The sequence below is a fragment of the Rhineura floridana genome, chromosome 13 (assembly GCF_030035675.1).
Source record: "Rhineura floridana isolate rRhiFlo1 chromosome 13, rRhiFlo1.hap2, whole genome shotgun sequence".
Lineage (NCBI taxonomy): Eukaryota > Metazoa > Chordata > Lepidosauria > Squamata > Rhineuridae > Rhineura > Rhineura floridana.
In genome coordinates, this window is record NC_084492.1 from 35,737,783 (window position 1) to 35,809,068 (window position 71,286).

The following is a 71,286-nucleotide window of genomic DNA, read 5'->3' on the forward strand; positions in this document are numbered from 1 at the left end:
GGTGGAAGGCAGGGAGCCCCACATGAGATGGAGCCAGAGCCAATGACAGGGGTAGTCATCTAATTCCAGTTTTGTTCCCATTCTCCTGCCGAGTTCTGGGAGGGCAACACTGAGAGTGAGGAGGAGTACGGTGACAGGCAGTGCTGCCAGTCCCTGGGCTGGCTGTAAGTAAGAAGGCAGGCAGGCAGGTGGGGGATGGTTGAGCCTGAGCTGAAGTTGATGGAGTAGTGCCCCGTTGGCTCCAATAGACCAGCCTTCCCTGCTCCTGAGTAGACATGTGGAGGGCTGTGCTGTAAGAGCATCATCATTCATGGCCCTAGAGTTCAAACCATGTCCTGGGACGGATAGAATGGCTGAAAATGGATTGGCTCACTATTCCCTCCCAGCCCCGTTTCCATCCAACACATGCAAAATTTTCCCTGGCAATTGTGAGCAATTTTTGTTATCCCTCTATACAGCAGTTAGATTCCTTTGCAAAAAAAAAAATCACGGCTGGCCAAACCTCCACAGGAAGTATTTGTGATTAGGATTCCTCCATGTGCTTTTATCTGATAAGGTTTTTGCCAAACTTTTATTCTTTTTTTTTTCAGTTCTTCCCCCTCTCCCTCCACAGGGTCCTGAACGCCAGGGGGGCACCCGGGGCCTTTCAAGTCCCAGCTCCTATTTATGCACAAGCGTCTGCAAAATCGATTTGCTTTGGCAAAAACAGGGGCCTTCCCCAAACCTCCCAATTAGACAATATCGACTGTGTAAAGTGTGTACATTATCCATGACAGCTGCAAAACTGGTTTTGCTTTCTCCCTCACCCCCCCACCCCCACCCCACCTCAGAGGACTCTGGTTCCCTTCCCAGTTAAGTTAGACATGCTGTATCGCTGAAGGCGGGCGGGAGAGCTGTCCCACGGAGGCAGGAAGCTATACTGTACCACACAAAGAGAGCAAGCAGCTCCTCCAGACAGGAAAGGCCTTATCGCATTCAGAGTCCCCTGTGCATTTCACTCTCGGAGCCTGTAGTTAAGGTCGCTTTCGACTCCAGTGCATTTTTTCCCCCTAACTTGCAAATATGGCCGAGGCCTGTAAAATGGGAAACGGACAGATCACATTGCAACAACAGTCGCTAACAATGGAGCCAGAGCATCCAAACCATCAGGGAAAGGCTCGTTTCATGCACTCCAACTATCTTTATTTTAGGGGAGATAGTCCCTGGGGTTTTTTTTGCCCCTACCCCTGGTAAATAAATGTCATTATTTCATTCCTGGGTTTTGCCTTTTTAGCAGTGGTGGCTAGTGCACACTGGGACCAGTATGGCGGAAGGCAGGTAGGCCAACAGTTAGTGAAGCCAGAGCCAATGACAGTTAAGAGCCATCCTCTGGACTGGTTGTAAGAAGCCATGCTGGAGGAGACTGGCTAGGGCAGACTGAGGTTGGTGGGGCAATGCTCCATTAGCCCCAATGGGCCAGCCTCCAATGCTTTTTAGTAGCTTGTTTTCAAGAGCTGCATGGATCGCACCACAAAAGCCAGCATGGTGCCCTTCCCATTTTTCTGGTCTACCTCTTCCATCACCCTTAACCACAGTCCAGCAATAGCGAGAGGGCAACATAGTGGCTACCTCTGCACTACACCATACCACCCCTTTAGTTTAAAGCAGGGACAGCCAACTTCAGATGTTATTTGACTCCAACTCTCATCAGCCCTGCCCACCATTTATTTATTTATTATTTGATTTATATCTACAAACTCCTGCAACCCTGGATGACTCCACCTCTGGTAGAAAGCTCTGGAATGTGTAGCCTACTGTACAATCATAAGAGCCACATCCATTCCTCTCCCCGTCATGCTCCAGTGAGGGGGTCTCCTCAGGGGCTAAGGTCTTCATCCCAGAAATATCACCTCTTCACTAGCACAGACACAGTCTCTAGGTGCAGCACAGTCTAAACAAACTCAGGTCAAACACAGGAAATCCATACAGGGCAAAGCATGATCCAGAAGCAAGATCAAGAAACAGTCCAAGGTCAACATCACAGGGTACTCAGCAAGGTAAAACACATCAAGGGGGAATCCCTAGACTGAAAAACAAAGAGCCACAAACGTATGTGGTGCCCAGTAACTGGAAGGATCAAGAAGGAGGCCTTATATACTCTGGCCTCCTAAACCATACCCTAACCACAACTGCTGTCAGTAAAGGAGTATCAGGGACTGCTTACTCATGAATAAAGTCCTTCTTCAGAAGCAGACCGCTGTGATGTACACTGTGCCACCGCTCTTTGGCCTGGACCCAAAGCTTTTGGCACTGGTGCTCTCAAGGGGGTGGCTGCACCTCCTGTGACACTTCCGGAGGTTACCATTCAGGTATCAGCCCAGAGAACCCTTTCAAGGGGATCTTCACCAGTGGATTCAGGAGGCCCTGCCAGCTCCTCAAAGTCCCTGACCTGTGGGGTGTTTTCAGAGCCGGCATCAGACTGCAGCAGGCCCTTGGGCACCAGACAAAGAGGCCCTTGAAGGTGGCAGCGCTACTGCACTGATGCGGCACCAGAGGAAGTTGTGCTGTCAGCCTGCACCGGTGGTGATGGGGTGTTGCCTGAGAGGGTGGCTGCCACTCTGCTATCCGCCCCAGCATCGGGTTGTGGCATGCCCACTCTGTGACCCAATGCTAGTGCAGATCATAGAGCGGGCACTGGATCTGTCCAGCCTCAGCAGCAGGGGCCCCTGTCAGCACCAGGGCTCTTGGCCAGGTGCCCGACCTGGCTACCCACTGGCGCCAGGCTTGGGTGTTTTGTTCTTCCTCTGGGGACTCAAGGTCAAGCTAGGCCTGACACCCCCACTGTTGCCTCTGGCCCCCAGTGAAAGATGGAATGTGGCTCTCGGACTGAAAAAGGGGTTCCCTAGTCTCTCATTCCCCAATGTCTCCCTCTGTCTGGACTCCTGCCTGAGCTGGGACTCCAGGTAGAACACCACGTATGCCTTTCAATCATGCTTGTCGTGGCTTTGACTGATTGGAGCTTGCGGGGAAGAGTGTGGTTTTCTGGGAAACAACTGGCATTTGTGTGTATGTGTGTGGAGAATCAGGTGAAAGAGTCTTTCTGTGGTTTACCCTCTTTTTTTAATGCTAATTTTAACAGCTATTACACCTCCTTGAAAATTGCCACTCTGGAAAAAAACAAACAGGGCTTGCATTGAGCTGCTAGGCTGGCACAAAGAAACTCTCTCTCTCTCTCTCTCTCTCTCTCTCTCTCTCATATTCTCTCATTCCAACCAAGGTTTGGAATGTTTTACAGTAGCCGGGCTTATTCATGTGTGGAGAAGGGAACATGGAGAGATGGAGAGGGCCACTCCGGGCTGATTGGTCCTCCTTTGGACTGAGCTACTGCCATATGGTTTTAAGTTACATGTAAAGCAAGCGAAACAATATACATAAATAGCAGTGCTGGGTAAGCCCTAACAGTGGAAAAGCTAGACACTGCCTGTCTTGCTCCAAGTCATGTTATGAATCCAAACAGGAGCGTAGTTTCTGCCTTTCTGGAGTCATTTGCCTTCATCAGGGACTGGATTTGAACTGCAATTGCTTGCTAGCAGTCTAATAACTTACTGGCAATATGCAGCACGCATGTGGTCATCTACAGCCAGTAGCGCAGTGACAAATTTAGAAGTGCAGGGTCCCTTCATGACAGTCACAGCCACACACTGTTTTTTTACTGCTAGGGTGAGAATGAGATCCTTGTTAATGCCTTTTCCCACAACAACAGACGTCCCTAGGAACCAATAGGGATGAAAGGGGAGAGTGTTAGTTACTGAAAAGAGTCTTCTCCGTGGCTGATTCACCTCCTTTCATTCTGATTGGCTCCAATCAGCAGGAAAGGACAAGGAAGCATGTTAGAAGACTCTTCTCAGTGGCTAACACACTTCCCTTTCATGCTGATTGACTTCTAGGACACTGGAGACATAGGGACCCTGCTCGGACCCAAAAAAGTAAGTGGTCTAAGCCCCCCCCCAGACCCTGGATAATTACATATCTGCTGGCAGCATGTCTTCCTTTGACAGATGTTAGGAACATAGGAAGATGCCTCATATCGAAGTCCATCAATATTGTTTGTTCCAGGAGTGGCAAACCTGAGGGCTCTGGACCAGATTTGGCCCACAAAGTCGTTTTTTACGGCCTATCAGCCCCTGCACTCAATTTATCACTGGTGGGGAAATTGTTTGTGGTGGAGAAATCACGGCATAAGAACAGGAGAAGAGCCTGCTGGATCAGGCCAGTGGTCCATCTAGTCCAGCATCCTGTTCTCACAATAGCCAGCCAGATGCCTGTGAGAAACCCAGAAGTGGGACCTGAGCACAGGAGCACTCTCCTCACTCCTGATTCCCAGCAACTGGTGTTGAAACGCACACTCCCTCCCACAGTGGAACATAGCATCAGGATTAGGAGCCACTGATAGTCTGGTCTGCCATGAATTTGTTGAATCCCTTTTTAAAGGCATTCAGGTTGGTGGCCATCACTCTTGTGGGAGCAAATTCCACAGTTTAACCATACGCAGAACGAAGGACCTCTGTTCCCCTGCACTGACTGGCAGTCACTCTCCGAGGCTGACTATTCAGCCGGACTTGTTTGCAGAGACAGTAGACAACGTCAGCACTTTAATGAGCATTCATCCGGATTTGTTTGTTATCCAGCACTTTCCAGGGCATTTTCCCGTTGCTTTCCTTATCTCAAAAAATCAGATCTTTGGGGGAAGTGGGCTTGTTTTACAAGAGCTCCGAATCAGCTTCAGCCGTGCAACCTGAATTGGCCAGGAAGTGATTGAATCCTACCCGAAAATAGTCTGAAAGCGCCCAGAGTCTTTCCCAGCCCTACCTGGAGAAGCGAGGGGTTGGATTGGGGATGGTCATTTGAGATATTCTCTTATACACAGGAACAGATATAGAAAGAACTTCCTGAACCTTATCTCAAAGCCAAGCTATGTGTACAGATAAAAGCATTTGACTTGGCCTTCTTGGCTGTCGCAATGGTGCCATTGCACTTTTCCATGTCAGTATGCAGTTTTGAATATTCCCCATTATTTTTTTAAAAAAAACAACCTCAGACATAGAAGGCTAGCATGTTAGGGAGATGGCTAACCTAGAACTCTGACTATCTGTCAGACCGTATCTCCCTATACGAGCCTGCCCGGGCCCTGAGATCTTCAGGAGAGGCCCTTCTCTCAGTCCCAACACCCTCGCAAGTGCGATTGGTCGGGACGCAAGATAGGGCCTTCTCGGTGGCTGCTCCTAAGTTCTGGAACTCCCTTCCTAGGAAGGCATGAATGGCCCCCTCCTTGCCATCCTTCCGTCGGCAAGTAAAGACTTTTTTATTCCGACAGGCTTTTGGGATAGAAGGTGTTTAGGATTGGGCTTTACAAGGCTTGTTTTAATGTTTTATATTGTTATCTGTATTATTTTAAATTGTTTTTAGATTTTTAAGTGCCTTTTATGGTTTTTAGGTTGTGCATAGTTTAATTGCATTTTAATTGTATGTTTTTCTATGTTTTTAACTACACGTAGTTTTATTTGTAAGCCGCCCTGAGTTCCAGTTTGGAAAAAGGGCGGGGTAAAAATAAAGTTTCAATTCAATTCAATTCATACAAATGAGATTCCTTCTCAGGGCTAATAACAGCTTTGTGGAATGGTTTTCATCACAGCCTTGGTGTGTGTGAGGAAGGGTTAACCCATTCTCTCCTGCTCCATGGTCTTGACCCTGATCACACATGGCTGTTATTTAAACTGTTGCAACGATACTTGTTAATTGCAATCACACAATTATCATCGCATCTAGGTGGCCCTAAGTTGCTTTTATGTTGTTTCAACAGTTTTCTCCTTTTATCTTTTCCATGTTTATTTTGTAATGTTTTGAAATGTATGGGCCACCTAGAATGTCTGGCATTCGGGGCAGAATGTAATTGATGGAAATAAAGGAGAGAGAGGGAGAGAGATCCTTGCAACTGAGCTGAAGGTTGTTAAGAAATAGTTATTTCAGTCTCCACCTCTCTGTAAGCCCCATGTGGGCGGGATAAAGGGACAAAGTTTACCAGCAAAGGGCTGGATTTTCTCCAAAAGACATTGCTTTGCCACAGTGACTTCTCTCTGTGTGTGTGCATGTGTGTGTTTTAAGCTGGATGTTTTCTGATTATGGCTTTACAGCCAAAGACAAGACAGAGGTGAGCAAGAGTCATTCCTTGAACCTAAATGAGGAGTGGGAAGTCCCTCCCGGCAGACATGATGTCATCCCGTTGGCTTCATTACATCATGCTGCAGTACAGAGCAGTTGGCAGAAAGTGGGTTTTCTCCTGAAATGGCACTTCATGCTTGAGAAAGTGAAAGGAGACTACTAGTCTCCAAAAGCAGAGGACTGTGGAAAATGGGGTCGGGAGGCAGGGATTCTCAAGAGCAGTGGTGGCTGGTTCCCACTGGGAGTGATAGGGCGGAAGGAAGGGACGCCCAACAGTAGATGGAGCCAGAGCCAATGGCAAGCACAGCCAGCTCATTCTAGTTTTGTCCCCATCCTCCTCCCTGCTGAGTTCTACAAGGGCAACACTGAGACTAAGGAGGAGAAGGAGGCTGTCAGTCGTCAACATCCCCTGAACTGTCTGTAGGTAAGAAGACAGGGAGGGGGAGGCTGGCTGAAGGCAGCTTGAGGTTGGCGGGGCAGTGCTCCAGTCACCCTAATAAACCAGCCTCCATTGCACAAGAGGCTTGTAGCTGGGCAAGGGTGCCACCATCTTTTCCATGCCAGTATTACTGCCTTGCTTTCCTGTGCTCCCCGGCCTTTGAAGATCTGGGTTTGAGTCTTTTCCGCATGGTTGGTGGTTTCAGGGTACATAATTTAATGCCTGGTTTAGCTCTGTGCTGTATAAGATATTTTATTCTGCTGGTTCTGCATTTGGATGTCGTTTTAATGCTGATTCTCTCTTAAGCTTATTCTGGTCTAATTCACCATATAGCTTTCATCATAGGCTGAAGAAGCACCTCTTTACCCTCATCTTTGACACCTGAGCTATGTGTTTTTCAAACCAATTTTATTCTTTTGACTGTAAATTATTTTAATTGATTTTCTTGTTTTTTAACTGATTTTCTTATTTGTTGTAACCTGCCCAGGGACTTTATGGTGAAGGTCAGGTCAGAAAATAATTTCTTCTTCTTCTTCTTCTTCTTCTTCTTCTTCTTCTTCTTCTTCTTCTTCTTCTTCTTATTATTATTATTATTATTATTATTATTATTATTATTATTATTATTAACCTTCTATGAAGTCTAGATATGTTGTTTATGCTGCTTGCAAAAATGTGTACATTAGTAAAAACTGCATGCAAAAAAGTGTTTAGTAGGAGAAATTTGCACTAAAATGTTGAAGAATTTTCATGAGGATTTTCTTTTTTTTAAAAAAACAAACATTGCTGCAGAACTGAATATAAGGTTTGAAAAATGAGAAACTGAGAGAAGCAACATTGACAGATCTTCCCTTCCCCGCACCATAATTTATTATTTATTTATTTATTTATTTATTATTTTATTTATATGCCGCACTTCCTCCCAGCAGGAGCCCAGGATGTCTGTGACCTGTGTGCCACCTCAGTTTGCTGTCCAGGTGCTCATTGTTGAGGGGCAATGTCAAGACCCCACACACACACCTTTGGTCCCTTCTTATCTTTAAACAAGACTTAGACCAGACAACACTTCAAGTAGAGGATTGTCCTCTGCAAAGATGGGTGCATGGCCACCCTAAAGCTTGTCAGCACTACCACGCTTTGTGGCAGCAAATTCCATAATTTAGCCCTGCTAACCGACAGCTGGTATAGCACAGTGGGAAGGAGAGCCTGGCTGGGAGTCCAGAGTCTGTGAGTTCAAATCCCTGCTTGTGTCTCCTGGGCGTCAAGGGCCAGCTAAAGATCACCCCCACAGGGAGTGGCTCAGGGGCTATGTGCCCTGCTACCTGTGCAGCCGTGGGCAAGCTGCATAGTCCCAAGGACCCTAGTTGCCCCCCAGCTGACAGTTGCAGACAAGGAAGGGGCTGGCTTGTGCAGCTGTGGCAAGCTGAGCAGGCCCTAGCCAGCTGGGGAGGACTAGCCTCAGAGGGAGGCAATGGGAAATCCCTTCTGAATACCGCTTACCATGAAATCCCTATTCATAGGGTCACCATAAGTTGGGGTCGACTTGAAGGCAGTCCATTTCATTCAATTCATTCAACTGTTTTAGGTTTAGAGCTACCTTTGTGCATTCCTACTTCCTTCCTCTCTGCTCTACCTATAATTCAAAAATAAATTAAGATTGCAAGGTCTGGATGGTTTTAAAAGAGGAAGATTCATGGAGGATAAGGCTATCAATGGCTACTAGCCATGATGGCTGTGTTCTTCTCCACTATCAGAAGCAGCATGTCTCTGAATCAGTGCTGGATTTATGTACCAGTGAAATAAGCTACAGTTTAGAGCAGGTGTGGGGAATCTTTGGTCCTACGGATGTTGCTGAGCCACGTCTCCCATAATCCCTGGCCATTGGCCATGCTTGCTGAGGCTGATGGGAGTTGTCGTTCAGCAACAGTTGGAGAGCCAAAGGTTCCTCACAGCCAGTTTAGGGCCTCTTTGGGACTTAGATTATGAGGAGCTTCTTAATACCAAAGCATTCCTAAATTTCAAGGTTTACATAATAAAAAAAATAAAGGAAACAGACTCTATCAGACATTATCATTCCATGGCTACATAGTTATTTGTCATACTGTGATGTTTATAAATCTGTGCTGAAATAACTATAACCGCTGTCAAAATTTCATTCAGTCAGGCTGTTGCTCTTATGTTGCTGTACATTAAAGGTTTCCATATATTCTAAGTAAGAAATCATAAGGTATTTTCATTTAAGGGTATTTCATATTCAAATAGGCTTAGTGCAAGATATATGTTTTAGTTAGATGTTTGTTTTTAGTTGTACCCACACCTGTGTACCGGTATATGCAAATATAAAACTTATATTATTTCTGTTTTCATTGTCCTTTCTGTTACAATAATACACATTCTTTGGGTGATGCTATGGAGCCTGCTAAATTTGGCTTAGAGACTCAAGGTATCTTAATCCAGCCCTGCTCTGAATATCAGTTGCTGGGAGTCACAAATGGGGAGAGTGCTGTTGTACCCAGGTCCTGCTTACAGGCTTCAGGGAAGAGGCATCGGGTTGGCTGCTGTGTGAACAGGGTGTTGGACCAGATGCGCCAATTGGCCTGATCCAGCAAGGCTCTTCTGATGTTCTTATAAATCTCTAGCATAGTCTCTGAATCCTCAGCAGAAAAGAAACTAATCCTATAAAGCTGCACCAGCAACTTCCTATGACTCTGAAAGGTGGGAATCACAAAACTGTATATTTAGACTAAACCTGACATGCCATTGGCATGCTGTGAGCATATGTTGGAGGCACTTCTTTGGATTATCCCGCGTGCACACACACACACCCCAATGACCAGGCTTTTCAAGGCCGCCTTTTCATCTGGATTTGCGCAAGACACAGGAGAGCCCCATGCCAAAAATGTGCTTTGCAGCAAACATCTCCATTCTCTGTTGTGATTGTTTGTAACCAATAAAATCATATTACACACTGATTGCCATGACCCCGCCTTGTGTTTCGGTGAGCCTCAGATGCAAGTGTATACTGTACACAAATGAAAACCATTAGCCATCATGCCGACCACATGTGCTGTACTTGTGCCAGTGGGAAATGACAGGGAATGTACAAGGTCACGGTTTACTAAAAATATAAAAGTTTTAACATGTGGTGTTAATAGAACACACAACAGGGGTCAGCGGTATAATGGAAAATCACTCCTTTTCCAATGTCAGGACAAGTAATTCACTAGGAAAGGAGGAACGATTCAATGTGTGTTAGGAAATATCCGCCCATTCTTTCTCTTCTGCGTCAGGAATGCCCAATAGGAAAAGTCAAGGTGCATCCAGACAACCTGTTTTTGAGCATTCATCCTGATTTGTCTGCAGGGAGATTAGGCAACAATGGCTATTTAATGAGCATTCATCCTGATTTGTTTATGGGGAGGTTAGATGACATTATATTTCTACAAAGTAAATGTTAATCCACATTTTCCAGGGCATTTTCTCTTCCCTTTCCTAATGGCAAAAAGTCCAGTCTTTTGGGAATGTGGGTTTGTTGTGCAAGACCTCCCAATCAACTACAAATGCGCAAACTGAATTGGTCAGAATGTGATTGAAAGAATCCAACCTGAAAATAGCAGCAGTCTGGAAGTGCCTTCAGTGTAGATGCCCGACCTTCACCAGAGAGTCCTGGGTTCATATTGGAGCTGAGCCTAGATTTCTCAGAAGAACTCTTTTTTTCCTGGGGGGGGAGGAACACTTTGCAGAATTTTCTCTAATTATTCATTGGGAAAGGGGGCACTGAGCTAAGGCCCTTTCCCTGCCCTATGGTCCTTCTCCTAAATGGTAGTATGATCATTAAAACACACCCTCCAAAAAGAGGAAATGGTCCCTCAAAAAAAAAAAGATGAAAGAGAGCAAGTTATGCTTGCCATTTTCTATGCAAATTTAGAAATGAGTGGCATAATAAATTGCAGCATAGAAGGGCAGACCATGACCAGGGGACCTGTGCGCCAGCTCAGTCTGCAGGTGGTCACTGTGGATAGGAAACTTCAAGGCATCCTCCCTTCCTTATTAGGGGCTTCATGTCTTTTAATCAGACTTGGACCAGGCATCCCTTCCAACTGAGCGCTATCTTCTGTTAGAGTAGGACACATGGCTAGGGTTGCCAGGTTCAATCCCTGAGACTGATCCTGTATCTTTAGGAGAAGAGAAAGTCAGCCAAGTGGAGGTGTTCTTGCAACACTGTAATGGGAAAAACCACATGGTGGAATTCTCCCTCCCCTCCACACCCTTCAAAGATACAGAACACCTCTGGGTTGCCAGGCCCAGCCTCCAAAGGTCTTCTGTATCTTTAAAAGCTGTGGAGGGGGAAGGGAGAATTCCACCATGTGGTTTTTCCCATTACAGTGTTGCAAGAACACCTGCACTTGGCTGACTTTCTCTTCTCCTAAAGATACAGGATCAGTCTCAGGGATTGAACTTGGCAACCCTACACACGGCCAACCTGGGCCTTGAGGGTCACACAGTTTCTCAAGGGTTACTGAGAAGGGTACTACATAGGAAAGGAGAGCTATGGCATCCTTCTGTGAGCTTCTTGGAGGAAGGGTGAGATAAAAATGGAATCAAGAAATAGGGATGGGGGAGAAATCAGGGGTGTAGTCGTCCAGGGACTTGGTGGGGTCTTAGACCTCTTACTTTTTTGGGAACAGAGTCCCTATGTTTCCAGTAGCCTATGAGCCAATCATCATGAAAGGGGAGTGTTTTAGCCACTGAGAAGACTCTTCTTAGCAGCTAACACTCTTCTCTTTCATGCTGATTGGCTCCTAGGGATGTTTGTCATTGTGGGAAAAGAATTAACAAGGATCTAATTCTCAACCCAGCAGCAAAAAAGCAGGGGATGGGAGAGGGCATGGCTGTAACTATCATGAAGGAACCCTGCACTTCTGAATTTGCCACTGCACTACTGGGAGAAATTCAGTTCAGTTTGCATTTAAAGCTGAATTTCTCAAATTCACACTTTTAACCCAATTTGAGAACCGAAACACTGCTAACCTTCAAAATTCACACTTATCTGAATTCTGTGATGCAGTTTTCCAACCAAGCAACGTTTACAAAAAAAAGGATATAGCAGGGGAAAGCGTGCGCAAAAATGAATATATCTGTGAAAATAACATACAGAAATGCATTATATTGGGAGACATTGCTTTTAAAAATGTGTACATTTGTCAAAACTGCATAGAAGAATGTTTTTATTAGAAGAAATTCGCACTACAATCCTGAAGAATTTTCATGAGGATTTTTTTAAAAAAACAATTACAAATTGTTGCAGAAGTGTAAAGAACCAAATTTATGACTGGAAAAATGAGAAACAGAGAATTGATATTGACAGATCCTTCCATTCCTATCAAGAAATGAACTCCCCATTTCTCAACAGTTTCTCCAGGCCCCAGAAGTGGAAATTGCCACACAACCCCTTCACAGGTAGTCAGACTGTATTACCTCGTGAGCTTTGCTGATAGAAAGCACAGAGGTTCAGGTTAGGTCTATGTGCCTTACCCTTGTTATCATTATCCTGAACAATTTAACATTATTATTATTATCCACATTAGTGTAGTGGCAAATTCAGAAGTGCAGGGCCCCTTCATGATGGTCACAGCCATGCCCCCTCACAGCTACACCCCCTTTCCACTTGTCTTCCTTGCTCTCTCTACACTCTACTAAAACACACTTCCTTAAGAGACAATCACCATAGAAAGGGAAGCTGTGTGTTAGCTAGTGAGAAGAGTCTTCTTAGTGGCTGACTTACCTCCTTTAATTCTGCTTGGCTCCAAACAGCACAAAAGAACAAGGACACTTCTCAGTGGCTAACATGCTCTCCTTTCATGCTGATTGGCTCGTACATGGGGACCTGGCTGGGACCCTGCTCCCAAAAAAGTAAGGGGCCTACGATACTCTGTGACCCTGGATGACTACACCCCTGATTGTCCATATTGTTACGTGTCTTGTGCTAGGCAGGTGACAAGTTAATTACTCTGGTGGCATCTTATGTCAGGGATGGAGAACCTCAGACCTGGGGGACAAATGTGGTCCTCCAGACCTCTCTGTTTGGCCCTTCGGATTCTCCCTAGGCACACACCCCACCAGCCCTGCTTCACCCCTCCTCAAGTGTTTTGCCTGGCTGAAATGTGTCCTTGAACCCTAATCATGCTTCTTGCTTCCCAGGAAGGGGACAGAGAGGGTTGTGTGAGCGTGTATATAACCTACTGTCCAAAGGTACAATTCACATTTGTTGTTCTTTTTCTTCTGGCCACCAATGAATGAATGAATGAATGTGGTGGCCCTCTGAAGGTTGCCCAGAAGGGAATGTGGCCCTTTGCTCCCTACTTTGGTCTTATATGATTTGTTTTTCGTTCTAGTTATCCTCCCAAAGACTTTAGGGAAGGCTTGGTTGAAAATAAACCCCTTAAAAAGACAGCCCTGCCATTCACCTACCTCTTTTGACCTCTGGCCCCCTGAGATGTCAATCTATTTGTCAGCTGCTTGCCGTGAGCAGAGTGGCAGGTAACGCTGTTTATCTTTCCTTCGCTCGCTTTGCAGAAAGTGTTTTGCTTTCTGGGTTGATTGGCTCCATTTGGGTAGTGTGCCTCTCGCAGATCAAGAGACACCCACCCACCCCCAAGCAAAGCCTCCTGGTGTGTGAAAGTATGCTTTGATTGGCTCCCTTTCCTATTCCCTGCCTCCCTTCCCATTGATTGAGCTACCATCCCCTGTTGCTGATTCTGGTGCTACCCGTCGGCTGGCTTGGTTAGCTGGGATTCAAGTTTGCAACGTTGCATGCTTTTCTGTCCTATGATGGAAAGAGTTAATCGAGAAGGCCAGGAGAAAATATCCCTCAGCTATGCTATTAAAGACCTACCAGGTTCATATCCTTCCCGTTGCTCCAAACCTACCGGTTGAAAACAAGGGTTCGGATCATTCACAGATTACCCAGCAACCATCCTGAGTTTGGCAAACCACTGAGTATAAACAGATTTGCTTCCAGTCCTGTTTTTCTGACAAAAGCACCCATGTGATATATGAGTTTCCAAAATCCTGTTTGGCATGGTTGCACTTAAAATTTGTAGGAAACACACAACTAGTCAGCGAGCCAGTGAGAGGGAGAGAGAGAGGTCTGTGGTACGTTAAAGATGAGCAGGTTTATTCTGACAAAATCTTTCACATATACAGGAACATAGAAAGCTGCCTTATACCAAGGCAAGCCGTGGGTCCATCTAGCTCAATATTGTCAACACTGACTGGCAGCAGCTCTCCAGGGTTTTAGACAGGGTACTAGCAGAGGCTGGTCCATAAGGGCAAATGGGCACCGTCCCACTAACCATTCGTCCTCAGCCAGCCCCCACCTGCCTGCCATTTACTTGCAACCAGTTGGGGGGAGGGGTCTGCCTGTTATTGGCTCTGGCTCCACCTACTGCTGGTCTCCTCTGCCTTCCGCCTCACCAGTCCCAATTAGCATCAGCCACCATTGCAGGGGACATTCCCAGTCCTATATGGAAACGCTGGGGAATGAATTTGCTACCTTTCCCATGTACCACAGATGCTCTATGATTGAGCCCCAGCACTTTCTCTTTTCTCTTCAGAGGGCAGATGTTGTTGGACATCCCGTCACCATCAGGAAGGCTGAGAAAGACCTTTGACTGGCCCAGCCAGAGCTCTTTTCTTCTTGTTGCTATAACCCATTAGTGGCCTTTCTAGAGCCTCGCCATCCTGTGCCAATCAAGAAGGTTTATCCTGCTTCCTGATCTTAAAGGCCAAAGGTGTTACTACGAAGTTCTATATAAAACAAGTTAATGGCATCATCGGGCCCAGGGTGAGAACTCATTTGCTGTGGGGTAACGCAGAGGGCCCAACAGCTCAGTAGAGCTGGGCAAAGCCAGAATTTGCCAGGTTCAACACCAGGTTACTTTCCCACACATCATGTTCTCTGTTTTTGCAGACAGATCCGTCTGGCTGCTTCTATATTTAACTAGTCCAGAAACAAAGTCTGATAACTCTTTCCTTAAAAAAGAAAAAAAAGCTTTGCATTTTCATTCTCTCTCATTTTCTGTGAGAGGGCACACACTCACTCTCTCACACACACACGTACGTATGTGAGTGGCCAATCTGGCATCTCAATTACATAATTGAGTGCTTTCCTGTTGGAGCAATTAGGGAAGACAGGCAAAGATTTATAGGGTGCTAATCAACCCAGTTGCTCTCCAGCGGGTATCTGTTCAGCTGTGCCTATAATTATGCCAGATTCATATTTCCACTCTGTGGCAAAATAACTTTATTTTTTAAAAAAAAGAGGAGGAGGAAGAGGAGGAAGCAGCAATTGTGGTGGCACAACTTTGACAGGACACTGGTTTCTTGGGGTAAGGTGGCAAGACTCAGTTTGCATTTGAAGGTGAACCTACCTAATTTGCACTTTCCAAAACAATACTCAAACTAAAACACAGCCGTCCTTTAAAATGTGCGCTCTGAATTTTGCAGTGCAGTTCTCCAGCCAAGTTAGGCAAAAAATGCACATACTAGGGTAAAGTGTGCATAAAAATAAATATATTTGTGAAAATAGTTCATTATCTCAGGGGAAATTGCTTTGCAAAAAAATGTGTATAATAGGCAAATAGAAAAATGTGCACGTTAGGGAAAATTCACACTGAAATGCTGATGAATTTTCATGAGGAGCAAAGTAATAATAATAATAATAATAATAATAATAATAATAATAAAGTGATGTGGAAATGCAGAGAACTCAATGTAAGACTGGAAAAATGAGAAACGGAGAGAACCAAAACTGACCAATCCCTCCCTCCTTCCTCCCAGGCTTGTCTCCTTCCTCCTTTCCCATTTAGGGTGCCCACCAATAAAGAGGACAAAAACGGGCGCAAAATTGCCTCAGATTTGCATATGCTGATTTATATGTATAGAGGAAATTTAGAAATAACTACTATAATTTAAATTTATTTATTATTACATTGATACCCTCCTCCTTTCCCTGAAGAAGCTCAAGGTGGTGTACATGGTTTCCCTCCCCATTTTATCCCCACAACAACCTTGTGAGGTAAGTTAGGCTGAAGAGCAATGACTGCCCCAAGGTCACCCCATGAACATCATAGCTGAGTGTGGATTTGAACCTTGGTCTTCCAGGCCCTAGTCCGACCCTCTATTACACTCGACATCTCACCATACTAAGGAAGACTATAACCAGGTGAACTGTCTGTTGTCCAGGTGCTCATTGTTGATGACCCACGTCAAGGGTTTCCCTTCTTAGAATTCTTTTTCTTTAACCCAGATGTGGACCAGACAACACTTCAGAATGGGGATGCCTTCAAACAGAGAACTGTCCTCTGTAAAGTAGGACACAAGGTCACCCTGCCCCTTATTTTGTTTAACATCTTGCTTCATGAAGAGCTCAAAATTCAAATGCTTTCTCACTTGTTTAATGACATATTAATTTATCCTAATAAAGGCATTGCCCGGTTGTGGATTCACACACACACACTGAACCAACAGGGCTATCTATACTCATTGTGTATCTTCTAAGTTAGCAGTCAAGTCCAACAGCACTGGAGACAGGACACAAAGATTTATTAGGCCCAGGGAGCAATGATTATTTATTAGGCCCAAGGCTGCCACCAGCCTGCTGTGGGCCCTTGGGCACCAGACTGCAGGGGCCCTTGACAGTGGCAGCACTACTGCTGCATCACATATTAGCGCACTGTGCATACAACCCTACCATCACCCAAGATGGGGGCATGCTGGCAGCAGGGGGTCCTGGGAGGATGACCGCCACTCCATGATCATGTCAGCATCAGGTCAAGGGGGTCATGCTCCATGACCCAATGCTAGCACAGATTGTGGAGAGAGAGCTACACCCACACAGCCGCATCAGCAGGGGCCCCTCTCAGTGCCAAAGGCCCTCATCCAGTGCCCAACCTGGCCATCTGCTGGTGCCGGGCCCGCTTAGTCCCTTCCCATAAGCCCCTAATTGGCTACTTGATGAGGGAGGCTGGTCATGGAAGAGTCTACTGACTGGTGGTCTGACTGAAGCCCTCCCTAAGAGGTAGTCTATTTTGCTTTCACACCTTCTCTGCATCTGATAATATATGCATCAATAGCTGACTTCCCAGATGTCCCCTAGAGGTTGTTTTTTTAAAGTAAAAATCTTAAAGCAGCTTGGGATTTTTGAAAAAGCCCTCCCAGTTTATATCTCAAATCTGCCAAGTGACTAAAATCTGCTCAGCATGCAACCTCCACATTAGTATTCCGCATCAGCCACCCGAGAGCTTCAGAGCATGCCAAGCAGTTCCTGGAACCCAACAGTTAATTGAGAGAAAAGGTTCTTTTGGCAGTAGGAAGGGTCTCATAGCTTGGTTCAAAATATGAAAGGTGAAATGCAACACAGCTTTCCAGCACAAGCTTTTAAAGGTTGAGTTTCACGATTTGCATTCTTTTTGAAAAACATAGATAAAAAGTTTGGAAGGTTTCTCTCGCTCATTCTTTTCCTTTCCTTTCCTTTGCAGTCGTAGGAAATCCGTGGAGACTCGCATCATGAAGAAGAGAAGAAAACAGGGGAGGAGGGTCCTGCTTTTGAGAGGCTAAGGAGATGCATCCAGCCCCAGGTTCCACCTTCACCACCAGCAGTGCCATCCACCATCAACACAATAAAGACACTCAAGCCAGTGATAAAAAGTATTGATAGGAACATAGGAAGTCGCTTTATACAGAGTCAGACCATCTACCTTAGTACTGTCTATGCCAAGGGTGGGGAGCATGTGGTCATCCAGATGTTGATGAACTACAAGTCTCATCAGCCCCAGCAAGCATGGCCAAAGGTCTGGGATTATAGGAGTTGTAGTTGACCAACATCTGGAGGGCCAAAGGTTCCTCGCATCTGGTCCACATTGCCTTTCAGTGGCTCTCCAGGATTTCAGACAGTGATCTCTCCCAGCCCAACCTGGAGATGGTAGGGGGTTGAACCTGGGACCTTCTGCATGCAAAGCAGGTGCTCTGCCACTGAGCTATAGCCCTTCCCCATAAAAAGAAACAGGAAGAAAAGAGCCTAAGGTTTGAAGGGTAAGACAGGCCAATCACAAATTACAACTCCCATGAGCCCCAGCAAGCATGGCCAATGGCAAGGAAGGACCAAAGATTCCCCACACCCTGTCTACAAGGATTGGCAGCAGCAGGGTTTCACGCAAGAGACAATTCCCACTTCTACCTGGAGATGCTGGGGAATGAACCTGGGACCTTCTGCATGCAAATCAGCTGCTCTAGCACTGAGCTACAGCCCTTCCCACAATGTTAGGAGTTCCCTCAGTGTTATTACCCTCCTCGTCCTCCTTTATCTCTCAGCGGCATTTGACACCGTTGATCACAGTATCCTGCTGGATCGCCTGGAGGGGTTAGGTATAGGTTGCACTGTATTACAGTGGTTCCGCTCCTTCCTCTCTGGGAGATACCAGAGAGTAGCGTTGGGGGATAAAGTCTCGGGTCCCTGGCCTCTTTTGTGTGGGGTGCCTCAGGGTTCCATCCTCTCCCCGATGCTGTTTAACACCTATATAAAGCTGCTAGGAGACGTCATCAGGAGATCTGGCCTGCAATGTCACCAATATGCAGATGACATGCAGATCTATCTTGCATTTAAATCTTCACCACTGCTGGCTGTAGAAGCCAATTCCAAGTGCCTGGAGTCGGTGAGTGACTGGATGAGAAGGAATAAGCTAAAGCTGAACCCTGATAAAACCAAGGTGCTGTTGGTGGGAGACAAGGGAAGTTTGGGGGGTCTCAATCTGAGGCTCAATGGGATACAACTGCCCTTGGAAGACCAGGTCCGCAGTCTGGGGGTCATTCTTGACTCCCAGTTGTCTATGGAGGCTCAGGTCTCCGCGGTGAGCCAGGCAGCACTATATCAACTTCATCTAATACGGAGGATACGCCCCTACCTCCCCAACCATTTGCTCCCTTTGGTGGTACATGACTTGGTCTCTTCCTGCCTAGACTATTGTAACGCGTTTTACATGGGGTTACCAGTGAAAACGGTCCAGAAGCTGCAATTGGTACACAACGCGGCGGCTTGCCTGATTAAAGGCAGCCGCCACTGAGATCATATCACTCCAGTGCTGAAGGAGTTGCACTGGCTACCGGTAGTTTTTCAGGCCCAATTCAAGGTATTAGCCTTAACTTTTAAGACCTTATATGGTGCCGGTCCAACTTACTTAAAGGAACGCCTTCAGCACCATTTTGGGTGCCGCTCAACAAGATCGGCCTCAAGAGGCCTACTCGTTATCCCACCAGTCAAAGTAGCTAGGCTGGTGAGGACTAGAATGAGAGCTTTTTCAATTGTAGCCCGAACCTTATGGAACTCTTTACCAAATGACCTCCGCCAGGCCCTCTCTCTGTTGAGTATTCGCCAGGTGTTGAAGACCTGGCTGTTCAAACAGGCTTTTGAGATGGGTTAGGTTCTGTTGGTTCTGTAGAGATCGGTTGTGATTTTAATCTGTTAATGTTTTTATGTTACTGTTTAATGTAATTGTATATTCTTGACTGTACATCGCCCAGAGTGGTTCGACAACCTCCCAGATGGGCAGCTAATAAATTCAATAAATAAATAAATATTGCCTTAGAGCTAACGACTAGATTCCCGTAACCAGGCACATTGTTTGATCTCTTGTCACTTGACTATGCAATGAATGTCTGAACTGTCTCAATTGAAATGAAAAGTGTTGTGTTTGAGTTGACATCAGATGAAGTGGTTTATCTGAGCAAGTGTCTCTGGACAGGCCCTGGCTCCTGCTGGGAGGATGAGTGGGATATATATTTAACAAATAAATGACAAATAATAAATAAAAGTTGCCCAGATTTATGGAACCTACTAGAACTGTCAGCTCTATAACAGACGGTGATATGGGATTGCCTCTCTGGGAGCACCTGATTGCCCAGTCCAGGAGGGGTTATGAGCAATTGAGTGGCTTAGGCAAATTCATGGAAGAGAGGATGTCTAATCCATCATTATTAGTCATGGTAGCTATATTGACCCTCCAGGTTTAGAGGGAGTATGTCTCCAAATATCATTAGCTGGGGAGCAACAGCAAAAGAAGCGTTTTGCCTTCATGGTTAGTTTGTGGGGTACCTGGAGGCACCTGGTTGGCCAGAGAGGGAAACGATGCTAGACTAGATAGACCTTTGGTCTGATCCAGCACAGCTCTTCTTATGTTCTCCTCTGGCTGGTAGCCCCAGTGGAACAGAGGCCTAATGAGTTCCCATGGTTTTAAGCCTCATTGTGGAAAGGGAAGGGTTGTCGTTCAATGATATAGCATCTGCTTTGCATGCAGAAGGTCCCGCCTTCAACCTCTGGCATCTCCAGGTAGAGCTTGACATGTCCCCCATCTGAAATCCTGGAAAGCCACTGCCAGTCAAGGTAGACAACACTGAGCTGGATGACATTGGTTTGACTCAGTGTAAGGGAGCTATGTGTGTTCCTAGGGGTTGGTGCATGCACTCACACGGCAGGTCACCGTTTGAGTCCAGCCCTGTGCAACTCACATTTAGCCCAACCGTCGTTATTTTAGGGAAATTGCTACAAAGTGTGCCTCCTCCAATAATTGCCACTTACCCTGCAATATGTGATTCTTGCTGGTCTGTTTTCATACATCCCACAGCTGGAATATGATAAGCAATCATTATTCCTTCACGGCTCCTTTTTATTTTTTTGCTTTGTCAGAGGCCTTGGCGTCTTCCCTGCTCGTTGCCTTTGAAGTGCATCTAAGCTCCCAGTAGCTAGAAGGTGACACTTAAGTTGCACCTCTTCCGAGCTGTTATCTCTGTCAGCGGTCTTTGAATGGTTGACACTTTGGCAGCCCGATGGCCCTTTTGCTGAAGAGACTGTCCTCTCAGTGACCTTTTGGCTTTCTGAAGAAGACACCTGAAACCTCACATCGATGGGATCAGAAGGGCCTCTTCCCTCTCAGCTGCCAAACGGCCATTTCTCATGCCAAAGGGAGCAATATCATCATCATCACCTCTCTCTCTCTGTCTCCCTCTCTCTCCAGATGTAAGTCTTTCTTTAGGCCCAGGATTTAATTCCATTGCACAGGGCTTCTCCTCCCCTTTGCCCTGTGTGTCTTTACAAACTTGTTTCCATTAGAATTAATTAGGCATGGGGGAGAAATTCCATTTGAGTCCAATGTTCATATAAACCTACCCAATTCCCAACTTCAAAAGTCACCCTTCTCTAAACTTTGCAGTCCAGTTCTACAACTGAATGTTAGAGGAAAGTGAACAGACAAAAAAAAAAGTCTCTATTAGTGAAAATAATCTACAGACTGCATTATATTAGGAGAAATTGCTTGCACAAATGTGACTATATGGCAAAATTGGACACAAAAATTCATAGATTGGGAGAAATGCATGAAAAAATGCATACAAATTTTTGTGTGGGCATTATTTTTTTTAAAGAGAAGCTTATTCCCCTTCTCTCGTATTGTTAGAACCTGGGGACATTCAATAAAGTTGAATATTGGAAGATTCAGGGGTGATCTGTCACATGCAGAACAATGTCTAGGGCCAGCCACTGCATTGTGACACTCTTAGGAAAGTGCTCAAGGCGTTCTCCTTGGTCTGCAAGTTAGGCGTGTGTCCCATTCTTTGAGACCTTGGAGGGCTTCCGATGTTGCTCAGACTGTTTAACCAGAGGTTTCTTCTGCATTGAGTATCAGCCAGACATTGGGTGTGTGGCTCCTTAGGAAAAAAATATTATGACTTTGAGACTGTCTACCAGGAAGGTAATGGGGACTCAAAAGAGATTAGATGCTGGATATCCATAATCAGACCTTTAATTCTGTAATATAAGCCACCCTTTTCTCCTAATAGGGCAAATGGCATATTTGGTAACTGACTGTAGTCCAACAGTATACATAAAAACTTCATAGGCTGATCTTTATGTATAGATGCACATTTAGAAACAATGACTATAAATGGAAATACAATACATTTATTTATTTATTTGTTACATTTCTACCCCGCCTTTATTTCACCATGGAACCCAAGGCGGCATTCATGTGGTTCCCAGGCGGTCTCCCATCCAGGCACTGACCAGACCCAGTCCTGCTTAGCTTCAGTAAGGTGGTGGTCTCATGTGCCTTCAGACCATACCCTGGGACCATATCCATAGACCTATACTAAAACCATACCCTGAGAATACATCTCACCAGACTGGGGAGGACAGTGGCCATGACCTGTGTGCCTGCTCAGTCTGCTGTCCAGGTGCTGCTTACAACTGATGGGCAACTTCAAGCCCTTCCTGTGCTCTCTCTTCTTAATTTTTAGACAAGGGTTGGACCAAACTGCCTGTCCTGCCAGAGGCAGAGATCCGTATGGATTCAGATGAGGGAAGGAGCACACCAGGCTTGTTCCTTTATAACAGTTTATATCTAAAGGGAGGCTGGAAAGTACAAAGCAGAAGAGAGACACCTTGTGTCCTTTCAGACTCCAGGGGCAAGCCATGGCATGTCCTGCAGTCCTAGTCCATGGAGCAATTCCCAGTAACTGGAGGGACATGAACTGTCTATCTTTTGTTTTGTCCTTTCTAGCCTGCCTTTAAATAAAATATGTTATAAAGGAACAAGCCAGATGTTCTCCTGGCCTCATCTCAGTCCGTATAAACCTCTGCCTTCAGACCGAGGATGCCTTCAAACAGGAGACATGATGGAAGTGCATGGCATGGAGAAAGTGGACAGAGTAAAGTTTTTCTCCCTCTCTCATAGAACTCATGGACATCCAATGAAGCTGAATGTTGGAAGATTCAGGACAGAAAAAAAAAAGTACTTCTTCACTCAAAGCATAGTTAAACTATGGAATTTGCTCCCACAAGAGGCAGTGATGGTCACCAACTTGAATGGCTTTAAAAGAGGATTAGACAGATTCATGGAGGATCAGGCTATCAGTGGCTACTAGCCACGACGGCTATGCTCTGCATTCATGGTCGGGGGCAGTATGCTTCCGAATGCCAGTTGCTGGAAACTTCAGGAGGGGAGAGCACTCTTGTGATCAGGTCCTGCTTGTGGACTTCCCATTGGGGCAGCTGGTTAGCCACTATGAAAACAGGATGCTGGACTAGATGGGCCACTGGCCTAATCCAGCAGGCTCTGCTTATGTTCTTATGTTAAATAGACTCTTTAACACAGAACTGTCCTCTGTGACAGTTCTTCAAACAAAGGCCTGTATTCTGTAAAATAGGACACTTGGCCACTCTGCTTGCATATTACATATGAGGTGGTGTTCAACACTAGACCTACTCAGAGTAGACCCGCTGCAGAGAATAGACATGACTTACTTCAGTTCATTAGCTTCGTTCAATGCATCTGCTCTGAGCAGGACTTCATTGAATGCTACTCATTTTAAATTAGTGAACCTAATATAACCCATGAATACACGAACACAACTCTTGGCTTCCAAAAGGTTGGCCATATATATATCCACCTACTTACTGTTCACCATTTATTTATTTGAGGCACCACCTTTATTTAAGATGTTAAATATTTGTTTAAGGCATTTATATACCACTTTTCAGGTATATCTGACAAAGTGATTTTCATATAAATGTTGGAAGTATATTCTAAATCAGCAAAGACAAGCTGTAAATATGTTTTTATAAAAAAAACCCTAAATCTCTCCTCCCCTCTGTCATATGAACAACATAGGAACTTAGGAGTCAGACCATTAGTCCATCTAACTCAGTATTGTCTACACTGACTGGCAGCAGCTCTCCAGGGTTTCCGACCAGGTTCTCTCCCAGCCCTACCTGGAGATGCCTCTGGGGGTTGAATCTGGGACGTTCTGCATGAAAGGCAGATGCTCTGCCACTGAGCTATGGCACTTCCCCAAAGATGTCCAAGATGGTTTCTCAGTAGCCCTGTGGTTGCAGTTGGAAGAGGGAGAGGCTAGTCCACTTGGAACACCACATAGTGGACAGCTGTCCATGCTGTTCTGTTTTCTCTCTCCAGCAAACAGGACAATGACCATTGAATCAACAAACCCACCAGTGAGGACTGATTTAACCCATGCGTTTGCATCACTCAGTATCTTAACATTCCATGACCCATCTGATCACCACTTCTCAGTGCAGATTAATGTGAGAACTGTCTATCGCATTTGAGGTGATTAGATGCAAAACCGGATGCTTGGTCTGTGGCTGAAGCCATCCCCTGAGCTTGTGGTCACTGACTGGTGTTAACTGCCTATGATGTACAAAAGAACCCCACCATTGCTAGCCACATGATGAAGCCCTTCCTTCTTATTTTCATGTGTTGAGGGGTTTTTTTATGATTGCTGCCTTTTCTCAAGAAGTTCAATCCTGTCTGTCACCAGGCAAGGATTCAGTTACCCCTTATCTTATCGGATCATCTGTTTGCTTTCTTTTCTGCTCGGAGAAAAGATGCATTTTGAAACCCTTGATTGGACCTTAATTACAACTTATCCATTTACTCCTCTCCATTTTAAAGTGTTTTGAATTCTCCATCAAGATTATCCCAAACCAGCTTTTGCTTGTGCCAATCATTTTTCCATCGCTTTGGCAATCTGACAAAACTGAGTAATTTTGGAACATATCTCAGGGCTCTCGCTTGCCTTGTACTTAATATCTCACAGTGTCACCTAGAACATCATGTCAGGAATTAATCACACTCACTCACACAGGCCTAGTCTATGCCCCCATCAATTTTCCACTTTACCCTTGTCTACGACGATTAACTCTTTTATATATATATATCAGAACAAATGCTTGGATCCGCTGTCAGAATTAGATTGTCTTTTGAAGCGCCTTTCTTTTCTTTTTTAAAAATCCAATCTAATCAAGAAACATTATTTAAGTGTTTGGGAATTGTGGAGGAAATCCATTCTGTGTTGTTGTTTTTTTAAAAAAATGTATATGGTTACTGCAGAGAAGCATTGGCTTTATTAACTGAGTGAGACAGCAAAGTCCTCCACAGAATGCAGGAAATATGAGCCGCCAATGAGTTGTTAGTATAGATTTATCCAAAAATTTCATGCAGTCTGCCATCAACAAAATGTAGCTCCAAAAATGCATTTTCTTAATGCTAAGCATTGAAAAAGAATGGTGCACTTTCAGGAGGGAAAAAAGATAATGGAGCTCTCCAGACGTCCCTTTTATTGTGTATTCATGAAGATTTGTGCTCAGGATGGTTTGGGGTGGTTATAAAGAATCCACTTTCAATACTATTCATGCTTGCAAAGGTTTTGGAGGAGACTGCTTCATTTCCAGTCGGTGCATGTTGCACAGCTTCCTGCTGAAATCCTGTAACTTTTTATACCACAAATGTTCCAGGGCATAGGGGTCCCACTTTTGTTGCACTATAGTGCAAGAGTTTCCCTCCAGATGAAAACGATGTGATAACATTTGGGAAGCTGCACAAAAGAACTAATAAAGTGGCATCATGTGTTATGGTACAGCATAAATCCACCATTAATGCACTATTTTTGCATCAATGATATACTGCGGGGGGGGGGAACCAGTCCAGAGGGGTCCAATGTTGCATCCTATGGTGTCGGGTGTGGGCTATGAAACTGTATGTCACAGCAAATGGCCTCTGCAAGTTGTCATGGGAATCTTTGTTGTTTCTGGAGCAACAGGCTAACATGGAGACCCTCCCAAGGCCAAACAGGTAGGACATATCAGGCAATCAGCCACTAGTTCTCAGCACACAGTTTCTTCTTTATTTGCTTTCTTACATTTATATCCCACCTTTCTTCCATCATGGAGCTCAAGGTGGCCTACATATGGCTCCCAGATAGTCTCCCATCTAGGCACTGACTAGTCCCAGAGCTGCTTATCTTCAGTAAGGTGGTAGCGTCAAGCACCACAGTTACATTAGCCATTACAAGTGGCTCAGTTTGTGCTTAGAGTGCTTAATATGGTACGGTATTATATGACTGTGCAGTAGGTCAAACACTCTGACCCAGTGGAGACTGGTGGCTCCGACATCAGTGGGGCAGTGAATCTGCTCCAGGTTTTACTCCAAACTTTCAAGGAGCTGTCCAAGGTGCTGAGCAAGACATGGAACTATGGCCATGGGTTCAGGGTATGAAAGTCTGGCTTCTTTCTTTACAAATTGGTGGGCATGAAGCATTTGTGAACGACAGCTTTCCATTCCTTGTTCCGTAAGTCAAATTAAGAATTGGTAGCACACAAGGCAGTCATTAATTCTGAGATGTTGCCTACAGTCATCCTGGATTCCTACTGAAAGCCGTACTATGAGCATGTGCACATGCGCTCACACACACACAAGCCAAGTGCCAAGCTTCATGCAAAGATGTATTCAATATGGTTTTTGCTTCCTACTTTTCCCTGCACCTGTGTGTTGGGGGGGGGAAGAAGGCAGTGAAACAGCACACTGTTTGTCTAAACCTCTGAAAGGAACCAAGACCAATGCAATGTGTATGTAACAGAGGGTAGAAGAAGCCTCGGGAGGGAGGATAGAAAAGGGTTCAGTGAAGTGGTGCCAATGGGGATTTTTTAAAGCTCCTTTTTTAGTGTGCTTCTTTAGATCAAGAAAACCCAGAGCTTGGAGTGCTTTGGGATATATAAAAATGTAGATTTCTTTTTCATCCTTGATATTTTGTGTGCATAAGACATGTTTATGACTGTTCCTCGCTGTGTAGGCTCCGGTATGGGAAAGGAAGACAGTCCTCCTGTTTCCATCGACTCTGCCAGGTGCCTATGACCTTACATGTCTTTTAACAGTAAGCCATGGCGAAACAAAAACAGCAACAACAGTCCATCACATATCTGGGAGTTTCTAACGAATGGTGTAAAGGTTAGGAGCAAGCATCCTTTTTTCTGCTCCCCAGGCAGAGCTGCTTGGCTCCACTATGCCTACTCAGCTCAGCAGGGATTGCAATCTTTAGCATGCAAATATAGTGATATATAAATACTTTTATAAACTGAGGGCTAGATAATACGGTATGATGTTGTGGACTACAACTCCCATAATTCCTGTCCATTGGACATGCTAGCTGGGCTGACGGGAGTTGTAGTCCAAAATATCTGGAGGGCACCATGTTGGCTACATCTGTTCTGACAGTGATAGTCCATTCATTTTTGTTACTGGAAACCTCATTTGTTTCATGGTTGGTTCATAAAACATCACATTTGGTTGTCATTCATTCATTTATTTAAAGGTGATTTGCTTTTGTACTCGTATTCATTTTGTTGTATTTTTCTTTAACTTTTTATTTGTCATTGCCTACAGCTACCATTTTAATTTTCTTAGAATGCCCTGGACATTTTATTTTTCCATGATATTTGGGGAGTGGAGATAGTGGCTGCCATAAAAATATAGTGTTTACACACAAACACACCAACCTACCATTTTTCCCTGGAACATTTCAGAGCAACACAACACCTGGAGCACCCTGGATAAATATTATGGTGGCTGTCAGGAGCAGCCAGAGTAATTAGCTCTGCTGCTTCAATGACAGGCAAGGGCAAAAGTAGAACCAGTGTAGTGTAGTGGTTAGAGTGTTGGGCTGAGACCTGGGAGACCAGGGTTCAAATCCCAACTCAGCCATGAAACTCATGAGAGGGCTTTGGGTCAGTCATTGTCTCTCAACCTAACCAGCCTCAACAGGGGTTCTTGTGAGGGTAAAGTGAAAAGCGGAGGAGAACCTTGCACACCATCTTGAACTGCTTGGAGGAAAAGTGGGATATTAATGTAATAAATAGATAAATAAATAATAGTGGGCTTAACGAGAGAGAAAACCACATGAAAATGAACAGGAAAAACAAAACAAATGTGAGTACAATTAATAAATTAGGAAACAATTCTGACATTGATTGATTGATTGATTGCATTTGTAAACTGCCCTACATTCAAAGCAAATATACAAATTTAAAAACTCATTTTTAAAAAGCAATTTAAAAACACATGCTAAAATGACTGGGAGAAGAGGATTAACAATTAGATAAAAGTAGAGCCAGCAATGGGCACAGAAAAACTTCTGAATGGATTGTGTCCTTTGTTAATAAAAGTGTGCATGTGTTTGGGATGGACCAATCTGTCTGTTTCAGTGTTTCATTCTTTCCAGTTTTAAATTTAGTTCTTCATATTTCTGCATCTGCATTTTAGTGTGTGTTCCTCCTAATTTTTGCAAGCAATTCCCCTTAATATAATGCATTTGCCAGTTTTTTCACTAACTTATGCACTGTTAGGTACATTTTCCCCTAACACATGCATTTTTGCACACATTGGCTGGAAAACTGCATCACAAAATTATGAGATGTACAGATTTCAGAGGATAGCTGTGTTTGGATTCATGTCTTGGTCTGAGATGTTTGAATTAAGTAATTATGCATTAAAATGCATGCCCATTTTCTCTCTCATCCCAAGCACACACACATACACATGTGTGTTTCTGTGTGTGTGTTGGGGGAGGGGTGTGCCATTTGAATTTTTTACTTTAAACCCCAAAAATAGTCAACAGGGGATTTGGGAGCCCATAAAACATCTGAACGCAGCTCTTAAAAGAGAGAGAATTCCATTCATAAGGGAAGAAAGAGGTGACTTGAGTCTTGACTGCTTTGCTTGTGTCTTTGATGGCCCAGATTCCAGGTCTCCCTTTCATCCCTTGCAATTTGTGTGTCGCCTTCTGCCGGCTCTTTCATCTTCCTGTTCCCCGGCTGGCCTGCACTGGTCCCTTTTAAAGCAATTGGTTATGACTTAGAGGTTTCCACATCCCGCCCAGTTCAGACAGCTGGGAAATGTGCAAGTACCTGAATAAACTCTTTTAATCCGCAAGCAAAGCTCCACCTGAAAGAGACAGCGTGAAAGACTCCCTTTCATGGGCTCTGTTTTCAATCGGACAACCTCCACTGTTTCTTTGGGGCTGGGGCTGCTTCCTGTACTAATGGTCTCTGAATGCATTCCCAGCTGAGGCTTTTGAGGGCTGTTGAGGTACCCAGTAATGTAATGCTGTAGAAGACATGGGAGCTGGGGAGGCAGGAAGAGGCACAAAGCAGTTCCGGGCCTGGAATGATGAGACACTGCCTGCTAAGCTGACTCTTCAACCAAAAATATAGTAAACAGAAGCATGAAATGCCCCAGGTGAGGTCAGCCTTTCCCAACCTTTGGGTCCCCAGATGTTGCTGGACTACAACTCCCATCAGCCTCAGCCAACATGGCCAATGGTCAGGAATTATGGGAACTGTAGTCCAGAATCATCTAGTGACCCAAAAGTTGAGAAAGGCTGTCCCAGGTGTTTATTTATCCCTGTTGTCAGGGGTGTTCTTTTAGCATGGCAGTGTGGTGTAGTGGTTGGTGTTTGGACTCAGGGCCAAAGCAGATACTCTGCAAGAGGTCCACAATCATCAAATCTTTCAACTATTTTTTTTCTCATCAAAGTAGCTGGAAGGGGAGGTCTCTCATTGTGACAGAGCGATAGCACTGTTGTCATGGTTGAACAATGAACATAAGAAGAGGTCATCTGGATCAGGTCAAAGGTCCATTTAATCGCAAAGCTCACTGCAGGACTCTGGGCCAGACATTGCCTGTCAGCCTAGCCTACCTGCCTTAGAGGGCTGTTGTGGGGATAAAATATTGGGAAGGCAGTATATCTAAAGGATGAGCAAATCAGTTCATTTCAGTTTCTCATTTTTCCAGTGTTTGGTTCAGTTCTGCACATTCCCACATCAGTTTGTGATTTAAAAAAAAAAAAGTCCTCATGAAAATCCTTCAGTATTTTACTGCAATTTTTTCCTAATGCATGCTTATTTGTATGCAATTTTGCCTAACATACACATTATTGCAAAAGCAGTTGTCCCTAACAACACATGTTTATACATTATTTTCATTACTATGTGCCATTTTATGCACACTTTGCCCTCAGGATATGCATTTTTGTACACATCAGTTGGCTGGAGAACTACATTGCAACTTTTTGCCCCCAAACCAAGTGTATGTCATCCTGAATTCCTTAGAAGGAAATACAGGACATAGGCAGGACAAAGGTGGGAAAAAATGTTTACAAAAGTGCATATACTGCCATGTGTACTAAAATGTATATATTAGTTGTTGTTTTTTCCTGAAAAAAATAGGTTCCTAGGAGACTTATAGACCCCAGTACAGCAAACGTTAGTTGTGACAAAGTCCCACTTAAACCAATGGAACAAGTTAGTCTCATGACTTACTTAAATCTTGTCACTTTCCATGAGACTTAGGCATTACTAACTTTATCTGGATCTCGACCAAAACTACTTTTCAGAATGATCACCGATAAGTGCAGATGGATGTCATGAAGTTTGGAAAACTTGCAGAACTTATCATTTAGCCTTGCAATAATGTTTAGTATTGCAATAATTTGTGATAAAACATAATGAAGCAAAACACAGGACATTGCACAACAACCGAAAAGGAAACGATCACCACATGGGCATAATACAGGACAGTACAACAGATTACTACTCAGACACAATCAGTCTCCCAGATTATCTTTTATAAAGGCATCTCTCAGTTCAGAAAATATTGCTACCCTATAAGAAATGAACTTACCCGGCTTTGAGCAGGACTGTATCATCATTTTCTTAAATCTCAACTGTTTTTCTGTGAAAATATGTCATTCTATCCAGTCTGATTGCTGATTTTAAAAGAAACATTCATAAAATGTGCATACAGTTTCCTTAAGATACCCATCCAAAACCTTATAGGACAATAGTTATTGGATTCATTTTTGTTTTCTTTCTTATGGATAGGCATGACAGTACTAGTCTCTCACCCTTTAGGGATACTCCTGGCATTATTTATATCAGTTTTTTAAAAATGCTAAAAGCCCTGCTAGAATTGATGCCCATATCTGAATTTCAAGAGGTATCATCTCAAAAGTACATGAACATACAACAACAGATGTCAACACAGAACTAAAAGAGGGTGCATTATAATTAATATCATTACTTCATTATATTATCTACACAGCAGCACCAGAAATACATTTCAGCAAAAATAATAGGGAAAGGTGATCCTTAGATTAGGTTTTTTAAACCACTATTTTAATGATGATGATGATATTCATTACACTCATAGTGCTGTAGAAGGGCACGGCACTTTACAGAGTTTAAAAAGCAGGGGAGGGGGAATCAGGTCCCTGTCTAGAAGAGCATACAGCGGGGGGGAGAGAGATAGCAAGGAATGAATGCAGTTAAACATGTATTGGGTTTGGAGACCTGACCTGATCTGTTTCCTGAGAATTCAGCCCCACTGCCTTCAGCAGAGCTTCTTTCCAAGTGAGAATGCTCACCACTGAAACCTGACTTCTTCATTGAAAAATGGAAATGGACCGCCTTCAAGTAGATCCCGACTTATGGGTGACCCTATGAACAGGGTTTTCATGGTAAGCTGTATTCAGAGGGGGTTTACCATTGCCTCCCTCTGAGGCTGAGAGGCAGTGACTGGCCCCAGGTCACCCAGTGAGCTTCATGGCTGTGTGGGGATTCGAACCGTGGTCTCCCAGGTCGTAGTCCAGCACCTTAACCACTACACCACACTGACTCTTGACTTCTTCATTATGTTTGCACAATAAGAGCCCTGCTAAATCAGAGACTCAAGGCCCATTTCATCCAGCCTCCTGTTTCCCACAGTGACCAACAAGATGGCCCAAGGGGAAACCCACAAGCAGGACACGGGTGCAAGAGCCCTCTCCCACTATTAAACCGGCACTCCCTCCAGCAACAACTACTATCCCAGCAGCCTCAGCAGTTTCATGTCTTCCGGTGCCACTGGAGTAACCCAAGAAGCCAAAACAAACAAACCCAAGAGGCAAACCACAAAGGATGCTGAAGAAAGCAGCATTGGTTGTTTGCAAACACACTTCAGTATTATTTATTTATTTATATCTCGCCCTTCCTCCTAGATGGAGCCCAGGGTGGCAAACGAAAACACTCTACAATATCTTAAAAACAAAAGACTTTAAAACATATTAGAACATCTTTTAAAAAACATATTAAAACAAACATCTTTAAAAACATCTTTAAAAAAAAAAGCTTTAGAAAAATAAAAGTAATTCCAACACAGATGCAGACTGGGATAAGGTCTCTACTTAAAAGGCTTGTTGAAAGAGGAAGATCTTCAGCAGGAAGACTAACACTTTTTACTAATGTCTTTGGGGAGATGAAAAAGGTCTTGGACCAGGTGGGAAAAGCCCCTTTCTATGGGCAGGAAAACAGATAGCGGATACAGGCTTTTCCAGGTGTGGATGGATACACTAGGGCAGCGATGGGCACCTCCAGATATTGTTGGACTCCAACTCCCATCAGCCTCAGCCATCATGGCCAATAGATATGGTGGGAGTTGCATTCCAACAACATCTAAGGGACCACAGGACCCCCATCTCTTCTCTAGAGCTTATAGAGGAGAGAAGAAAATAAAAACATGGGCTCCTTATATCGTAACAACCAATGGAGGTTGGTCCATTAATCTCAGCCAGCCTCCTTACTGACATCCAGTCCAGGGGCTGGCGCTGCCTGTCAGTTTCCTCTTCCTTCACCTCAGTTTTGCCCGTGTAGAACTCAGTTAGCAGGGGGCAAAACTAGAATGAGTTGGCTCTGCCTCCGATTGGCTCTGGCTCAGCCTACTCTCTCTGCCTTCCACCTCACCAGTCCCAGTGGGTGCCAGCCACCACTGAGTCCAGGCATCACCTTACATTTTATTAATTCCATTTGATGTCCGCAGACATTTAGAAAACTAGTCAGAATGTGAATCAACATTAAAGTGTGGTAAAGTGGTTATAGTGTCTAGAACTAGGGCCTGGGAGACCAGGGCTCAAATTCTCAGTCAGCCACAATGCGCACTGAGTGATCTTAGGCCAGTCATGGTCTCTCTCAGCATAACCTACTTCACAGGGTTGTTGTGAGGATAATATAGAGTGAAAGGGGGAGGAAAACCATGTGCTCCACCTTGAGGTTCTTAGAGGAAGGGAAGGCTATAAATGTTATAACTAAATAACTAAAATATATCTAACAGAGAGGTCAGGGGGCGGAGACTTTAAGGTCAGGGGAGGAGCTTCAGCCTCCCTCTTTAGTGTTTCCAAAAGCCGGCATGGTCTGCCTGGTTGTTTTATATATAATTCCATTATTCAACGGTCAGAGTTGACCTATCTCTCCACAAACACACGGTGCCTTGATTTCAGCATCCTGTGAGACCCGCTGCAACGCAACAGGGGGAAACCATGTCAAAGCTAGGTTTCCTGCAGGACAGCCTCCAAAATGGAAACTCCTGGTGCTGACAGACAGCCTTGCTTGAGTGATAAGCCGAGACTGGGCTGCAAGCCAAGATGAGGGGGGTTGTAACTTCTTAGTTATAAACAGTAGAAAGCATCACCTACGTGGGTATAGTAAGGAGTTAGGGTACGTCTACATGACAAACATAAAACCATTTCTTTTCTTTAAAAAATATATTTTATTGATTTTCAAATCAGAAACAAGAAATGCATAAACAACAGCAAGAAAAAAAATCATATTGCAACAAATACAGGTAAGTAAGTAAAGAAAAAAAAATGTAAAGAGCCCCCCCCCCATTACCCCAGGAACAGGTATCTAAGAATAAAGCATAAAAGCAATCTCAGATTGTGATATACAATAAAGTTATATAACAAGTTTTGTTGTACAAATAGTTGTACAAATCAACAAGTCTCTCAACATTCTTTCACAAGTGTGCATGTGTAAACATAGCTTGTACCCGTGTTCAGTCAGTGTAATGGTTGAGCAAGCCTTGTATTGTCTAACTTTCACCTTGTTTCCTCTCTATGCTTCTATTTGTGTCTTTCTCAAACTCTCCTCTTCTCAGTCTTCCTCTCATTCACTGTCTCTTTAAAAAAAACTTAAACAAGAGAAAATTGTGATGGTGATGCCACACCGATAAGTGTGGGGCAGGTAAAGACATGACTCCCTGCCAAAAATGGGGGTTTGCAGAAGGCACCTGCAACCCCCTGTGCCTTTGCCTGTGTGGTTTGATTTCTCTTCTCCCCCCTGTCCCCCATTCCATGCCTTACAATTGCTTCTACATTCTGGATATGTGTGAGAGAGAAAACACACAGAGGGAGATAGCAACGACAGAGAGTGTGCCAGACTTGATAAAATAGCAAAATGCTCTAACTATGTACAGTTCTGCATTTTAAGCTCACTTAAATCATAATGCCATCATAACGACAGGAACAAAATGGTGCTTGTTTCTGGTCTCATAACACTAAACACATTTACTAAGGGCTTATCCACATGGTGGCATAACGTTGTGCTAAAGACACTGTTTTTACTTCCATTTTCTGTTTCCTCCGTCCACAGTAAGCGCTCAATGTCAGCTACAAACACAGTGATTTCTGTCCATACTGAGGGGAAGGATCAATCACGCCGTTTCCGAATGACCAAGCCCTCTAATTTAATATTTCCACTCCCTCTAGTTACTTGACAACCAAGCATGTTCACTTTGTTCTACCAGCAGGTTACATTAAAAAAAACACAACCTGGAAGCGAAATCATTTGCATTTTCACAGGTACGATACAGCTGAAATATAAATCTTTGTCTGAGCAATGTTATGCTTTTGCACACAAGTTAGGGGGAAAAGAAAAATAAGGCACCATTTGCAGCAACATAAAAAAGGCCAGCAGAATGGCGGAGAGCAGCTGGAAGTTGCTTGTCAGCCTACAGGAAATAAAATGAGCAGAGGATGAGGGAGTGGGCGTGGAAAGGGGAACGATTGACAAACTCACCTAAAATGCATCAGAGCACAGCATCTGTAAGCATTAGAGATATGGAGTGAAGGTGGTTTTTCCTTCCCTTTTTGTATTATCAGAGGATTGGGTTAGTATGGATTTACAGAGGGAAGAACTGTGTGATAGCTTCTGTTTGCCAGTAATGTTATGTGAACTATGCAAATTTAAAGGAGATGTGAGTAGCATCAAACACACACTAAACCACCATGTAGATGAGCCCTTAGGCTGCAATCCAATACATGTCTACTCAGAAGTAAGCTCCACTGGGTTCAATGGGACTTACTCCCAGGTAAGTGTGTACAGGATTGCAACCTTAGTCATGAGCATCATTTTGTTGTGGGAAAGGGGAAAATTAAACTAAAAATAGTAAAATTCGGATCTGTAACAATGTGCATGCCCTTCCAGCTGCTCATGACTATAAAATATTCTTGAAATAAAGGATGCTACTGACCGGTATCAGTCCCAGTGGGTTCTGGCATGCCCACACTGTCCCAGGTAGTGACACTGGACCAGGTTGTGACTTTGCTCCTTCCCAACTTGCCTACTATTCTAGGCGGTCATTGGGGCTGTCGGACCCTGGATTTCATCCCTGAGGTCCAGCCCTAGGTGCACCAATTGCCTCCACCCCCTCAGTGTGCTCTTTCAGGCAACCTGTTTATTGAGCATTCATCCTGATTTGTTTTCAGGGAGATGAGATGGCATTGGCTATTTAATGAGCATTCATTCTGCTTTGTTTGTGGGAAGGCTAGACAACACTGCATCTACAGAAGTGTTATTCCACACTTTCCAGTGCCTGTTGCTCTCCTTGTTAGAAAAAGTTGGATCTTTGGGGGTAGTGGGTTGATTGCATAAGCGCTCCAAAACAGCTTTAATTGCAGCACCTGAATTTGCTGGTATGTGATCGAATCCCACCCAGAAACAGTGACAGTCTGGAAGCATGCTATGTCTGGTCTTTATTGAGCGTTCATCCTGATATGCTTACAGACTATTTCTATATCTTCTCATTAAGCATTTGTTCATCCCACAATTTCCATATATTTCCCTGTCATTTTCCTAACTGCAAAAAGGTCATTTAAAAAAGATACATTGATTTGTTGCACTAGGGTGACAAATCCACTTTAAATGTGCAAACCTACATTTCTGGTATGTGATTGAATCCTTTCTGCAAAATACTGGAAGCACCCAAGATCTCCTGCCTGAGGTAGATGCCTTCTTGCGCTTAATGGTAGGGCCATCCCTGTGATGCTGAAGCACTAATGTCTTTCCAGAAGAACCCACTTAGAAGCCGACACAAACGTTCGAGGCAGTAACCAACCATTCTTCATCTGCAGTTGGACTGGCCAACCAGGTTCTTCAGAAACCTCACCCTACTGCGAAATGTTGGATGTGGCAGCTTGCCTGTGAGGAAAAGGATTCAGAGGAAATGTTTCACACTGCCTCACTGTCACTCAGTGGCATGGTGTTTTCCCGTGGATCTCCAAGAGATGAAGGGGAAAACAAATAGGTAATTCTGTCCAAAAATGAATCATGCAGTGACCAGAGATGATGACACACAGCACTGTGGCAGTAAACCATGTGATTTACTATTTTTTTCCTAATGTGGGTTGAGCTAACAGCAAAATAAGGAATCGGGAAGAGTGGAAGGGAAGGTCTCTTCACAAGGTCAGGCCTAGAAAAAGTCTACACAAAGGTAAATTCTTTAAGCCTTTGGTGGGGATACTAAAAAAACAGTGAGGCTGTAAGGCTTAAATCAATTTGATTAACCAGTTAACATGCTTTGATGAATTAAAAGGGTGTCTGCAATTAAAGTAGGTAGCAGTTGCTTTGGTTTTTCAAATATAAATTATCTTAATGTTAGCACTTTCAAATCTGCAGTTGTTTGCACACAGCAGAGGGAATGCCTCTTCTAAGTTGGTGCCATGATTTTGCCCTGGAGCACTTTTGGAGGAAGGGCAACACCTCAATATTTTAAATAAATAAATGTGGGCATCATCTAAAAACAAAGAATGCTCATTTTCTTCAGCACCATTGATTTAATCACATGGAACTTTGTGCAGATTAAATTCATTGATTAATAAAAAAGCTAAGAACAGCCCTCCTGGATCAGACCAACTGCCCATCTAGACCAATATTCTGTTTTCACAGTGGCCAACCAGATGTCAACAGGATATCTGCAAGCAGGGCACTCTCCTCGCCTGTGTTTCTCAGCAACATTCAGAAGCATCCCTCTGATACTGGAGATAGTATATACAGTAGCCATCACATATAGCAGCCACTGATAGCTTTATCCTCCATGATTTTGTTTAAACCCATTGTAAAGTCCAAGTTGGTAGCCATCACAACCTCTTGTAGTAGTGAATTTCATAGTTTAACTGTTATTTATTTGTATTTTTTATTTAACAAAATTTATGTACCTCTTGTTTGTAAACAACAACCACCTTCAAAGTGGTTTCAAGGGTACCCTAGGGACCACCTCAGCCCTTATATTCCAGCTCGATCACTGGGATCATCTGCAGGAGCAGCGCTGGTTATCCCCCAAGTTGGCAAGACTCATTTAACACTGACACAAAATCAATCCTTCAGTGTTATCGAGCCGGTTCTCTGGAATGCTCTGCCAACAGACATTCAGCAGGTGCCTTCTGTTTAACCTGTTTTAACCTTTAAGTGCCTGCTGAAAACCTTTCTGTTCATCAGGCTGATGCAGATGTCTCTTTGCATTAGTTGGCCGTGGTTTTTATTGTATTGTAATGGTTTTCAATTATACAGGTTTGATTTGTTGTAAATTGCATTGACGTTTTTGACATGCAATAATGGCATGCAAATATGTTTATAAATAAATAAATAAAACAGTTTAAAACAAGTAATTAACATTTTAAAAACAAAACAGCAACAGACTAAAAAGATTCAAATACTTCAACATCTATGTGTCTGGATAGGCTTGCCTCAACAAAAAGTTTTTAAGCAGGTGCCAAAAGGAATACCACAAAGGCACTTGCCTGAAGTGAACTCTGCGTGGTGCAAAGAAGTCTTTCGGTCATCCTGAATCTGCCCCATTTCAGCTTCATTGAACAGCCGCAGGTTCTAGCATTATGATGGATAAAGATTTCTACCCACTTTTTCTGCACCATGCATTCTTTTATATACAGTACCTGTATAGGGATGGAATGCCCAATGAACGGCTTTCAAGTCGATCCTGACTCATGGCGACCCTATGAAAAGGGTTTTCATGGCAAGCGGTATTCAAAGAGGGTTTACCATTGCCTCCCTCTGAGGCTGAGAGGCAGGGACTGGCCCAAGGTCACCCAGTCAGCTTCATGGCTGTGTGGGGATTCGAACCCTGGTCTCCCAGGTCGTAGTCCAACACCTTAACCACTACACCACACTGGCTCTCATAGGGATGGAAAGACCTGCACATTTCTGTTCTCTCAGTTTCTCATTTTTCAAATCTTAAATTCAGTTTTCCATGTTTTTGCAGCAATTTGCATTTTTTTTAAAAAAAATCCTCATTAAAATTCTCCAGTCCCGGCTTAATATAAGTGTATATTTCTCTTAATAAACACATTTTGTAGGCAGTTTTGACTAATGCAGACATTCTCATCAGATGATGCATTTTTGTAAGCTATTTTCACCCATATATTCCATAAAGTATGCGTTTTTGTAAACATTGTTTGGTTGCCAAGCTGCATTGCAAAATTCAGATTTTGGAGAATGCGTTTCAGTTTTCATATTGTTTCAGAACGTGTGAGCTTGATATATTTGGTTTGAAATGTGAACTGAACCGAATTTATTGCCCATCCCTAAACCTCTGTCATGTCTCCCCCCTTACTCACTATTTTTTCACAGCCACATTTTTCCAAACTCAAAAGCCTCAAATGTTGCAACCTCATAGCGCAGTTCTTCCAGCCCATTGATCACTCAGGTTGCCCTTCTAGGATTAAATGTAATGCAATTAGTCTGCAACCCTCTACATGCTTACCTGGAGTAAATCCCATTGAACTAAGTGTAAACTACTTGTTCAGTCAACACACATGTTATGTGTTATTTGCACAAATGAATATGCATTTTTATGCATACTTTACCCCAGCATATGTATTTTTGTACACATTACTTGGCTGGATAACTGCACTGCAAAATTGGGGGAAGTGTGAATTTTGAAAGATGGCTGTGCCTTGATTTGTGTATTGTTTTGGAAAGTGAAAATTAAGTGCAAATGTGTACCAAATTGAATTTCCTCCCCATCCCTGGAGGGTGACTGGCCCAAGGTTAGCCAGTTTGTTTCACACACCATCAATTCTATTATCCAACTGGTTGCAAACAAATTCTTCTGAATCTGAATCTAAGGATGCTGACAAATTTTGCCAGACAGGCCACATAATGGCTTAAAACCCAGACAGCAACCACAAAGCAAGGATGCTTCAACGACCATAGTGGGCTGGCGCTTCCTTCACACGGAAGCCAGATGAGGCAACTTCACAAATCACAGCTTTTCCTCCAGCCTGGACTTCCTCCTTCCCACCCTTCCCCAATGCGATGGTTCAGCATTTTATTCCCGTCACATAAATCATTGTTCAGTGTGTGAGAGAGCTGCAAAGCCCAAACCACAACCATCCACCAGCCATAATGTTGGAGAAAGTCCAGAAGGGGATAAAATGTAGAGTAAAAGGCCTGATTAAGGAGGATGTGGGCAAAAGATGACTGGAGCAAAGTTGCCTTATGCCAGCGCTTGCTTGTTTTCTTGCTTGCTAAGAATAAGTGGTGAATTAATTCCATGCGAGCTAAACCTCAGCTACTTCCTGCTTCTTATCACCTCTTCTAGGATCAGAGTTGAAAGATCTCTCAACAATCATGTTGGCCAACCACTGCAATGGTAGGGTTCCTTAGAGCAGGGATGGAAAACCTGTGGCCCTCCAGATGTTGTTGGACTCCAACTCCCATTACCCCCAACCAGCATGGCTAACAGTCAAGGGTGATGGAAGTTGTAGTCCAACAACAACTGGAAAGTCACAGTTTCCCAGTTCTGCTCTAGTTCTTCTGAAAAATGTGCCGCTATCTTCTTTGACTTGACCATACCCTCAGAAGGAGATGTCCAGCTGTATATGCAGTCATAAATTACATCTTATAAGCGAAGCTTGCTTATACTTAGCTTTTGAATTCTGTCCTATGTTTGTATAACTCTAAGGATCTCCTCCTTTGAATTACCTCTAGGGCATGTGCATTCTCTAGATCGGGGTGGAGAACCTGTGGCTTTCCAGATGTTGTTGGATCCAACTCATGTTAGCCCCAGCCAGCATGGCCAATAGCCAGCAGTGGTGGGAGGTGTAGACCAACAGTAGATGGAGGATCACAGTTTCCATCTCTGCCCTAGATAATCTCCAGCAGATGCTCATCTTCAAATGCCCCTTCCATAATTTTTATACATAGACCTGAGTGGCTCCATAACTGTATAACAGACCTAAACTGCTTATAAACCAGTTTAACTGTCACAGCCTCCTTTAAAATAGCCAGAGCATTGTGGCATTTGTCACAGTTCTGATGTATCTCTATTAAAGGTTCACAGATGCTGGAACTACAGTTCCCAGGGTTCCAGAGGCAGGAGGGCTCCCTCTGTGTGTGGACGGCCTCTGGGTGTTGTTTCCAGAGCATCTCCTGCTTTGTGGGCACTGGTGGTGTTTCCAGGGATGCTGGGGGGACGGGTGTCATTTTTGTACCATTGTTATATTTTCTACTTGTGTGTTTTCCTCCTCCCAGACTGAGCACACATTGTATATGGTGGCCATTCCACCTGGATAGCGGAAGAGTTAGCTCCAGTCCTGGCTTAAGTATGGCATTGCTCTGACAAGTCTCTTCATTGCTAGGCTGCATCAACCAAATAGCTTCACAGAGTGGATTCTGAGGAAAGATTTGAAGAGGGGGGAATGGATATGGCGATGTTTCAGGCACAAGGAGCACTGGAAAAGCAATGAATGAAAGGCAGAGTCACCAGTCCCTAATTATTATCCTTCTGCAGCAGTAGTCAACATGGTGCCCTCCTGCTATAGTTGGACTCCAGTTCTCATCATCTCTGACAATTAGCCATGTTAGCTAGGATTTATGGGAATTGGAGTCCAACAACATTGACTAGTACTGTACTATATTGCTCATACAAGCAACACCTCCAGCCAATAGGTGGTGATGCTCTATATTATAACAGTCACGAGAGTGGCTGTATACTACAGCCAGCATGGATTTTTCACATTCACAAATTTTATTTTATTTTTTTATTTGAATTATATCCCGCCCTTCCTCCCCGCAGGATCCCAGGGCGGCATAAATAGATAAATAATAAGATGCATCTTAAAAGGCAACAAGATCAGGTTGCTCTTTATCCCTTTATAGAGGACTCTAAAAATCTCTTGATATTAGAACTCAGGGTCATTCAGTGAAGCTGAATGTTGGAAGAGTGAGGACAAACAAAAGAAAGTACTTCTTCTCACAGTACATAGCTAAACTGCAAAGTCTGCTCCCGCAAGATATAGTGGTGGCCACCAATTTGGATGGCTTTAGAAGAGAATTAGATAAATTCATGGAGGATAAAGCTATCAACAGCTACCAGCCACGATGGCTATGGTTTGCCTCCAGTGTCAGAAGCAGTACGCTTCAGTTGAAGGGGATCATAAATGGGGAGAGCATTGTTGCAGTCCTGTCTAGCTTCTGGGCTTCCCAGAAGCATCTGACTGTCCACTTCCTGATCAGGATTCTGGACTAGATAGGCCACTGCCCAGATCCAGCAGTGCTCTTCCTATGTTCTTAGCATGTAATAAGGTTGCCTTGCTTTCAGTCTGTGTGTATGAATCTGTCGAAGAGAAAGCAGCCAGAAGGCTTCATTGGCTTCAGGAGAACGAGAGAAAGTGGTTACCCTCTTAAAAGAACAAAAGTTCAGCCTTGTTTATTTTCATTTTTTACACGATTGGAAAGTGCTCCTCTATGCTATGCTTTACCGGACTGAATTGCTGGGCCTTTGTTAACAGAAAAAAAAGGAGAGAGAGGAAATGGAGTTTTGGCAAAAGAAAGGCCAAGCCATTTAAAAAAATGGTTGTAATTGTTGTGGAGACAGAAAGAAAAACAAACTGTACTTAAGTACATTGTAAGAAAATGTCAGCGATTTGAGGGAACGGTCATTAGCATACGAAATCACTTATCTCCCAGGAATAAGTGAGCTGGAGGGAGACCAACCCATGTAATTTTCTGCATTTTTCCCTTTCAGGGTTTCTTGGAATGTCAAAACTACTATTTCTCTTTTGAGGAGATGTACTTTTTTAAAAGGGCAAAAAGAAAATTTAAGCGTAGAACAGCATGCAAGCATTTGTGTCCCTAGAAGTAGGTGTGCTCTCAAAAAACGAACATTACAATAAGACCTGAAACAGGCCAGTATTACTGGGCCCACACAGATGAAAGAGCCATCAAACCTAGTGCTCTGTCTTTGACAGTGGATAGCAGCCAACTGCCATAGGGGAGCTCCCAAGCAAGGCATGATGGGAGCTAGCCATTCTGCGTTGTTTGTCTACAGCATCTGGTAATCTGAACTTGGAAGTTTCATGCCTCTCTTGCTAAACTATTTCCTCTTTTGAAAAGATTTTGGCTCAGTGCAAATGTTCCAGCCATATCGGGTCAGCCCCCATTTTCTGATCCCTGACACTGTGAGAATCTGGGTCCCTGATTTTTTTTCCTTTCAGTGGGTGCCTTGATAAAATTCAATTGAAGGGAGTTGCTACCATTGTTGTTCTTCAGGATTCATCTCCCGAGGGCAGCTTTTGCCAAACTGGTGCCTTGCGGCTATGCTGGCTGAGGCTGATGGGACCTGTAGTCCAAAATGGAAGGTCTCCCAGTCAACTGTCAAACACTTACCATTCAAACAGAGGTAAGTGCCTACAGTAAACTGTATTCAGGGGCAGTGAGGGCAGCAAACAACCAATATTTTGCTGCCACTATTAAACCATCAATCTGCTGCTCAGCGGAGCTTTTCACATTTGTTCGGGGGCTATTGCATGCTGGCCCCAAGGGCATGGTAGAACCCTCTGAGGCCCGCTGTAACGAATTTGCTAGGCACTTCCAGGATAAAATCTTAGGTATCCTCCAGGACTTAGACTCCAGTGTTATAGCAGGTGAATCAAGTGAGGTATCCAAAGTACAGTCTTGTTCTGGTTTCTTGGATGAGTTTCAGTTGGTACAGCTTGAGGACATTGACAAGGTGCTTGGACAGGTTCGTGCAACCACTTCTGTACTGGATCCTTGCCCTTCCTGGCTAATAAAAACTAGCAGGACTGGAACAGCCGGCTGGGCCAGGGAAGTGATTAATGCCTCTTTGCAAGAGGGAGTGGTCCCGAGCCTCCTGAAAGAGGTGGTGGTGGGACCACTCCTGAAGAAATCTTCCCTGGACCTGTAAAATCTTAATAACTATGGGCCGGTGGCAAATGTTCCATTCCTGGGCAAGGTCTTGGAACGAGTGGTTGCAGGCCAGCTTCAGACACTCTTGGATGAGACCTATTATCTGGATCCATTTCAGTTGGGTTTCAGGCTTGGTTTTGGCACGGAAACAGCCTTGGTCACCCTGTATGATGACCTTTGTCAGGAGAAAGACAGGGGAAGTATGACTCTGTTGATTCTCCTTGATCTCTCAGCGGCTTTCAATACCATCAAACATGGTATCTTTCTGGGACGACTGGCTGAGTTGGGAGTGGGAGGTACTGCATGGCAGTGGTTCTGCTCCTACGTGGTGGGTCAATTCCAGAAGGTGGTGCTCGGGGAACACTGCTCGGCCCCGTGGATTCTCCAGCATGGGGTTCCACAGGGGTCAATTCTGTCCCCCATGCTGTTCAACATCTACATGAAACCATTGGGTGCGGTCATCCAGAGTTTTGGAGTGTGTTGCCATCAGTACACTGATGACACACAGCTCTACTTCTCCTTTTCATCTTCTTCAGGTGAGGCTGTCAATGTGCTGAACCGGTGCCTGGCTCCAACAATGGACTGGATGAGGACTAATAAACTGAGGCTTAATCCAGACAAGACTGAGATGCTGTTAGTGGGTGGTTCTTCTGACCAGATGGTGGATGTCCAACCTGTTCTAGATGGGGTTGCACTCCCTCTGATGGAGCAGGTTTGTAGTTTGGGGGTTGTCCTAGAACCATCTTTGTCACTTGAGGCTCAGGTAGCCTCGGTGGCACAGAGTGCCTTCTATCAACTTCGGTTGGTGCCCCAGCTATGCCCCTATCTGGACAGGGATAGCCTAACCAGTGCTGAATAAAGGGGAACTAATACTTCACGCAATTTGGAAACTATACTTCTGTTAACGTAGCCTAATATAGCATCTGCCTTTTTTGCAGCTACACCACACTGTTGGCTCATATTCAGCTTGTGATCAACGACAATTCCAAGATCCTTCTCACATGTTGTATTGCTGAGCCAAGTATTCCCACCTTATAACTGTGCATTTGGTTTCTTTTTCCTAAGCATATAACTTTGCATTTATCCCTGTTCAATTTCATTCTGTTGTTTTCAGCCCAGTGCTCCAGAGTCCAGCCTATCAAGGTCCCTTTGAATTTTCTTTCTGTCTTCCACGGTATTAGCTATGCCCCCCAATTTTGTATTATCTGCCAATTAGATAAACCTGCTCTGTACTTCCTCATCCAAGTCGTTAATAAAAATGTTGAAGAGCACTGGGCCCAGGACCAAGCCCTGTGGTACCCTACTCATTACTTCCGCCCAGTTTGATAAGCACTCTTTGAGTACGATTCTAGAGCCAACTGTGGATCCACCTCATAGTTGTTCCATCCAGCCCACATTTAGCTAGCTTGGTAATCAGAATATCATGGGGCACTTTGTCAAAAGCTTTGCTGAAGTTGAGATATATTATGTCTACAGCATTCCCACAGTCTGCCAGGGAGGTTACCCAGTCAAAAAATGAGATAAGATTAGTTTGGCAGGATTTGTTCTTCATAAATCTGTGTTGGCTCCTAGTAATCACTGCATTGTTTTCAAGGTGCTTACAGATTGACTGCTTTATAATCTGCTCCAGAGTTTTTCCAGGGATTGATGTTAGGCTGATTGGTCTGTAGTTCCCCGGTTCCTCCTTTTTGCCCTTTTTGAAGATAGGCACCGTTTGTGTTCTCTCTCTCTCTCTCCATATATATATTTGTTTTCTCTAGATTTTGCAGACAACATTGATTTGAGACTTCAGCCTGTTTTATATTTTGTGGTATTATTTATTAATACTCTTGTAGTTTTTTATTATTATGATGTTCTGAATTGTTTTTATCATATTATTTTGTTCTTGCTATAGAAGCCGCTTTGAGGTCACCTGGTGATGAAAAGCGGCATACAAATATACCAAATAAATAAGTAAATAAATAAATAATAGTCTATTTACAATTTTTGACTAGAAGGTGGTTTCATGTTGCTTTCACCGTAAGGGTAGTCCAACGATGGAGTCTTTTTGACACGGCTGCTGAATGATTTGAACATTGTGGCTTCTTTCCTGAATGTTTGAGTCCCAAGTACCCACTTCCAAGGGAGAGGGGGAGCAATTCTGAGTTAAAACAGGCTGGCATTAATATGAGCAACTGGAACCAAATCTAGTAGAAAACCTGGAGTTTTTTTTCCTTGGGTCCAGAGTTAATTAACTGCTTTCCTTAAAGGAGCCCAAATGATATCGCATATGTTTCCCATCCGGGCCTGTACCGAGTTATCATGAATACGTTTGATTCTTTTTAATTATAATACAGGAAAGCCCTGTTTTAACTCCCCAGTAAGCCCATGCCTAGCAAGTAGGCACCAAGCAGTATCAAATGGAAGTGTTCTCTTTCAGAAATGAAGTGGTCAAAAGTTCTGAGGGGAAGAGGGGATTTTGGAAGTATGCCTTAAGTCAACACGACTCCAAGCAAAGGGATAGTAACATTTCACAGCTCAGCTTTGATCAGTGTTTCAGCCAAACAGAGTCATCGGTGCCTTTCTTAGGAAGGGAAACTAAGAAAGCCTTTGTCTCCTATCTCAAACATCTCCCAAGGAAATCAGAGGGACAGTGGGACATTGGCCCTTGTCTGCTTTCATTCCCGGTTTGCAAAACCACTCAGGTAGACATGCGGTTTCATAACGATGCTTGAAAAGAAAAAGGAACACTATGCCATGTGAGCCGGTTTGTGTGATCTGCAGACCACTTGAATACGTCATGACAATTTATTTTAATGGAGAAGGAGCCGAAAATTGGCCCTTTTGGAAACCAAGGCTTGGATTTTAGGTAGATGTATGAACTCCCTAGTATGCTATTCAGTTCAAATTAAGAACATAAGAAGAGCCTGCTGGATCAGGTCAATGGGGGCCCATCTGTTCCAACATCCTGTTCTCACAGTGATCAACCAGATACCTCTGGGAAGCCTGCAAGAAGTACAGGATTGCAACGTCACTCTTCCCTCCTGCAGTTTCCAGCAGCTGGTATTCAGAAGTATGGTGGAGGTAAAATGTAGCCATCATGGTTGCTAGCTACTGACAGCCGTATCCTCCATGAATTTAAATGATGTTTTATGGTTGGTTTTACTTATGGTATTTTTCTATGTTGTATTCCAACTTATGAAAGGGCAGATTATAAATACGTAGCTAACTAAATAAATAAATTTGTCTAAACCTCTTTTAAAGCCATCCAAGTTGGCAGCCATCGCTGTCTCTTGTGGGAGCGAATTCCATAGTTTCACGTAGAAGTGCTTTCTTCTGACATCCAAGATTCAGCTTCATTGGATATCCACAAGTTCTAGTGTTATGAGAGAGAGGAAAAAAACATGTATCTATCCACTTTTGTCACGTCGTGCATAATTTTGTACACCTCTATCCTGTCTTCTCTGAATTATAGAATCAAAGAATCATAGAGTTCGAAGGGGATCTATAAGGCCATCAAGTCCAGCCCCCTGCTCAACACAGGAATCCAAATTAAAGCATACAGTTGTACTCGGGTGAGCATATGTATAGCTGGTGAACACACAAAGCTGTTTTATAGCTCTGTTCTCACCTTTACTTCCAAGCATTAAGTGAACGTGTGGAAGGGGAGCAGGATCTCGCCCACTGACTCTGCCTTTCAATCTCTACACATTCAGCACTAAGTACAGACAATCCCACTCTCCCTCAAAACATCCAAAGGTGATAATCAGGCTACCAAGTCTGTTTGCTTCTCGAACCCAATGCCTTCCAGATGTTTTTGGATTCAATAGGAATGGGCAAATGCATCAATTTCTCTCAGTTTTCTAATCTTCAGTTTAGTTCTCTAAATGTCAACATCAGTTTGTGATCTTTTTTTTAAAAAAGTCCTCTTGGAAATTCACCAGCATTTTAGTATGAATTACGAATGGGACAGAAATTTGATTCTATCTGCATTTAAAGCCAAATTTATCAAATTCGCACCTTCCAAAACAATATGGGAACTGAAACGCAGCCATTCTTCGAAATCCGCAGTTATCCACATTTTGAGATGTAATTCTCCAACCAAGCAATATTTACAAAAATGCATATATTAGAGAAAAAGTGTGCACAAAATGAATATATTGGTGAAAATAATATACAAAAATGCATGAACTTAGTATAAATTGCTTGCAAAACGTGTACGAGTCAAAACTGCACTCAAAAATGTATTTATTAGAAGAGATTTGCACTAAAATGCTGGAAATTTGTCATGAGTATTTTTTTAAAAAAATTGCAAATTGCTGCTAAAATGTGGAAAATCAAATTTAAGACGAGAAAAATGAGAAACTGGGAGAACCGAAACTGACAAATCATTCTATCCCTGAATGCATTTTTAATGCAATTTTGCCTAATATAGGTATATTTGCAAAGCAATTTTCCATAATGTAATGCATTTTAAATGTTATTTTCACCAATATTTGCATTTTTTTTACACATTACTTGGCTTGCTTGACTGGAGAACTGCACTGCAAAATCCAGAGAAGTGCATATTTCAAAGGTTGGCTGTGTTTGTGCATTGTTTCGGAATGTGCAAATTAGGTAGGTCACCTTTAAGTGCAAACTGAATTGAATTTCTCCCCTATCCCCAGTCTCCATCTCCCTTCAACCCCAGCCAGCATGAACAAAGGGTAGGGTTGATGGAAGGTGTAGTCCAACAACATCTGAAGGGCACCAGCTTGGGAGAAATGAGTCTACTCTTAGCTGGCAGAAGCTCTCCCACATCTCAGGCAGAGGACTCTCTCATCACTTGCTATGTGATATCCTTTCAACTGGAAATGCTAGCAGTGGAGACTGGTGGCTCCATGTCAGTGGAGCAGTGGAATCTGCACTGAATTTTAGTCCCAAGGAGCTGTCCAAGGTTTTCAAGCCTGTTCCCAAAATAGGTTCAGCACCTTGGATAGCTCCTTGAGAGTTTGAGCTAAAACCCAGAGCAGATTCCACTGCCCCAGTGACATAGAGCCACCAGCTATCACTGGATGCCAGGGATTGAACTTGAGACCTTCTACATGCAAAGCATATGCTCTGTCACTGAACTGTGGACCCTCTCTTTAGGGCTTAGTCAGACTGGGCTTGTCACTACTTTACTGTTAGGTGCCGCCAAGTTTCATAATTCACCGGTCCTATACTCCCTGTTCCTTTGTTGTCTCCCAGTTCTCATACTTGAATATACGTTGCTTTGGGCAGACTTTTGGAAGAGCTGGCTACAAGTCCTGCCTATCAGTGCTGATCTAGATGATCAGAAAACACACGTGGGACAGATCACCTGGGATGGCAGACAATCTGAATCCCCTCCACATGAATAATCTTCCTTGCATACAGAAAACTAGCATATCAGTGAAAAGTCTAAGCAACGTATCAGCCAACATAATCCAGTTTCATAGATACCCTTTTGTACATTCAAAGAACCTCAGTTGTTTGCCTGAATGCATTCAATTTATACACTTGTTGCAACTGAAGGAGGGATCTGTATCTTTAAAAACTATATCACAAGCAAAAACCAAGTCACTAGAGTTTTTCACAGCACTGCAGGATTCCTATGCTGCAAAACCATGTAAGAAATTATTTTTCCAGGGGGGGAAAACATTGCCTTATGCTAAGCTTACAGAACATGCTCTGTATGCATTTAAAATACAGCATAGTCACACACAAAAAGTACTAATACAGCTTTTGCTATAGGTCAACAAATACACTGATTCTATTCTAGCAGAATTTATCAATAAGTTTGCTTCTATCTATTTAGGACTTAATCAAGAACAAGGTTTTCTCACACACACTGCAAGTGTTAAATTAGCAAAGCAAAGCTAAGAAAACGTGTTCTATCCCTAACTGTTAAGCCTGTAATAAGTCCAGCTACATGCAACTGAAAAAAACAGCACATTCTTCCCGTTTAGCTCTGCCTTCATACGCCTCCCCTTTCCTCTGTTTTTCCCTTGTCAAATTTCAAACTGTAAGCTGCCTGCGAAATAGACCTGCTCTTTGTAAAGAGTTATGCACGTTGATAACGATATTAACGCTGAAGCTGATGATGTGAATGAATGACCACTTGCTTCAAAGTATGCTAGATCTGGAAAGGGGTGTGTATAATCGGAAACAATCAAGTATCTAGAAACTTGGCCCGTTTGGGAGAAAATAAAGGCCCTGGATATAACAGTTGTTGGGTTAGGCAGGCCTCACTGAGAAGGGCATAAAGATGGGGAAGAAATTCAGTTCAGTTCACATTTAAAGGCAAAACTAACTAATTCACACATTCTAAAGCAACATGCAAACTGAAACATAGCCCCCTGTGAAATTTGCACTTGCAGTTCTCCAGCCAAGTAATGTGTATAAAAATACATATATATTGATGAAAGTAACATACAAAAATGCATTCTGTCAGGGGAAAATGCTTTGCAAAAATGTGTATATTATGCAAAATAGCATACAAAGAAGTGTATATTACGAGAAATTCATGCCAAAATGCTGCAAGTTTTCATGAGGACTTTTAAAAAAAGAAATGCCAAACTGATGTGGCAATGCAAGGAACTGAATTTAAGACTGGAAAAATGAGAAACTGACAGAAACTAAAATGGACAGATGTTCCCATTCCCAGGAAGGCATTGTATAAAGTTGGTGCCACCACCAAAAAATCTCTGCTCTTAAAAAATCCTACTGAACTACAGTCAGCAATGATACCTGGCAAAAAGTATTAGGTGTTAAACACAGGAGTATATATAATGCTTTTGTGCGTGTGTGACAATACTCACCAGGGTGGAGTATGGTCACTTCTTTTTTTCTTCTTTTTTTTCTGCTGTCCACAGCAACCATCTTGTGCCGGCACCAACAGAACTTTTATCAAGACATGAGTACCAGCATCTTTTGGGGTTTTTTTTACCAAAAAGAACTAGGTATATAGAAAAGAGGGCTCTACAAGCATCCAAGTCCCAATCATCTTAGGGCTTTATAGATGAGAACCAGCACTTTGAATTGAGCCTGAAAATGAATAGACCATGCAGTGGAAATGCCTGGTTATTTCAGTTTTCTCAGTTTATTAATCTGGTTTGCTCACAATCAGCAGTTCCTGGGTGAGGCAGCAAATTTCTGTTCAAACCCATATCAAACAGAATAAAACTGTATTTTTTAGAAGATCACAAAGTCATAAAGAGCAGGCAATATTTGAAAACCTGCTTGGTACATCAATATGAGAAAATTACCAGTTAAAATTGGGATTTTGTTTTTATTTCTTAAGCATGGGACTGTCTCTCTCTACTCACATATGAAAACATTGGTAAAATCCTGGCCTTCTATGGAGTCTTTCAACTTTGAGAGGTTTTCCCTCTAAGCCATACAAAGGAAAGAAATAACCCCCCCAGCCCCTTGCTCTTAAATAGTCTAACATCTGATATTCCCCACACACAGCAGTAGAACTCAAGCAACAACCCCCAGCAGGCCTATATATTTAACTAATTAGCTTGAGTTTTCACAGCTGAAGCAAGGAGATCCAGTAATCCCTTCGCTGACCCCTGGGACAGATTCAGCCATACTGGTGCAATAAAATGTAGGCACCCTAACACTCCTGCAAACATCTGTGTGTGGGGGACAAGAACTCCTATTGGCTTTAAAAAATATTGTTTGTGGGTGGTATTTCAGGGGGGGTTTGTAGAAGGGTATGGCTAATGAAATTGGTTTCTTTTTTCATCTTCCATTTTAGTTTAGAAAGAACTGTGATATTAATTTAATGTTGGATGTTTTTTCCCCGCCCTCCTGCTATAAGATGGCCAAGTGGTCATCCTTTTTCCTAAATATGATTTATTTAAGCAGGCCTGTGGAGTTTAGAGAATGCCTCAAGTGGTAGGGGGAATGTAACAAATTTGCCAAGATGTTTTTTGTGGCAGATGTGTAGACTTGACAAAAGTTCCAAAGCACTGTAGAAGGTATCAGATCTATTTGATCCCATGGGGCTTGCTGGACTAGCCCCCAATCCATCCAAGCCACATTCACACCATACATTTATTTCATTATTATTCCACTTTAAACAGTCATGGCTTCCCCCAAAGAATCTTGGGAAGGCTAGTTTGTGAAGGGTGCTGAGAGCTGTTAGGAGAACCCCATTCCCCTCACAGAGCTACAATTCCCAGAATTCTCTATGAACAAGGACTGACTGTTAATCCACTCGGAAATGTAGCTCTATGAGGAGGATAGAGGGTCCCCTAACAACTCTCAGCACCCTTCACAAACTATACTTCCCAAGATTCCTTGGGGGAAGCCATGACTGCATAAAGTGAAATAATAGTGGGATAATAAATGTCCGGTGTGAATGTGGTCCTAGTCTTGCATTTTGTTTCCAACAGGGCAGACAACTTGGAAGCTCATGAGCAGGGCTTGAAGGTGACAGCTATGTCCCTCTTGGGGAAGTGTCTGGTGTTTTTTAATTAGTTTTATTTATTGTAAATGGACTCTGCTTTCATGTTTTTGTTTGATCCTCACCCACCAATCTCAGAATACAGGGTGAGCTATAAAAATTATAAACAAGCAAGTAAGTATATATCAGGAGTGGGAAATGTCAGGCCCGGAAGCTGAAAGTAACCCTTGGGACTCTCCCCAGCCACATACTCTTTCCCCAGGCCAAACACCTCACTAGCTTTGTTTCACATCCCCCTGAGTGTTTGTACCTGGCTGGGATGTGTGCTTGAACTCCGATAAAGTCTCTTGGTTGCCTGGATGGAGGATAGAGGGAGTATATGTGAGTGTGTGTACTAGGAACTAGCGTACTGTACAAAGGTAAAATTTACATTTATTGCCCTGCCCACTTATGCCTCTGGCCCCACCCCCCCATAGGAATGTTGCCCCTGGAAATGCAGCCCTTGGGCTGGAAAAGGTTCCCCGCCTTTGCTATACATGCTCAGATCCATTATTCCTTCATATATTCCAGGGCTGATGCATTTGAACCTGAGTTCTTGGGTTGCGGTTTTTGGAAGGAGATGAAAGCATGGTCCAAATTAAGTCCTCAAACTGCACAGGCCAGAGGATCAGTCTGAGCAAAGGGACTTGCAAGAGGAGAATTCCTCGTTTAGGCAGAAGCATTCCCTCTCCTGTTTTGAATATCACAGCCTTTACATTTTTAAAAATAAACAGGTGTTTGTTGAGTTTTGCTCCTCACTTTGTTTATGTGATATTTTCCAGATCCATCAAAGATAAGTTAACAATATTTTCCTATTATTTTACATTGCGTAACCCCGTCCGCCCCAAATGCTGATGATCGACTTACCAGCATCCCATGGGTTTTGATACCTTTTAAAATCAAGCTCTTGATGTGTTCATATTGTAAACCTTCAACTGTTGCAACTAATTAGAATGCGTCTTTCCCCCCCTTTCCTTTTTTCTACAAAATAAAGCAATTTAATGAATCCAATGCTTGTTTATGTTAAACTGCCAAGGAGTTTAGCAATTGAACAAGTGTGATTTGGAGACCATCTGATTGCAAGCCATGTGGAAATCCATATGTCAGAAAAGCTGGAAAACATTTCTCCTGCACGTTTCTAGACAATAGTTCCCTAATTTGCTCCTACCTCCATAAGGGGCTTTTGAGCCGGGCTGACAAAGGATTTATCATAATTATTGTTCTGGTTGAGATCGTGATTAAAAACGATGCATTTGTCTATTTTGTTTATAAAGTTCCCAGCTTACAATTAAAACAGGCCGCAGTTCAAGCCCTTTCCTCCTCTCCCCCTTTCCTTTCACTGCAGTAACAGATCTTTAAAGCCTACCATTTGTTTTCAAAATTAATACCTGTCAAATGGTTCTTTTGGAGATGTGGTGTCAGAACGGGGGAAAGGCTTCAGAATATGAAATGTTTGAAAGATTTCCCTAGCGGAAAAAATGTTAGGGTTGATATTGTAGAAGAAGAGGAATGATGCTTTGTAAACATCAGTGTGGGACAAAGGGTACAATTTGCTAGGAATATGCTTTTCCTGCACATGCGTCATTGAAATGCATGGATCATGCACCAGTGCATCGAATTCTGTGTGTGCATTATGTGCATCATTCATTCTTAGAGTAGGATTAAGTACAAGACTATGGAAGGACCCATAGCTAAGGAAGTGGTTGTAGCTCAGTGGTAGAGCATCTGCAGAAGGTCTCAAGTTCAGTCCTCAGCACCTGACCAGGCAGAGCTGGGAGAGACTCCTGCCTGAAAGCCAGGAGAGCCACTTCCAGTCAGTGCAGACACTACTGAGCCAGACAGACTAGCTTGGGAGAAGGCAGCTTCCTCTCTTCCTAATAACCTAAAGCTCAGGCATCGATTTAACTTAAGCAACTTTGAGTCTTTCTGAAGCGGGCTGTCCATTAATTTTACTTATTGTGGGTGGTGTTTCACTGCTAAACCTACTCAGAGTAGACCCAGTGACATTTATGGACATAACTAACTTAGGGTTATTAACTTCAGTGGGTCTACTCTGAGTAGAACATCACTGACTATCTCCCTATTTAGTTATTTCAACCATTTATATTCCACTTAACACCATTGTCTCTACGCGGGGTACAATAAAATGACAAAAGATGCAGTTCAGATGAAATCAGTTAAAATTAGCCGTAACATCAGAAAACTTACTTAAAATGCCTGCTGGATTTTTTTTTTAAGGTTTCACCAAGTGCTAGTTCAATGGGGAGGAGGCCCATCTGATCTCAGCTGGAGGGAGTTCCACAGAATTGGGTCAACAGTACTAAATGCATGCCACCTGGTGGATGCGAGCCATGAATCTGAGCCATGGGGGATTACTAACAGTGACACCCCCACAGACCTCAGTGATCAGGCAGGGATATAAGGAATCAGGAGGTCCTTAAGGTATCCTAGATCCAAGTTACTGACAGTCTTGTAAATTAATACAAGAACCTTGAACCTGGCTTGGTAGCATATGGGCAGTCAGTATAAGCTTTTAAGCACCAGCTTATAGTTCAGATCATGCATAGCCTCTCCTGGCTTAGATGTTATAGAGAAATAGAGCTGTGTGTCATCAGCATACTGATGGCACTTTGCCCCCAGACTCCTAATGGCTGCTTCTAATGACTTCATGCAGATGTTGAACAGCATTGGGAGCACTCAATTTTCCACCCTAAGAGCAGGAGAGGCTTGAAGTGGCCCTTCAACAGTTAGCATTATGGCAGAAGACTGAATGAGCACATAGGCCATCTGTTCATAGTATTCCTCGCTATGGTGAGATGTATTGTATTTGTATTTGAATTATGGTATTTATTTCTGAAATGGCATCTATACATATAAATTAACATAGGCAAATTATATGCACATTTGTTTTGGTCATGCATTTCCCTCTTTCCCCCCCTTTTTTTCCTTTTTTTGGCAATGCATAAATGGCCACCCTGATTATCTGATGTGCTCTATTGATTTATTTTTAAATATCCACTGCTTTGGATGAGGTTCAAACATCCATACATTTTTGTTTAAGAGATTTCTTTTTTCAGATATGCACGTTACAAGTCTAGTGGGATTGCGTAGCAGAACTTGAGACATTCCACAAGAGGAAGTCCTATAGGATAAAAATGACAGGGGTTTTGATTTCAAAGGCTTCTAATAGAACGTTTTCCACAAACCAGGAATAGAAAACTCACTAATTCTGCCAGCTTCTGCTCTGCCCATCACAGCAGAAAAAGGATGTTCTTTTTCTAACTTTGTGGAAGAAAAATGAACGGCCATTCACAGAGCTGAATATAAGCACAATGAAAGATTTTACTTTTATTTTGAGCCAAATAAAAGTCTTTTAAAGCACTGTGCATATTGGGGAAACACTGAACGAATGTCTGGCTTGGTAATGGAGTGGATGAGGGCAAATAAACTGAAGCTGAACCTTGGCAAGAAGGAAAACCATGCTGCCCTGGGCTCCTTCAGGGAGGAAGGGCAGGTTATAAATTTAAATTAAAAGAATTACAAAGCACTATGGGGTGGTCCAGGTAGTTGATATATTATCTGTTCTCGGTGCCTGGAATGAGGTAGTTCAGTTGAATGAAGTTCACTGAACCAGTTCACAACTCTCTGAACAACACTTGAAAGTAGTTCCCACAATTGCCAAGTGAACTAAAGGGGAATTAATTACATTTTGGGGTAGAACTTTGAATGATTTCTAGTTCATTTTCATGCTCATTCCCCCACCCCCAGCAGAAGACCCAGACTCTTAGCTTTCTTCTTTTTTTAAAAAAAAAGTAAGTCAATAAGAAAGTTAGGAAGCAAAACATGGAGGCAATGTTCTAAGGCCCATTAGGCAGATGAGGAAGTGCTGCAATTGCTAAGGATGCTTAGTTGCTTAATCACTGTTGCTAAACAATCAGAAGGAAGGAATGTGAAGCTTTTCCTGTATCTTCCCTGCTGAAAAGATTTGCTCTTTTCCAACAGGAGCAGCTTGCAAAGGAAGTACAGGTATAGGAACAAAGTGAATGATGCCTTGTGCATTTAATAACTGTGTTGCTGGCACAAATTAAATAGGGTAAGTATGCCTTTTCTAGTATGCAAATACAATTGTGGTGAAAGGGTCACCTTTTGACATTCTGTTAGACATCTTATTTCTTGTATGTGGCCTCTGATTTACTTTTGGACCTTCAGCACAACTTATAACAGTCTAAATGATGAAATAAATGCTGAGTTCATTTGGATGAACTTGAATTAGTTCATTTTGTAAAAGAACAAACTTGAACTAGTTCCTTTTTTGGACAGGATGAAATTGAACTAGAACTAGTTCATTTTTTAAATGATTTTCCAAGCATTGTCTGTTCTGGATCACTGCACTCCTCCCGAAGGAGAGGTACTCAGCTTAGAAGTTCTCCTTGACCCAACATTCTCACTTGAGGCTCAAGGGGCCTCTGTCATGACACTTGAATCTAGCAATGATCTGGACATGAAGCTGGAGGCTGCAAGGGTGCTAGATGGGGAGCCTGGTCAGGTTCAAGGCTCAAAGCTGAATACAGGGAAGCCAGTGCACCTGAATCTGATGAGCAGGAGCCTCCAGAGGAATCTCCCAGTCCACCAGCGTCCATAGAGCCACAGCCCAGGCCCTTCCCTAGGCACCTTCTCCTGAGCCTGAAGAACCAGATGCCTCCCACTACACATCACCAGTCCGGTGGTGCAGGGAAACATCAGGAGGAAGGCTATGGAACAGAGAAGTGCCCACCTTCAGGTCAGAGTTTGGCCTTGTAAGGCCCTGAAGCTCTCTACAGGGGTGGGGGGTAGGGCCTGGAGGAGGTAGCCTGGAGAGCTAGGCTTAAAAGGCCTTAGTCTGCTCCCAGTCTTTGTTGGAGCAAATTGCTCACTCAGAGCTATCCAGGGTCTAGCAACCTTTGACCAGCCTTACTACTTTATCTGTGAGTTCCAGCATCAGACCTAAGCAGAAGAGCCTCAGTGACTCAGAGCGCCTTTTATTAGATTTGGTTGGTTCCTCAGTGGTAGCCTGGACAGAACCATGCCTCATCCATTCTAACGGAACCATTGCCAGGAGCACAGTGCAGACTGAGTCACACCATTGGTCCATCTAGCTCAGTACTGTCTACACTGACGGGCAGCAGCTCTCCAGGGTTCCAGGCCAGGGTCTTCCGTCGCCCACCTGGAGATGCCAGGGATTGAACCTGAACCTGAGGTCAGGCCACTGGCTCATCTAGTTCAGTATCCTGTTCTCACAGTGGCCAACCCGATGACCATGGAAAGCCTGCAAGCAGGACTTGAGTGCAACAGCAATCTCCCCCCATGCGGCTTTCAGCAACTGGTTGACTGCCTCTGACTATGGTGGCAGAGCACAGCCATCATGGCTAGTAGCCACTGATAGCCTTCTGTCTAATCCTCTTTTAAAGCCATCCAAGTTGATGGCCATCACTTTTTCTTGTAGGAGCGAATTCCACAGTTTACCTATGCGCTGCATGAAGAAGTACGTTCTTTTGTTGGTCTTGAATTTTCCAACACTCAGCTTCATTGGATGTCCACGAGTTCTAGTGTTATGTGAGAGAGAGAAAAACTTTTCTCTGTCCACTTTTGCCATGCCATGCATAGTTGCGTACACTTCTATCATGTCACCTCTGAATCGGCTTTTCTCTTTTCTGGGATCTACTGCATGCAAAGCAGATGTTCTGTTGCTGAGCTGTGGCCTCCTTCCCCACAATATCATCCTAAATCCCTGTTCATGACCAAGCCAAGTGGCACAGAAGGTGAGACTGGCTGGCTTAATTTGTTCATATTAGAGAAGGGAGGGATGCAAAGGGAGATTTTATGTACAAAGTGGTTTCCTTTTATTGTGTTTGGGTGTAATATACGTAATCTGCTGAAATAATTTATTGAAACCCAGCTAATTCAGCTGAAATTCAGAACTTAGAATGTTGAATATGGGGGGGGAGAGTTAATGCTAACATTCAGCTGTGCCCAAATTTCTTATCCTTAAAATTTTCACAATGAGAAGTTCTGTTTGTGTATTTTTAAATACATTCTTGCAAGAAATTTTGAAAGAATTATCTGTTGTATTGTACAATATGAGAACACTTCCCAGAGTGGTTTCACAGTCAGTCCTTTCCCCCAGGTAACTCTGGAAATTGTAGCTCTGTGAGGGGAATAGGCTGTGGCAAAAAAATGAGAAGGCAGTACTCACACCTTCATTGAAGTGCTGTAGGTACCAGCTGTAGGTAGCTATGGGGAGACAAAAAAAGGTTCCAGTACTCCATACCATCACAAAAAAGGACTGGGAATAGGGGGCTCCTAATAACTCTCAGCACCCTTTACAAACTACAGTTCCCAGGATACTGTGGGGGAAGCCATGACTGTTTAAAGTGGTTTAATACTGCTTTAAATGTATAGTGCAGATGGGGCCACAAGGCCATCTAACCTCCCCTCAAAGACATCAGAATGAATGCTCAATAAATGGGTCATTGCCGCCCTAGGCTCCTGCTGGGAGGAAGGGCGGGATATAAGTCAAAAAATAAATAATAAATCTGGAAGGGCCCTTATTTTACTTGACCCTACCCTCAAAAGTAGATGTCCAGATGTATATGTGACTGTAAACTGGACCACATTTATAGGTAAAGTTTTGAAAAATTAATTTGATTTTGAATGTTCTAAATTCTCCAAGCTCACTCCTAGGTTTCCATAATTCTCTGTATCTTCTCCTTTGCCTCATGAGAGCACTCCCCGGCCATACATAAAGGTCAGCCTAGCTTATAAGTTAACATGCAACATGCCATGTGACTTAGCTAGCCAGTCGGATATGGCAAATGTCAAACACGGATGTATTAATGTAAAAGAAGTTGTCTATGAAACCTCATGAGTTCAAATGAGTACATGAGACTTTTTTTTCAGCAACATTGAATGATGTTGCAATGGAAAGTGTGTGTGTATGTGTGTGTATGTGTGTGTTACGGTGAACGTAAGTTGAGTTGTTAATGTGCATGATAACTGGTCATTGTGCACATTCACCAACAAGGGTATAGTCATCCAGGGTCTCAGGGGCTTTTAGACCTCTTAATTTTTTGGGAACAGGGTCCCAGCAGGGTCTCTATGTCTCCAGCATCCTATGAGCCTATCAGCATAAAAGGGGAATGTATTAACCACTGAGAAGAGTCTTCTAATATGCTTCTTTGTCCTTTCTTGCTGATGGGAGCCAATAAGAATGAAAGGGGGTGAGTCAGCCATTGAAGAGACTCTTCTCAGCAACTAACACTCTCCCCTTTCAAGCTCAGTGACTCCTAGGGATGTCTGTTGTTATGGGAGAAGGTGTTAACAAGGATCTCATTCTCAACTCAGCAGCAAAAAAGGGGGAGGGTGTGTGGCTGTGACTAACATGAAGGGACCCGGCACTTCTGAATTTGCTGCTGCACTGCGGGGGGAGATAGAGAGAAGGTCCTCCAGCTGGCTAGGCTGCCTCTCTTTACCTGATGCTCCTCTACCTGTCTTCCAATGTAAACTGATACTCTCAGGGAGCTGATCTCACCTCCAAACTCTCCTTCTGCCATCTTCTCCATCCAGCCTTTGTTTCCCTCCTCTAGCATGGAGCGAATGACCAAGCCTGGCCATTGCACCTCCAACTTACTTAGTTCGAACTAGTTATGCCTTTCTTATCAATTACGCCTTTCTATAAATAAAGTAGCTCTTCTTATTTTACACTGCTGTTCACCAGGCCACACTCCTTCTCTCCCAGCCCTCTTTTCCCTGCTGCGTAACCCCTCCCCCTTGTTCAGGTGACTTGGGAACAAGTGACAATGATGAAAAGGGGCCCAGAAAAAATGTGAATCTCTAGCTGGAAGCCCCCCCCCCCCGCTGCTGCTCTGTTGGTCAGTAGGAGGGTATGTTGTGGGCCACCTAAAATTAGGCAGTGGGCCAAAGCAGCCCGGTGGGGTGCAGATTGTACGCTTCTGAACAAGAGATAGGGGGGAAAGGCATGTTTCTTTGAGTCTATGCATACTGACTGGAGAATGTTAAAAATCAGGTGATATGCACATTCCCCAAGGCCTGTTGGGGATTGTGCATAATGGCTAGGGAATGTACAAAATGTAGTCAAGATATGCACATTCTCCAAAGCCTGTTGGGAATTATGCATAATGGCCAGGGAATGTACACAGTTCAGGCAATATATGCACATTTCCCAAGGCCTGTCGGCAATTATGTATGTTGACCAGGAAATGTGCACAATTCTCTTTTCGTGGAAGGATTCTGTGCACATTCTCCATGAGACCTACTGAACATGCACAATGACTAGTATTTACATTAGCCACTCAACTAACATTCCCTTTAACATACACACACACACACACACACACAGGGAATATTGGCCAAATTTGAAAAATAGCTTTCAACAAATAGTATATTCAGCTTCTTAAAAGTCTCATTATTTTATGATATGCTGTATTTAGATTTCATAAGCAGTTCATCATGGCATGGCCTCACTATAAACTACACAGAAGAATTAACTCAGTCCAAGTCAACTGGTTGCAAACAATCCCCTAAAGTGAATAATTTGTCTTCCCTTAATGAGCAAGTCAGAGCTGATGAGGAGTTCAGGGAATCTTAAGTTTCTTAAAAGCAAACAAAACGATCCTGCTCAATTTGCTGTGCTGAGAGAAGTTACATTACGTTTCATTCAAGGCTGCTAATTTGAAAACTACGCATGTAATTTCCTTTCTGATCCCCTTTGCTAGACATCCAAGTGTTAATAAAGAGTCATGTAACATTCTTCAGGAAATATTCATAATTGCCAATACTGGCTGCAAGTTGAATGCTTGAGAGATTTTATCATTTTTTTCCCTTTTAGTCATGCCAACATGAATTTTACTACATCAAATCCCACCTCATCCAATGTTCAGTAGGAGGTGATGCCCACTCTGACATCATAAAGCCAAAGAGACGGGCCTTGGGCGTTGGTGCCTAGCAAGTATGCATATGAAGCCCTAAACAACTCTGGATCAGGTTACATCAAAGACCATCTTCCCCTCCATTGCCTAATAAAGGCCTTAAGTTCAACAAATGGAACCTGATTAATTTTAGCATGGCCCGCCTGATGATGATCAGCTTGTGGTAACACAGAGGCAGGCTTTTTTTGCTGATGACCCCCATGTTATGGTAGGCTGTCTCCCTGCTGAAAAACAGGAGGTCCCATCCACATTGGCATTCCACCTGCTCTTGAAGACACACCTGTTTAAACAAGCATTACCCCGATCTCCTGACTTGAACCAGATGCTTTAATTGTTTTAATTGCTGTTTTAACTCTTTTAATTGCTGTGTTGTTTTAATGGGCTTGTTTTACTGTACAATTTAGTTGTGTATGTCTGTTTTAAAGTTCTGATGAAATTGTTGCATTGTGTATTTTAATTATTATATGTGTTTTGTAATTGGCTTTATACTTGTAAACCACTTTGATGCCCTCTTGGCAACTAAATAGTGTATAAGTAAGTAACTAAGTAAATAAATGATGCAGTGCTGTGGCTAGAGATGTTGGCAACATGCAGACTTCCTTGGCTTAGATTATGCACTAGGGATGAGCTAAATGAAGCACTTTCATTGACCTAAGATGTTCTGCAATTGCACAGTGGTGAACGTGCCAAAACGTTTCTCCATCATTTGGGACTGGGCAGAGTTTGGTTGTTATGGGTGATGCAGAACGGCCTCATTTGTGGCTTGGGCTTTTCTTGAAATCTTAGCATTTTCAAGCAACAGCTTCTTTTATGCCCCCACTCCTTTTTATTTTTATTGCACACAATTGCAACATTTTTTAAATTAAAAAAATGAGGAAAACTGAACTGCTAAAATCTTGAAAACCAGTCTTTCAAAGAGCTGTCCAGTTTTCCCACAGGGAAATTCCAAAACTCTTCTCCAGAATCCACCCAACCAATTCCCATTCAGAAAGCATTCTGAAAGTAGATGGGACTGCAAAACTGGGGCACAATCCAGTTGGTGGATTCTGATGCTATCCCTAATATGTACCTCTTTGACTCTTAATGCTCATTAAATACCAAGTGAAAAATGACAGCCTCCAAGTGCTTCAACCAACTTGGATTTTAATTTAAGCTGGAGAAGAACTCAACTCCTTCCTCCCACCTACCCACAAACTTCCAAAACCCATCCCTCACACTTTCTTAACTGGCTATTGCTCTTTCACTAGCATGAGGAACGATGAGAGCTCTACTTCCCAATGTTTCCCTCTGACTCCTGCTGCTATGGTGGTAACCCAGGAACACTGGGAAATGTACTTTTCCCAAGACTACTGACATTTTATGGATATTTTATATGGCATTTTCCTGGTATGACTTAACACCAGATAGACAAGCATTTCTGAAGATGGGGGCAGGGCACATAATGATACTCAAATTTGCGCCTGGGATCATTTGCATCTACTTCAGATAAGGATAAATGTAAGTCTGTTCTAAAGTCACATTGAGAACAATGCAGTGGCTTCTAGAAACCAATTTGATTGATCAAGAACAAATCCTGCCAGGTTAATCTTATCACATTATTTGATCAGGTAACCTCCATGGCAGACTATGAAAATGCTGTGGACATAATATATCTTGACTTCAGAAAGCTTTTGACAAAGTGCCCCATGATATTCTGATTAGCAAGCTAGCTAAATGTGGGCTGGATGGAACAACTATCAGGTGGATCCACAGTTGGCTCCAGAATCATACTCAAAGAGGGCTTAACAATGGTTCCTTCTCAAACTTGGGGGAGGTAACGAGTGGGCTACCACAGGGCTTGGTTCTGGGCCCAGTGGTCTTCGATATTTTTATTAATGATTTGGATGAGTATGTACAGGGAATCCTTAACAAATTTGCAGATGATACAAAATAGGGAGGGATAGCTAATACCCTGGAAGACAGAAACAAAATACACAGGGATCTTGATAGGCTGGCACATTGGACTGAAAATAACAGAATGAAATTTAACAGTGCAAAGTTCTACACCTAGGAAAAAGAAACCAAATGTACAGTTATAAGATGGGGCATACTTGGCTTAGCAATACTACATGCGAGAAGGATCTTGGGATTGTTGTTGATCACAAACTGAATATAAGCCAACAGTGCGATATGGCTACAAAAAAGCCAAATGCTATTTAGGCTGCATTAACAGAAGCATAGTTTCTAAATCACATGAAGTATGAATTCCCCTCTATTCGGCAATGGTTAGGCCTCATCTTGAGTACTGCGTCCAGTTCTGGACACCACACTTTAAGAAGGATGCAGGCAAACTGGAACAGGTTCAGAGGAGGGCAACAAGGATGATCAGGGGACTGGAAACAATGTCCTATGAGGAGAGACTGAAAGAACTGGCCGTGTTTAGCCTGGAGAAGAGAAGACTAAGAGGAGATATGACAGCATTCTTCAGGTACTTGAAAGGTCGCCACATAGTGGAGGGCCAGGATCTCTCCTCAATTGTCCCAGGGTGCAGGACACGGAATAATGGGCTCAAGTTGCAGGAAGCCAGATTTTGACTGAACATCAGGAAAACTTCCTAACTGTAAGAGCTATATGACAATTGAACCTATGACCTAGGGAGGTGATGGGTTCTCCAACACTGGAGGACTTCAAGAGACAGCTGGACAGCCATCTGTTGGGGATGCTCTAAGTTGGATTCCTGCACTGAGCAGGGGGTTGGACTCAATGGCCTTGTAGGCCCCTTCCAACTCTACGATTCTATGATTCTAAAAGATTTTCTAAGTCACTGCAATAAATTAACCCAGTTACAGTTACTCCTTTGTTGTAGGGAAGGCAGGATTCTTTCCACAAGACAGCATATTTTGTTATCATGGTTTTCCTAGCATGCAAAAGATTTTGGTTGGCACACCAGCTGCAGCCCTTCATGGATAAACATGATCCGGCCACAGCAAGTCATCCATGCTGTGATAACGTGCAGATTAGATTACTCCAATGGGCTTTGTGAGGGACTGCCTTTGAAGACTGTCCAAAACCTTCAATTCATTCAGATATAGCAACTAGACTGTTAGTTTATTAATTTATTAACATTTCTTCCCTGCCTTTCCTTTTTAAGGAGATCTAGGGTGCCTACATTGCTCTCTTTTCTCCCCCTCCCATTTTTATCTTCATAAGAACCCAGTGAGGTAGGCAGCAAGACTGAGATTTATTTCTTAGTTTATTTTTATTTTGCTACATTAAAGTCTGCTAAGGTGGCTTAAATATTTTTTTCATTTTCTTAAACATACATTTCATTCATGGCATAGGCACAAATCATAAAACTACAATCTATATAACATTAAAACATCTAAAATATGATAATACTATTATGGAGATTGTTACCAGGAATGAGGGGGAAATTCAGTTCAAGTTTCTGTTTAAAGCCAAATTTATGACATTTGCACTTTCTGAAAAATGAGGACTGAAACTCAAAATTCATAGTTATCCAAATGTTGCAGTGCAGTTCTCCAAATGAACAATATTTACAAAAATGCATACATTAGAACAGTGGTTCTCAAACATTTTTGGTTCGCGGCGCACTGTAAAACATATAAAAAAATTCTGGCGCACTTGGTGTACAAAATTAAAAATATATTAAGATATTTTAATCTATGAATAAAAATAATATACAAATGGGTTTCTTCTCATTTTTAAAATATACTTTCATAATATTCGCGGCACACCTAGTCACCTCTTGGGGCGCACCGGTGTGCCATGGCGCACCGTCTGAGAATCACTGTATTAGGGGGAAATGTTCGTGAAACTGGATATATCAGTGAAGATAACGTACAAAAATGCACTATACAGGAGAAATTGCTTGCAAAAATGTGTACATTGGTCAAAACTGCATACAAAAATGTGTTTATTAGTAGAAATACCACTAAAATGCTGAAGAATTTTCATGAGGATTTTTCTTTTTAAAAAAAAGGCAAATTCCTGCAGAAATGTGGAGAACTGAATTTAAGATTGGAAAAATGAGAACATGAGAGAACCAAACCTGATATATCCTTCCATCCTTAATTGTGACTGAGCCAAGGTCACCCAGTGTGTTTCATGCATCAGGGAGGGATTTGAACCTGGATCCCAGTCTGACAGCTACACCACACATGGGTCTCTTCCCCTCCTCCTTTCTCTGTTTAATAAGTAGAATGACTCATATCTTATCCTTACTTTCCAAGTCCTGCATGGCCTTGACCCCTTTTTGTTATCTGTCCACTCTTATAACCGGATATATCCCTGCTCGTTATCTTCACCCTTCCATCATCCACCACCATCCAAAGGTGTGCTACTCCCCCCCCCAAAAATCCATCCTTTCTTCCTTGCTGCCCCTTGCTGCTTTGAACCATCTCCTCCAAAACATTATGCCACCTTGTAAATTCTATCAAATTTTTATTTATTTTTTATTCTATTACTACATTTATATCCCACCTTTCCTTGGGTTATAAACATGGTTCCCTCCTCCTGATTTTTCCTCACAACACCCCTGTGAGGTAGAGTAGGCCAAATGACAGTGATTGGCCCAAGGTCACCCAGTGAGCTTCATGGCCAAGCGGGGATTTGAACCCTGGTCTCCCAAGTCCCAGTCTCACACTCTAACCATTATGCCACACTGGCTCGCTCCCTCCCCAAAACCCACCTTCTCTGGGGTCACAGTCTTCTGTTTGAAAACCACCAAGCCTAGAGCCCCGGAGTCTCTTTGCTCAACTGATCAATCACTAAAATTACTGCAGCTATTTTTCCACCCCCATTTTTTAACATTCCCTAAGTAGACATGAATAGCCATAACATTGGCTGCATTCACACTACACATTGAAAGCACACTGAAAGCACATGACTTCTCCCAAATAATTCTGGGAACCGTAGTTTGTTAAGGGTGCTGGGACTTGTAGCTCTGTGAGAGCCAAACTACCGTTTCCAGGATTTTTGGGGGGACTCCATGTGCTTTAAATGTATGGTGTGTATGCAGTCAGAGATGGAATTTCACCCCAAAGTAAAGACCTTCTTGTTCTTCCAAGCCTTTGGAGGCTCTCTCTAGGCTATTTTCCAGCCTTTGTGCCCCTTGATATTTTTGTCTTGATTTTAATGGTTTTATTGTTGATGTTTCCATTGTATTCCATTATTCGTGCTCTTACTCTTTTATTGATATTTGTCAGCTGCTTTGTGATGACTCGTGACAGTAAGCGGTATACAAAAGCTTTAGATAAATAAAAGTAAAATTGTGAAATGTGGCATGTCAGTCCGCTGTACTTTTCTCATTAAGAACCCACGGGTTTGGTTCAGATAATAAGACACATCACGTAGTGGCACCTGGTGACTCCGCTGTCCAAGTTACTTCAGCCACCACTGACATCACAGAACTCAAAAGAAGAAGAAGACGTTAACTGGGGTTTACTCATTTCCTCCCATTGAACAGATTCTTCCAGTGTTTTCATTGTTCTTTTGGAGATCATAATCTGCCCCCAGTTTCAGGGGACTTTTTAAAAATCTGGCAGCGAATTTTTCTAACATTATTATTATACTTTCCTAGAGATTGCGTCTATGCCAGTTCAAATGCAAAATCCTCATGCCACTTGGGAGATGTTTCTCAATTTAGCTGCTCCGGTTTCTCAGAAATTATTTTTGGATTAGCTTTCTTCCCAACGTACCACACCGTTCTGATTTTTTTAAACTTTTTATTTTTAAAAGGACCTAACACTTTACAAAGCAGCTGCAATCTCCTGCTTCCCTTTAAAAATATTAGTTGGTGCTACTTTTTTTAGGGCCTCTAACTTGTTTTTATTACATGATTATTATTTTTTTAAGGACTTATGGGTTTTCAAAGCAACTGCAATCTTTTCTTTGCAGATTAGTTCATGCAACCTTTTCTTAGTGCTTTTAAATTGTTTATATTACATTATATAAACTGTATTCATGAGCAGAAAATTTAAAAACTGGTTGTATTCAATTAAGTCCGACTCAGAGGAGATCCATTAAAATTAATGAACCTAAATTAGTTGTGTCTGTTAATTTCAATGAGTCTCCTTCGAATAGGACTGGATACCACTGATTTTTTTTAAAAAAAACAAATCTGAATATTGTATGGAGTACAGGGCCTTCATTCTCACAGTCAATATTGATTATGGAGTAGTCATGGGGAAGAAATTCAACTGAGTTCACATTTAAAGCCAAATTTATCAAATTTGCACTTTCTGAAACAATCTGAGAACCGAAATCCAGCCATCCTTCAAAACCCAGACTTAATCTGAATTTTGTGATGCAGTTCACCCAAACAATGTTTACAAAAATGAATATATTAGGGGAAAGCGTGCATAAAAATGAATATATTCTTGAAAATATCATACAAAAATGCATAATATTATTTGCTTGTAATAATGTGTACATTAGTCAAAACTATATACAAAAATGTGATTAGTAGGAGAAATTCGCACAAATGCAGAAGAATTTTCATGAGTATTTTTAAAATAAAAATGCTAAACTGATGTGGAAATGTGAAGAACTGAACTTAAGATTAGAAAAATGAGAAACTGAGATAAACTAAAATTGACAGATTCTCCCATTCCCAGGAAGGCATGGTATAATGTTGGTGCCACCACTGAAAAGTCTCTGCTTTTAAAAGCTACAGTCTAACTACAGTCAGCAAGGATACCTGGCAAAAGGTATCAAGTGCTGAACATTGGGATATATAATATAATTGCTGCAGAAATGTGGAGAACCACATTTCAGACTGTCAAAATGAGAGAACTGAAATGGACAGAACCTTCCATCCCTACTATGGAGACAACAACCCCTCCTTCAGTTGTGAGCATAAATCAGTGCAGAAAATTTCTGGTGGCAGGGCAGAGCAATCCCACAGGTCCCCTTCCTGAGAGCTGTTGCTAGTCGGGCGGTATATAAGCTTAATTAAATAAATATATACCAGGGGAAGCCAACATGGTGCCTTTCAGTTGTTGGACTCCAATTAACCAATGGCCAATGGTCAGGGGAGATTGGAGTTGGAGTCCAACAGCATCTGGAGGACACCATGTTGGCTACCCCTGCTATATACAACAGGTATGAAACCTGCCCCAATCTGTTTTTCCTTTGCTAGCCTTATGACAGCCATGTAGAGCCATATGTCACACTCAAGCCATCCAGCTACAAAAGATAAAGCCCTCCCATGTTTTCTAGTGTTGGGTGACTTCTGCTCTGGCAACCGCAAGTAACTAAGGCCACATCCAGACTGTTGCTGTTTTTGTGCGGGATTCAGTTACATAGCTGCAAATTCAGGTTGTGCAATTATAGCTGAGTGAATGAACTTGCACAGCAAGTCCACTTCCCCCCAAAACTGGACTTTCTGTGATAAGGAAAGCAACAGGCAAATGCATTGGAAAGTGTATGTGGGATAACACTTGCTTTATGCAATGTGATCTAACCTCCCCACAAACAAATCAGAATGAAGGCTCAGTAAAGAGCCCACGTCATCTTGCTTCCCTGCAAACAAATCAGGATGAATGCTCAACAAGCATGTCATCTGGAAGCGCCCAAATTCTTTATGAACCACCAACCCCTTGGCAGATCAAGGTCTAAAGCTGCCAGCAGTAGCCTTATCCAACATGAACATAGGAAGCTGCCCATGGTCCATCTAGCTCTGTATGTGCCTGTGAGGGTGGCAGGACCTGCTCTACCTTACAGTGATGTTGTGAGGATCACTGAAATCATGTTTGCATTTTGAACATGTGCCATGTATAAATGCTAGTGGGTTTGTTTGTTATTTAAGACAGGTACGGCCAGATGTATCTTGGATCTCTGGCAAGTGAAACATCTGCTTTCTACAAAGATGCCTTTGAAGCCTCCTTTGCGGAAAAGTTGACAGTAGTGAGTGAGCTGACTCTCTTTGCTACAGCAGTTTGGCAGTCCTTTCGAGTTGGAGAACTGAGCGTCCACACCCTCTACACTGATGCTGTGCTTGCTTGTCAGAATAATGGAACAGTGTCTGTCTTAAAAGGTGTTTCTGGTGCCTGCCTTGGGAACTGGGAGGGGTGTTTGTATGTATAACATTTCTAAGCCCCAGGAAGTCCCTGCTTGTCTTCAGAAAGGCACACCCAGCAATGACTCCTGGTCCACAGGATGAGCCCAACAACGTCTGTCATAAGGATGATTCAAATTACCCTGCTTCGCAGTTTGTCCCTGCGTCATGCATAATGAAAAGGCTGCATGCTTTGCTGGATATGCATGCATGGGAAGGGAATCATCCAATTCCAAAGGACGCTTAGGATTGTCAGGGGGGCAAAATATCTCCTGACAAGGCAGCAGGAATGAAGTTGGTGCATAATATAGAGATACAACCCTGTTCAGGGGAAACTGGCTGATCCCTCGACAGGCTTTCAACTGGAATTATTGGATGTGTTGCATTTGCTGCACAGAATCGCCATGAGGCCACTACGAAGCTCTGGGGCCCGTCCAGACTGGGTTTTTCAGGGGTGGGGCAGGTGCCTTCTGCAAGACATCATTGACTTAACAATAGTTCATTAGTGGTGGGATTTATACTGGGCCATCCACACATCATTCTGCTTTATTAGAGTTGGATGCTTCCCCAATGTTAATCTATTATGGCCGTCCGGAGAGGCACTCTTGCACTACCGTGCAGCAAAAGTGAGACAACAAACACACCCCTGAATATATGTGGCATGACAAGCTTCAGGATTTCAGCAGCAAGCTATGGGGCAGGTACTGACTGGAAACAATGCAATACATCCACCCCTAAACTTTTGCAGGCTCAAACAGTGTTGAAAGCGGGATCCCATATAACCCCCCCCCCAAAATAACACCTGAGGACAAATCAGCATGACTGACCAATAAAAAGGAAGACTGGAGAGGCCCTTGGACTGGAATGAGCAGGAGCTGCACACCCCAGTGCTACGTTCATGGCCTTATTCCTCATCTGTGCCTCTTGCTGGGGTAATACGTCTTCCTTCCGTGACTTCAAAATGTGAGAAGCCATTCAGGCTGCGCTGGGGAGGGGGTGTCCTGTGCATTCTGCAAAGTGGAGCCCTGGACTTGTGTCCCCAAAGTTGTGCCCTGATGGGCCGCCCCTGTTATCCCCAGTTTTCTTCTTCCTCCATTCATAGTGAGCATCTCTACTCCTCCAGCCCTCAGCTACCTTTCCCTTTAAAGGTTTCTCTGTTAGGGCTGGAAGGCTCTGTCAATTTCAGTTCCCTCCATTTCTCATTGTTCTCATCTTCAGTTCTCCACATTTCTGCAGCAATTTGCAATTTTTTTAAAAAAAAATCCTCATGAAAAACTTCCAGCATTTTAGTGTGGATTTCTCTAAATAAATACATTTTTGTATGAAGTTTTGACTAAGGTACACATTTTGCTAAGCAGTTTATCCCTATAATGCATTTTTGTTTGTTATGCTCACCATCGTATTCATTTTGTGCCCACTTTCTGCTCATGTATGCATTTTTGTAAACACTGTTTGGTTGGTGAACTGCATCACAAAATTCGAATGCGTGTGAATTTCAAAGGATGGCTGTGTTCCAGTTCTCATATTGTTTCGGAAAATAAGAGTTTCATCCATTCAGCTTCAAATGCAAACTGAATAGAATTTCTCACCCATCTCTGTTCCCTGTACCTCATAACTCTCTTCTCCCTGCCACTTATGTCCCTCTTTCTTTTTCCATCTCTCGGGTTTCTCTGCACCCCCATCTTCCAATTCATCTCTCTTTCATCTTTTCGACTTTTTTCGTTGCCTTTGTTCTTTCACTTGCATCTTCACTCCGCTTCAGCAACAACAGCCCACAAGGCTTTCGCTCTCCCAGCAATTCACACACTGATTGAGGGAGTCTCAGATGCAGATGGGCCTTGCAGCGAGCCTGGCTGCATGCTCACTTGAATACCTGGTGCCAACTGCACCGTGTGCCAGTGTGGTGTAGTGGTTCGAGTGTTGGATTAGGACCTGGGAGACCCGGGTTCAGATCCCCACTTGACCATGAAGTTCGCTGGGTGGCCGTGGGACAGCCGCTGTCTCTCAGCCTAACCTGCCTCACAGGGTTGTTGTGAGGGAGGGGGAGAACTATGTTTGTACACCACCTTGAGCTCCTTGGAGGAAAGGTGGGACATAAACATACTAATGCACAGGGGTACCTTGCATGCAGAAGGTCCCGGGTTCAATCCCCGGCATCTCCAGGTAGGGCTGAGAGGGAATCCTGCCTGAAACCCTAGAGAGCTGCTGCCCATCAGTGCAGACAGTACTGAGTTAGATGGACCAATGGTCCAACTCGGTATAACGCCGCTTCCTATGTTCCTTTCTAATACTAAAATTAAATTGAAAAATGGTCCCACCAAGAAATGGGAAGGGGCCACACAAGCCAATTCTTTGCCGCTCAGCAATGACCCTGAAAGAGCAAACTTACCCTTAGCAAAGTGCCCACAGATTCCCTGACTGCGAGCTGCTAAGATGTCCTGAGCTTTCTGTTGCGTGAAGATGGGATCGTTTAGGTCTTTCCAGATGACACAGTATAGCATGCGTTTGCCAAATGGAGGATTGTGTATAAATATAGAATAAAATATATAAAATGAATGAAAAGTTAATCGCAGAGGGCAACATGCTTTCCTTCAGCGTAGGATTTCCTCCACTGAGACATCATCAGAGCCTGTCAGAAGCTGGGCATGTCTCCAAAGGTTAGGGAAAGTGGGCCAAAAAGATGTATAATTTCTGTTTAACAGAAAGGACCATTTCTGTCTCCGCAGTTTTAAACAGTGTCTCACTGCAGCTGTGAAACAGACGTTTTCATCTTGCGGCTGGCCCTAGAGATTGTAATGGCAGCAAGCACTGTGACCATTTTTTCTTTCCTCTTCGCAGGGCTGCTGTACCTTGTTTTAAGAAAAGCAGAAAGGCAGAAATTCACCTGGGGAAGCTTTTCCCCCAGTACAGAGATGGAATATTTAAGGAAGCTTTGCCTGAGAAGTTTCTGCCTGCCCTAGAGCT

The 71,286-nt window shown here is 43.3% G+C and overlaps 1 long non-coding RNA gene across 1 annotated transcript; it reads left to right on the forward strand.

The window, feature by feature from the left end:
- The first annotated feature begins 53,708 nt into the window (after positions 1–53,708).
- On the forward strand, positions 53,709–60,664 carry LOC133369314 (uncharacterized). The gene is made up of 4 exons (XR_009758868.1): positions 53,709–54,090; positions 55,282–55,372; positions 56,995–57,077; positions 60,164–60,664. It is a non-coding gene; the product is annotated as an uncharacterized LOC133369314 (long non-coding RNA).
- The last annotated feature ends 10,622 nt before the right edge of the window (positions 60,665–71,286 follow it).